Genomic DNA, 72,089 nt, shown 5'->3' with positions numbered 1-72,089 from the left:
GCAGATTCAGTCTTCCCAGCCTGGTGCAGGTCTACAATTTTGTTTCTGGTGTCCTTTGACAGCTCTTTGGTCTTGGCCATAGTAGAGTTTGGAGTGTGACTGTTTGAGGTTGTGGACAGGTGTCTTTTATACTGATAACAAGTTCAAACAGGTGCCATTAATACAGGTAACGAGTGGAGGACAGAGGAGCCTCTTAAAGAAGAAGTTACAGGTCTGTGAGAGCCAGAAATCTTGCTTGTTTGTAGGTGACCAAATACTTATTTTCCACCATAATTTGCAAATAGATTCATTAAAAATCCTACAATGGGTTTTCTGGATTTTTTTTTCTCAATTTGTCTGTCATAGTTGACTTGTACCTATGATGAAAATTACAGGCCTCTCTCATCTTTTTAAGTGGGAGAACATGCACAATTGGTGGCTGACTAAATACTTTTTTTCCCCACTGTATGTGTATTTGTAAGTATGTGAGGAAGAGGGAGTTGGAATGCATGTCAAACCTGAGTTTTTCCTTAGAAACTCTGATGAAAACATTACATCATCAGCTGGTGTTTTGAAACAAATAAAGTGATACAAAATATAAATCACACTAACAGAAACTAAACCAGGTCAACTGGAAAGGTGTAAATATGTCACCTCCATCATATTGCATTGTGAATGTGTCAGCTCTCACCTAGCATTAGAATCGAAATGGGAACACACAGAAATGCATACAAGGCTCTCCCTCACCCTCCCTTTGGCAAATCAGACCATAACTCTATCCTCCTGCTTCCTGCTTACAAGCAAAAAGTGCCAGTGACACGCTCAATATGTAAGTGGATGCTAAGCTACAGGACTGTTTCGCTAGCACAGACTGGAATATGTTCCGGGATTCATCCGATAACATTGAGGAGTTTACCACATCAGTCACCGTCTTCATTAATAAGTGCATTGACAACGTCGTCCCCACAGTGGCTGTACGTACATACCCCAACCAGAAGTCATGGATTACAGGCAATATCCACACTGAGCTAAAGGCTAGAGTTGCCACTTTCAAGGAGTCGGACACTAATCTGGACGCTTGTAAGAAATCCCGCTACGACCTCAGACGAGCCATCAAACAGGCAAAGCGGCAATATAGGACTAAAATCAAATGCTACTACGCCGGCTCTGATGCTCGACGGATATGGCAGGGCTTGCAAACTATCACGGATTACAAAGGGAAACCCAGTCGCAAGCTGCCCAGCGATGCGAGCCTACCCGACGAGCTAAATTACTTCAATACTCGCTTCCAGACAAACAACACTGAACCATGAATGACAGCATCAGCTGTTCCAGACTACTGTGTGATCTCGCTCTCTGTAGCCAATGTGAGTAAGACGTTTAAACAGGTTGTATCAGGACTCATGCTAAGACACAGATGCAGACACAGGAGGCGGATAGTACGAGTCTCAGAGTTTATTATAGTACAAGGGGCAGGCAAAAGGTAAGTCAAGGCAGGCAAAGAGTCGTAATCCAAATCAGAGTCAGGCAGGTACAGAACGGCAGGCAGGATCAGGGTCAAGACAGGCAGAAAGGTCTGAACTGGGAAGACGTTGACAGAGAGCAATGGCTAGCTAATATGCTAACTATTCTAGCTAGCTAACTAATTTGCTGAATAAGTTGACAACGTACTCACTCAAACAGACAAAACTAACCCAAAACTTTACACAACGTTAGACACGGACACAAATTATCTGTTTAGCGTGTTAACACACTATTGGTAGTTTGTTGTAACCGAGTATTGGTGCTAAATCGTGTTATTGGAAGCTAGCATGTTAGTTAGTTATGGCGTCATAGGATTCGGTGCCCTGGGCGGTTTTCACGGAAGAATAATGTACCAAGTTAGCTTGCTGAATAAACTAAGTTAGAGTCTATTCCTAGAAAACATTGAACCGCTGTAGTTTACAACAATTATAATTTCTAAAGTGGAAGTTGGGAGAGTTATATTTGAGTGTTTCAGTGAAACGTAAGTGTGGGAGGCCACGCTCTCTCGCTTTCCCAGATGTTTAGTTTATTTCATTCCGATCTCCTTTGCATTATTGTAGCCTTTTCTGTAGCCTGTCAACTATGTGTCTGTCTATCCCTGTTCTGTCCTCTCTGCACAGGCCATACAAATGCTTCACACCGCGTGGCTGCTGCCACTCTAATCTGGTGGTCCCTGCGCGCATGACCCACGTGGAGTTCCAGGTCTCCGGCAGCCTCTGGAACTGCCATTCTGCGGCCAACAAGGCAGAGTTCATCTCAGCCTATGCTACCCTCCAGTCCCTCGACTTCTTGGCGCTGACGGAAACATGGATTACCACAGAAAACACTGCTACTCCTACTGCTCTTTCCTCGTCTGACCATGTGTTCTCGCATACCCCGAGAGCATCTGGTCAGCGCGGCGGTGGCACAGGGATCCTCATCTCTCCCAAGTGGACATTCTCTCTTTTTCCCCGACCCATCCGTCTATCTCCTCATTTGAATTCCATGCTGTCACAGTCACTAGCCCATTCAAGCTTAACATCCTTGTAATTTATCGCACTCCAGGTTCCCTTGGAGAGTTCATCAATGAGCTTGACGCCTTGTAAAGTTCCTTTCCTGAGGATGGCTCACCCCTCACAGTTCTGGGTGACTTTAACCTCCCTACGTATGCCTTTGACTCATTTCTCTCTGCCTCTTTCTTTCCACTCCTTTCCTCTTTTGACCTCACCCTCCTCACCGTCCCCCCCCACTCACAAGGCAGGCAATACGCTTGACCTCATCTTTACTAGATGCTGTTCCTCTACTAATCTCACTGCAACTCCCCTCCAAGTTTCCGACCACTACTTTGTATCCTTTTCTCTCTCGCTCTCCTCCAACACTACTCACTCTGCCCCTACTCAGATGGTAATGTGATGTCGCAACCTTCACTCTCTCTCTCCAGCTACTCTCTCCTCTTCCATCCTATCATCTCTTCCCTCTGCTAAATCCTTCTCCCTCCGATCTCCTGATTCTGCCTCCTCAACCCTCCTCTCCTCCCTTTCTGCATCTTTTGACTTTCTATGTCCCCTATCCTCCCGGCTGGCTCGGTCCTCCCCTCCAGCTCCATGGCTTGACGACTCATTGCAAGCACACAGAAAAGGGCTCCGGGCAGCCGAGCGAAAATGGAGGAAAACTAGACCGGATGGAGGAAAAAAATAGTGGTGTTGCCATTTGATGGAGGGAGACCCGTGACAAAGTCCAGGGATTTATAGGACCAGGGACGGTGAGGAATGGGAAGAGGTTGAAGGAGTCCAGCCGGAGCTTGCCGCAGAGTTTTGTTCTGAGCACACACGGTGCAGGCGGCGCCGAACATAGAGACGTCAGGAACCAAGTTGGGCCACCAAAAATGTCGTCGTACAAAGGCCAGGGTCCGACGGGAGCCAGGATGGCAGGCCAGTCGGGAGGAATGAGCCCATTCAAGAACCCGGGAACGGGCAGAGTCCGGGACAAACATCCCTGGGGTCTGGCTGGGAACGCTGCGCCTCACGGACCTGGTTCTCTATACCCCAGATGAGTGCAGCCACAAGACAAGAGGTAGGGAGGATGGTCTCGGGATCTGATGGTGTAGCAGCGGGGCTATAGAGGCGTGAAAGCGCATCCGGCTTCACATTCTTGGACCCCGGGCGGTAGGAGATGGTGAAGTTGAAACGAGTGAAAAGCGAGGCCCATCGATCTTGCCTGGAGCTGAGGCGCTTGGCGGTGCGGAGATATTCCAGGTTCTTGTGATCCGTCCACACTATGAAAGGGTGTTCCGAACCCTCTAACCAGTGCCTCCACTCCTCCAACGCCATCTTCACCGCGACTTGTACTCGGTTACCCACGTTGTAATTCCTTTCAGTGGTGTTGAGACGATGGGAGAGGAAAACGCAGGGATGCAGGTTTTGGTCTTGGGCCGAACGCTGGGATAGGGCAGACCCCACTCCGATGTCCGAGGCATCGAACTCCACCACGAACTGCCGGGACGGATCTGGATGGATTAGGATGGGGGTGGTTGTGAATCAGTGCTTGAGGTCCAAGAACGCCCGGTCTGCAACTGGAAACCACATGAACGGGACCTTGGGAGAGGTGAGTACTGAAAGGGGGGAAGCCAGGGTGCTGTAACCCCAGATGAACCGGCGGTAGAAATTTGGTGAACCCCAAGAAGCATTGCAGCTGCACTCTGGAGGTGGGTTGAGGCCAATCCACCACCGCTCTCATCTTTCCAGGATCCATCTGTATGTTGCCTGCAGTGATGATGTATCCAAGGAAGGAGATGGTGGAGCGATGGAATTCGCATTTCTCTGCTTTGACGAACAGCTGGTTCTCCAGAAGATGCTGGAGGACTTGTCGGACATGGAGGACATGTTCTTGAGCTGAGTGGGAAAAAACGAGAATGTCACAGAGGTAGACGACCACGAACAGGTTCAACATGTCATGGAGAACATCATTAACCAGGGCCTGGAACACGGCAGGAGCGTTGGTCAGTCCGAATGACATCACCAGGTATTCGTAGTGTCCGCTAGCCATGTTAAAGGCGGTCTTCAATTCGTCCCCTTCCTGTATCCGTACCAGATGGTAGGCGTTCCGGAGGTCCAACTTGGAGAAGATGATAGCCCCCTGGAGAGGCTCGAAAGCTGAGGTGATGAGTGGAAGCGGGTAACATTTTTTAACCGTGATGTCATTCAGGCCCCGGTAGTCGATACACAGGCACAGGGTTTTGTCCTTCTTCTGCACAAAGAAAGACCCTGCACGGCGGGGGAGGCATAAGGATGGATACACCCTGCAGCCAGGGAGTCCTCAATGTACGTTTCCATCGCCTTCGTCTCCGGACCCGACAGGGAATAAAGCCACCCCAGAGGCGGTGTAGTGCCTGGGAGAAGGTCGATGGCGCAGTCATAGGGCCGATGCGGAGGAAGCGAGGTGGCACAGGCCTTGCTGAAAACCTCCCGGTGGTCCTGGTATTCCGCGGGAACGGCAGAGAGGTCCGAGGCTTTTCCCAAGCCCGCAGGAAGACGTCCAGGGGCAGGCTGCACCGACTTCAGGCAATGAGCATGGCAGAACGGGCTCAAACCCTTGATCAAACCCACAATCCAGTCCACAAGGGGATTGTGTCTCTGGAGCCATGAAAACTCCAACACAACGAGTACCTGAGGGGATTCGATAAGTAGAAACTGGATCGACTCGCTGTGGTTGCCTGACAATCGTAGGTTGATAGGAACCGTGTTGTGGGTGACTCTGCCAATAGAACGCCCATCCAGCACTCTGACGTCGATGGGAATGGAGAGGGTTTGAGTGGGGATTCCCAACTCTGACACCAGGGTAGCGTCCATAAAACTCTCGTCGGCCCCAAAGTCAATGAGTACCCGTAGAGATTTGGACTGGTCACCCCACAGCAGGATGGCATGGAGAGGGTACGAGTAAGGGGAGACTGGACATTCTCCATAATGCCCACCAGCGTACTCATACCTCCTGATGAGCCGGGTCTTTTTACTGGACAGGTAGAAGTTAATGACCTGTAGTCCCACAATACAGACAGCTCTTGGTGTTCAGTCTGTGTAATCATTCGGCAGGAGACAATCTAGCTCTGCCAAGTTGCATAGGCTCCGGAGGAGGCGAGTCGGCAAACCTCTGTGATTTCTGAGAGAACTCGGGTGACATCGGATTCACGCGGAAGTGTAGACTTCGGGGATTTCCAGGATTCATCGGAGGCGAGGTGGAAATCGAGGACGAGCGAGGGCGACAGGGAACAGACTCCCTCTCCCTCCTACGCTCCCGTAGCCGCCCATCGATCCGGATGGTCAAGGCTATGAGGGAGTCGAGGTCCATGGGCAGCTCCCGGGCTGCGAGCTCGTCTTTAATCACCCCCGATAATCCGTGAAGAAACGTGTTGAACAGCGCTTCCGGGTTCCAGGCACTCTCAGCCGCCAACATGCGAAAATTTCACTGCACAGTCTGCCACACTACGGGAGTCTTGACGTAGTTGGAGAAGCTTATGAGCAGCCTCTCTCCCAGAAAACTGAGAATCTAACACTTTTCGTACCTCCGCCACGAACTGTTGCTCCCACACCAGTGGAAAAATTACTTGTGTCATACACGAGTGCCCTCCCGGACATCAGTGTTATGAGGTACGCTATTTTCGAGCGATCCGAGGGGAACGAAGAAGGCTGCAACTCGAAGATGAGGGAGCACTAGGAGAGAAAAGCCTGGCAGGTTCCAAAATCTCCAGCGTAGCGCTCCGGAGGAGGTAAGCGAGGTTCTCGGGACACCGGGGTAGGCTGGGAAGAAGCGCTGCTGGTGGCAGGGTTGCTGAGAGTCAGTGGAATTACGGTAGTGGCTGGCTGCCTAATAGACAATCCGTGGACTTGCTCCAGCAATGTATGGAAAGCACGGTCGTGGCGGTCCGCCAAGGTCTGGAATCCTTCCATAAGGTTGTGAGCTGGTCCGAGTCTGCTGGGTCAGTCATGGCCCGTTCGTACTATCAGGACTCAGGCTAAGACACAGATGCAAACACAGGAGGCGGACAGTATGAGTCTCAGAGTTTCTTATAGTACAAGGGGCAGGCAAAAGGTAAGTCAAGGCAGGCAAAGAGTCGTAATCCAAATCAGAGTCAGGCAGGTACAGGACGGCAGGCAATCGGTAGGTCAAGGCAGGCAAAGAGTCGTAATCCAAATCAGAATCGTGCAGGTACAGAATGGCAGGCAGGATCAGGGTCAGGACAGGCAGAAAGGTCAGAACTGGGAAGACTAGGAAAAACAAAAACTAAAGCACAGGAAACACGGGAACATTCTGAGTAGGACGAACTGGCAACAGACAAACAGAAAACACCGGTATAAATACACAGGGGATAATGGGGACAAATGGGAGACACCTGGTGGGGGGTGGAGACGAGTACAAGACAGGGGAAACAGATCAGGGTGTGACAGGTTAACATTCACAAGGGCACGGGGCCAGGCGTAATACCAGGATGCGTCCTCAGAGCATACTCTGACCATCTGTCAAGTGTCTTCACCAGGGTTTGGAACCAAAATTATTTTCCAATCGTTCCTTTCTGAACAGACACACCAAAATGTGTTCAGAATAAAGTTCTGAACCAGTTAAAACCCAAGAAAACGTACCGGTTTATATCATTTCTTTTTTTAACCAGTGAAATCAGTTTTCTTTTACATTTAGCTCATTAAATTACTTCACCAATCAGTGCGGAGAGAACAGGCAATCTAGTTGTTTACATGCATGATGGACAGACAAGTGTAGCCTATGGCGCAGGATGTGACTGAAATGTTATGGGTGGGGAGAGAGCAAGAGAGGGTTGAGGAGCAGGCTTGACGCGCTAGGCATCTTTTTATGACATGCATTATATGAATTAGGTCCACAGAATTATACCTAGGAGGAGCGGCTTCTATGAAGGAACTTTGAATGCCGTTTGAGCTAGCTAGCTAACAAGCTTGAGCTAGCAAGCTAACAAGCTTGTGTGTGCAGTGCGGCACCAGAATTAAAAACACATCTTACGTTTTCGTAGTTAATAAATCCAACGTAAAACGTGATAACTAGGCCTATAGTTTCCTTAAGTAGCATAAAAAAAGTTAATCGAGTCTTATATAGCTATTTCAAAATCACTCTCCCTATCTTCTCACGCTTCTAACGTCAGTACAGTAGCCTATGCTTCGGAGGGGAGAGGGGCAGGTAGCCTGCACACACACTGGAAAAGATTTCCAGCTTGCAGGCAGAAGTTGGAATAAGTGACAGAGTGACATAGGCGCTTTGTTACATTTTGTGGGACTAGAAAAAAATGCCTGGAATGTAAAATAACATTATTAACCGGTTTCCATGCATTTAAAATAAATGTTCTGTTCCGGAATAGTATGGATCACTTTTGTTCCCGGTTCCATTTCGGTTCCTTGAAAAATTTAGTTATTTTCTGATTTTCTGTTCTGTTCCCTGAACCGGTTCCAATCCCTGGTCTTTTTCAAACTATCCCTGACCCAGTCTGTAATACTAACTTGTTTTAAGCAGACCACCGTAGTCCCCATGCCCAATAACGCCAAGGTAACCTGCCTAAATTACTATTGCCCTGTAGCGCTCACATCTGCAGCCATGAAATGCTTTGTAAGGTTGGTTGATCATGGCTCACATCAACACCATCTCCCAGACACCCTGGACCCACTCAAATTCACATACTGCCCCAATAGATCCACAGATGATGCAATCTCTCTTGCACTTCACATTGCCACCTGGACAAAAATAATACCTATGTAAGAATGCTATTCATTGACTACAGCTCAGCATTCAACACCATAGACCCCTCCAAGCTCATCACCAAGCTCAGGACCTTGGGATTGAAAACCTCCCTCTGCAACTGGATCCTGGACTTCTTGACGGGCCATCTCGAGGCGGTGAGGGTAAGCAACAACACATCCACGATTCTGACCATCAACAAGGGGGGGCCTCAGAGTTGTGTGCTTAGTCTCCTCCTCTACTCCCTGTTCACCCACGACTGCGTGGACGCTCACGACTCCAATATCATCATCAAGTTTGCTGATGATACAATGGTGGAAGGACTGATCACCGACAACAATGAGGCAGCCTATAGGGAGGAGATCAGAGACCTGGCAGCGTGGTGCCTGATAACAACCTCTCCCTCAACGTCAACAAGGCAAAGGAGCACGACAGCGCCTCATCCCCCTCAGAAGACTGAAAATATTTGGCATGGGCCCTTAGATCCTCAAAAAGTTATACAGCTGCACCACTGAGAGCATCTTGACTGGCTGCATCACCGTTTGGTATGGCAACTACAAGGCACCCGACCGCAAGGTGCTACAGAGGGGGGTGAGCTCCCTGCCATCCAAGAACTATACAACAGGCGGTGTCAGGGCCCAAAAAATTAGCAAAGACTCCAGCCACCCAAGCCATAGACTGTTCTCTCTGTTACCACACAGCAAGCGGTACCAACAGGACCCTGAACAGCTTCTACCCACAAGCCATAAGCCTGCTAAACAAGACTGCTAAATAGCCAATCAAATGGCTACCCGGATTACCTGCATTTAACCATTTTTGCACTAACTCTCTTGCACTGATTCTATGCACACACACTGGACACTGTCCACACACTCACACATACTTATACTAACACCCCAACACACACATAGACACACACACACACACTACATACGCCCACACACACATAACACGTGCACACATGCATACTGACGCCACTCACATTCACACACACACACACACAAACACAAACACACACTTACTCACACATACTTTCACACTCACCACATACGCTGCTGTTACTGTCTATTATCTATCCTGTTGCCTAGTCACTTTACCCTTACTATATGTACATACAGTCAAAGTCGGAAGTTTACATACAATTAGGTTGGAGTCATTAAAACTAGTTTTTCAACCACTCCACAAATTTCTTGCTAACAAACTATAGTTTTGGCAAGTCTGTTAGGACATTGTCACGGATTCAGCCTAGGCTGCCCCTCCTCCTTGCTCGGGCAGGCTTCGGCGTTCGTCGTCACCGGAGTACTAGCTGCCACCGATCTAAGTTTCTGTGTTCTACTTGTTTTGTCTTTATTGTACACACCTGGTTCCCATTATGTCCATGATTTGTTCCCTATTTAACCCACTGGCTCCCACTGTGTTGTGTGCGTGTTTGTTTGTTCTATGTTTGGTGTCATCGACTGGTGAGCGGGATTGTTCCTCCCTGCGTGGAGATTATGTTCATTTATATTCACGAGTAAAGTACGTTGTCTACTAGCTCTGTGTCCTGCGCCTGACTCCGTCCTACCGCTACACACTGACGCCTGACAGACATCTACTTTGTGTATGACACAAGTAATTTTTCCAACAATTGTTTACAGACAGATTATTTCACTTATAATTCACTGTATCACAATTCCAGTGGGTCAGAAGTTTACATACACTAAGTTGACTGTGCCTTTAAACAGCTTGGAAAATTGTCATGGCTTTAGAAGCTTCTGATAGGCTAATTGACATCATTTGAGTCAATTGGAGGTGTACCTGTGGATGTATTTCAAGGCCTACCTTCAAACTCAGTGCCTCTTTGCTTGACATCATGGGAAAATCAAAAGAAATCAGCCAAGACCTCAGAAAAAAATTGAAGACCTCCACAAGTCTGGTTCATCCTTGGGAGCAATTTCCAAACGCCTGAAGATACCACGTTCATCTGTACAAACAATAGTACGCAAGTGTAAACACCATGGGACCACGCAGCCGTCATAACGCTCAGGAAGGAGACGTGTTCTGTCTCCTAGAGATGAACGTACTTTGGTGCGAAAAGTGCAAATCAATCCCAGAACAACAGCAAAGGGCCTTGTGAAGATGCTGGAGGAAACAGGTACAAAAGTATCTATATCCACAGTAAAACAAGTCCTATATCGACATAACCTGAAAGGCCGCTCAGCAAGGAAGAAGCCACTGCTCCAAAACCACCATAAAAAAGCCAGACTACGGTTTGCAACTGCACATGGGGACAAAGATCGTACTTTTTGGAGAAATGTCCTCTGGTCTGATAAAACAAAAATATAACGGTTTGGCCATAATGACCATCGTTATGTTTGGAGGAAAAAGGGGGTTGCTTGCAAGCCGAAGAACACCATCTCAACCGTGAAGCACGGATGTGAGAGAATCATGCTGTGGGGGTGCTTTGCTTCAGGAGGGACTGGTGCACTTCACAAAATAGATGGCATCATGAGGAAGGAAAATTAGGTGGATATATTGAAGCAACATCTCAAGACATCAGTCAGATGGATCTTCCAAATGGACAATGACCCCAAGCATACAGTGGGGAAAAAAAGTATTTAGTCAGCCACCAATTGTGCAAGTTCTCCCACTTAAAAAAGATGAGAGAGGCCTGTAATTTTCATCATACGTTACCGTCAACTATGACAGACAAAATGAGAGAAAAAAATCCAGAAAATCACATTGTAGGATTTTTAATGAATTTATTGGCATATGATGGTGGAAAATAAGTATTTGGTCAATAACAAAAGTTTGTCAATACTTTGTTATATACCCTTTGTTGGCAATGACACAGGTCAAACATTTTCTGTAAGTCTTCACAAGGTTTTCACACACTGTTGCTGGTATTTTGGCCCATTCCTCCATGCAGATCTCCTCTAGAGCAGTGATGTTTTGGGGCTGTCGCTGGGCAACACAGACTTTCAACTCCCTCTAAAGATTTTCTATGGGGTTGAGATCTGGAGACTGGCTAGGCCACTCCAGGACCTTGAAATGCTTCTTACGAAGCCACTCCTTCGTTGCCCGGGCGGTGTGTTTGGGATCATTGTCATGCTGAAAGACCCAGCCACGTTTCATCTTCAATGCCCTTGCTGATGGAAGGAGGGTTTCACTCAAAATCTCACGATACATGGCCCCATTCATTCTTTCCTTTACACGGATCAGTCGTCCTGGTCCCTTTGCAGAAAAACAGCCCCAAAGCATGATGTTTCCAACCCCATGCTTCACAGTAGGTATAGTGTTCTTTGGATGCAACTCAGCATTCTTTGTCCTCCAAACATGACGAGTTGAGTTTTTACCAGAAAGTTATATTTTGGTTTCATCTGACCATATGACATTCTCCCAATCCTCTTCTGGATCATCCAAATGCACTTCAGACGGGCCTGGACATGTACTGGCTTAAGCAGGGGGACACGTCTCGCACTGCAGGATTTGAGTCCCTGGCGGCGTAGTGTGTTACTGATGGTTGGCTTTGTTACTTTGGTCCCAGCTCTCAGCAGGTCATTCACTAGGTCCCCCCGTGTGGTTCTGGGATTTTTGCTCACCGTTCTTGTGATCATTTTGACCCCACGGGGTGAGATCTTGCGTGGAGCCCCAGATCGAGGGAGATTATCAGTGGTCTTGTATGTCTTCCATTTCCTAATAATTGCTCCCACAGTTGATTTCTTCAAACCAAGCTGCTTACCTATTGCAGATTCAGTCTTCCCAGCCTGGTGCAGGTCTACAATTTTGTTTTTGGTGTCCTTTGACAGCTCTTTGGTCTTGGCCATTGTGAAGTTTGGAGTGTGACTGTTTGAGGTTGTTGACAGGTGTCTTTTATACTGATAACAAGTTCAAACAGGTGCCATTAATACAGGTAACGAGTGGAGGACAGAGGAGCCTCTTAAAGAAGAAGTTACAGGTCTGTGAGAGCCAGAAATCTTGCTTGTTTGTAGGTGACCAAATACTTATTTTCCACCATAATTTGCAAATAAATTCATAAAAAATCCTACAATGGGATTTTCTGGATTTTTTTTCTCAATTTGTCTGTCATAGTTGACGTGTACCTATGATGAAAATTACAGGCCTCTCTCATCTTTTTAAGTGGGAGAACTTGCACAATTGGTGGCTGACTAAATACTTTTTTCCCCCACTGTACTTCCAAAGTTTTGGCAAAATGGCTTAAGGACAACAAAGTCAAGGTATTGGAGTGGCCATCCCAAAGCCCTGACCTCAATCCTATAGAAAATGTGTGGGCAGAACTGAAAAAGCGTGGGCGAGCAAGGAGGCCTACAAACCTGACTCAGTTGCACCAACTCTGTCAGGAGGAATGGGCCAAAGTTCACCCAACTTATTGTGGGAAGCTTGTGGAAGGCTACCCAAAACATTTGACCCAAGTTAAACAATTTAAAGGCAATACTACCAAATACTAATTGAGTGTATGTAAACTTCTGACCCACTGGGAATGTGATGAAATAAATAAAAGCTGAAATAAATCTCTCTCTACTATTATTCTGACATTTCACATTCTTAAAATAAAGTGGTGATCCTAACTGACCTAAGACAGGGATTTCTTACTAGGATTAAATGTCAGGAATTGTGAAAAACTGAGTTTAAATGTATTTGGCTAAGGTATATGTAAACTTCCGACTTCAACTGTAGCTACTTCAATTACCTCGTACCCCTGCACATCGACTCAGTACTGGTCCTCCCTGTATATAGCCATGTGATTTTTACTTGTTATTGTTATTTGTTATTCACTGTGTATTTATTCCTTGTTTCACAATTTCTATCTGTATCTTTAACTCTGCATTGTTGGAAAAGGACCCATAAGTAAGCATTTCACTGTTCGTCTACAGCTGTTGTTTACGAAGGATGTGAAAAATTAAATGTTATGGGAAGTGCATTTTTCACACTGATTAGAAACGACATGTGTCTGATAACTACTTCAAAACAGGCACCTGGGTGACCCCCCTCTTCCTGTATGATTGACTAAAGTCACACAGTTCATCAGGAACCGTGTCATCCCTGGCTTTTCCATAGTTGGAAAAGCTGCAGCAGTAAAAGAAGAAGAAGATTGCACTATAGGTGATTGACCCCTTTCTTATTCAGCCTCACTGATCAAAATGCAACAAACAGCTAACACATGCAGTACACATCAACAATGATCAGTGACTGTTATCATCCAAAACAAGATGATTGGGCATGAAAGCAGTTTTACGATAAAGTTGATGGTCTGCATGTCAAGAGTCATTTGGTGTTAAACAGGCTGGTCAATATTTCCCAGTATCAGTCAGCTCCTCAGATAGTGGTAAATAATCCTATCGGGGTTTCACCTTGACAGCTTTATCTAAATCTCAGTTTAGCTACCCTACCCTTTGTCATCACAAATTCTAAGTTCCTATAGCTTATACTGTTTGTCTCCATGAAGAAGTGACTTCAAAGCCACTCTGACATTAGTAAATACCAGTGGAGGCTGGTGGGAGGAGCTATAGGAGGACAGGATCATTGTAATGGCTGGAATGGAATTAATGGAACGGCATCAAACAGATCGAACATATGGAAACCACGTTTGACCCCGTTCCATTCATTCCATTCCAGCCATTACATTGAGCCCATCCTCCTATAGCTCCTCCTATCAACCTCTACTGGTAAATACACATTGATGAAACCCCATTACTTTTGGGTCTGACTGCTCTTTGTTCCTCTGATTACAAATGAGTGAATGATGTCACTTTAACATTCTCTTCTTTAATTTTCTCCTTCCCTTTGTTGCTTTCTTTTCTACCCTCAGCTGCCACTGTATGTCATCAAGCTCTGTTGTGGCGAGTGACGCGCAGCGCCATTGTGTGGCCGGCGAGTGATCGGGACAGCACAACGGCTCACCGTCAGCCCGATGGAGGGGACATTTGTTCCTTTTGTTAGCCACAATAGATGTGCCACAAATAGCACCAGTTGGAGAAAGAGGGGCTGGGGGGTAAGACTTGAGTGGTGTGTGTGGTAAGCATCTAAATCAACCCAAGCTATTAGCCCTATGTGGTTATGTGGTGTGAGACCTTCCTGCTCCTTCAAGGCATCTTTACACTGAGGTCAGAGCAAACACAGAGGGGATAGCAATAGTGTGTGACCTGGGCCCACCCTTATTACCTCATCGCTCCAGTGTCACAGAAGTGTCACCATAGTGACTCTGCAATGATATCATCCAAGATGGCCTACTGTCAACTGGCCCAATCATTCTGCACTTTTATAGGACTTTAGGTACCAAAATTACAAACCTTACAAGGCTAACAACATTGAGAGATTTTTTCTAGTGCCATCTGCCAAGGGTTTCAAACACCCCTGGACAACAGATGGCTTTGGTTCCCAAATCCCAAAAGGCCAGAAGTACATACAGTGCCTTCAGAAAGTATTCACACCCCTTGACTTTTTCCACATTTTGTTGTGTTACAGCCTGAATTTAAAATGGATTAAATTGAGATTTTGTGTCACACTACACTCGGCACTCAATCTACACTCACTCTGTGTGCAATAATAGTGTTTAACATGATTTTTAAATAAATACCTCAACTCTGTAACCCACACATATAATTATCTGTAAGGTCCCTCAGTCAAGCAGTGCATTTCAAGCACAGATTCAACCACAAAGACCAGAGAGGTTTTCCAATGGTTCGCAAAGAAGGGAACCTTTTGGTAGATGGGTAAAAAAAAGACATTGAATATCCCTTTGAGCATGGTGACATTATTAATTACACTTTGGATGGTGTATCAATGCACCCAGTCACTACAAAGATACAGGTGTCCTTCCTAACTCAGTTGCCGGAGAGGAAGGAAACCGCTCAGGGATTTCACCATGAGGCCAATGGTGATTTTAAAACCGTTACAGAGTTTAATGGCTGTGATGGGAGATAACTGAGGATGGATCAACAACAGTGAAGTTACTCCACAATACTAACATAAATGACAGAGTGAAAAGAAGGAAGCCTGTACATAATAACAAATATTCCAAAACATGTATCCTGTTTGCAATAAGGCACTAAAGTAATATTGCAAAACATCTGGCAAAGAAATGAACTTGCTTGGGACAAATCTAACACATCATTGAGTACCACTCTTCATATTTTCAACCATTGTGGTGGCTGCATCATGTTATGGGTATGCTTGTCATCGACAAAGATTAGGGAGTTTTTAGGATAAAAAGAAACGGAATAGAGCTAAGCACAGGCAAAATCCTAGTGGAAAACTCGGTTCAGTCTTCTATCCAACAGACACTGGGAGACAAATTCACCTTTCAGCGAGACAATTACCTAAAACACAAGGCCAAATATACACTGGAGTTGCTTACCAAGATGACATTGAATGTTCCGGAGTGGCCTAGTTACAATTTTGACTTAAATCATCTTGAAAATCTATGGCATGACTTGAAAATGGCTGTCTAGCAATGATCAACAATCAACTTGACAGAGCTTTTTAAAAAGAATAATGGGCAAATATTGTACAATCCAAGTGTGCAAAGCTCTTAGAGACTTACCCAGAAAGACTCACAGCTGTAATCGCTGCCAACGGTGATTCTAACATTTATTGACTCAAGGGGGTGAATCAAGATATATTAGTGTTTAATTTTCCACTTTAACATTACAGAGTATTTTGTGTAGATGACAACTAAATCAATTTTAATCACACTTTGTAACACAACAAAATGTGGAACAAGTCAAGGGTTGTGAATACTTTCTGAAGGCACTGTATGTGCAGGTACGGTATTATACTGTAAACAAGCAATGGCAGGCAATGCATCTCATTCATCCAAGACGGATTTAGGCAGAGATTAACTAAAGTAACCTTTCAGGGCATCACCCGTTCATTACTGAAGATCCAACAGTGTGCAAGCAACAGTTTATATCTAAGAACCATAAACACAGCAGGTAGACAACCAGCAATCATCCTCCATGGGGATTGAACATGGTCTAAGTCTGCAACTGAAATCTTTCACCCCTTTTAACATGGCACATTTCTTCATAGGGGTAAATCAGGACTCTGTCTTTGTGAACATTATATTAATTCTATAACTAGTCAAGAAAGCCCCCCATGTTCATTTCAACCAACAGCCCTATGGTTGGTTGCCTCAAGTTATCACTAGCTCCCTGTCTTCTGTCTGTAACCATTGAAAAAATGGTTATAAAACTAAAGACATATGTCTAAAGACATAGGTGTGCCAGAAACTCCATCGTCACTCTGTCAGTTCTACACTCTTAGAAAAAAAGATGCTATCAGGAACCTACAAGGGTTTTTCAGCAGTCCCAGGAGAACCCTTTTTTGTTCCAGGTAGAACCCTTTTGGTTCCAAGTAGAACCCCTTTGGGATCAATGTAGAACCCTTTCCACAGATGGTTCTACCTGGAACCCAAAAGGGTTCTACCTGGAAGCATAAAGGGCTCTAATTGGAACCAAAAAGGGTTCTCCTATGGGGACAGCTGAAGAACTCTTTTGGAACCCTTTTTTTCTAAGAGTGTAGAGACGTGTTCAGTGTGTGTCAGATAGGCCTTTGAAATGCAATGCCTCTCATCGTTGATACCACACTTGGCGTGTGTGGGGACAGCACACCCTCCTCAGACCGCATGCCTGCCTGCTGGTGCCTGTCCATGACATGCTGCCTCAGCCACGCTAATTCCCCCTCTGTAGAAAAACAAGCAAAACAGAGAAAAAAGGTAATGGTGTTCCTTCCCTCAGACAGAAAGGAAAAGTCACAGTAGTTTATCAAAGCAGATGATCTCCACTTAACTACTTACTCCACAAGGGTTTCTGAGGAGCCTCATAAAGGAATAGCAGCAGATGCCTATCTACCAGCATGTGACAGGGTCTAGGCCTAGGGAGAAAAACACTTATATAACAAATATCCCCATTAACAGACCCTAGTGGCACTAAAAAGAGAAAAGAAGAGAAAGAACGTTATTGATTACTTGGACAAAATATATGTTTCACTAACTTAAGGGCAGTTGTAACTAAGGGTGCTTGGCAGCGTACACTCCTCCTGATCTTTCCTCCAGTCCTTAAGTTCCCTATTCCCCCGGTACATTACACTCATCCCTTTCTCCCTCCACATGGATGATGGCAGACACCTCGTGTGAGGAAGGATTTCACTTAGAGGGCCCTTTGCCTTGACATGTCTGTCTGTGACTCTAGCTGGTATCTCAGTGTTATTGGATGTCATTGGATTTGCAATGTTGTGACTGAGACAACGTGCCCAGCCACACCTTTGTTTTTGTTTGTTTATTTTTCACGTGTCCTGACTATATGGTCATGTAAGACTTGCACACAATTTTATGTTACTCTTTTTCTGAATGGAACCATTTAGCCTACATACATAGCTAAGAGTTCAGATTTTCCCCTGATAAACAGAACCATTCAAATGCCCACTGAAGAACATCAGGCACATAACTTTTACACTTTATCTATCGGCACCGATCCAAAACTTACACACAAGTTGGGTTTTTGTTAAACAAAAGCTGTTTTTCTTACCGACAGCAGCCCAGACAGATTGGTTCCAGTCCCTCTGAAAGTGCTCACGGTCCCCAGGTCACGGCTGAACCTCTCGTATTTATGTGCGTTGAACTTCAGGCTGGCAGGCTAATTCAATGGTATGTGTTTTCATTTGGTCTCAGGGGCCGAGTAGAGCCCCCTCGCTAACGTGGCCTGTCTGGACTCTGACCCCGGTTTTATGCAGGGTAATAGTGATGGGGGTCAAGGCTTTGGAACGCACCCAGCCCAGACTTAAGGTAACAATTTGAGGAGGTAGGCAGCAACATTACAGGGTTATGTAACCCATAGTCGTCAGTCCTTAATGACTTCACAGGCCCTCTGGAATGTCCACTTCTCAATAAGTCTCTCTTTTCACCGCTCTGTTTGTGGCAACACAAATTAGCTTTGGTATGGTAACCTTAAACAAATCCTTTGTCTGTGCTGTCCTGTCCAGTGCTGTGCTGTGGTGGTAAAAGTACTAAACTGTCATACTTGAGTAAAAGTAAAGATAAACATAATAGAAAATGACTCAAGTAAAAGTGAACCAGAAATAGACGCCTGAATTTTAGATTGGGTTCTTTCCATTTTGTGGTTGCATTATTTATGATTTCCTGTTCTTTACTGCTTAGCTGTTCACATATCTCTCTCCTTCAGTATAAACACAGGGAATGAGGATTGGGCTATCATGTACAAGAATAAAGACTCAACCAATTTCAAGATAATTATGTTTCCTACCATTATGATACCATCGATTGATATTCAACGTCAGCAGCAGCAGTGCCTTTGCATTCTGCTACAGCAGGACCCTGTAAGCTGACTCCATTCTACACCATTTGTAAAGTGAGGTTATAACCTCAACCTCTACCCCCAACCGCCCCCCACACTCCCTTATTGTCTGGGATGTGTCTCAGCTGTGTAGGAGAACTATCCCCCATACAGAATGACCAGCTCTGTTTGTCCGGGGGGCAATCCACCCCAACACAGGGGCCTTCAGCCTTATAACATTGAACATCCTCGGCCCAGGCCAGCCGTGACGTCAGCAAGCCTCTGGTGCCTAGGTGACACATTTCCCAGGGCAGGGAGCCCAGCCCAGGCCTGGTTCTGCTGCTGCATCATGGGCCAACTCACTCTGCTCTGCTCTACTGCCGGCCGTAAATACCAATTACTTAATGAGGATGCGTGAATTCCTGCCATGCATGCTGCCCAATTTACTGTATTTTTTGGGTCTCCACTGTGGCTGCCCAGGGAGGGATGCTTTCTTCTTATTTTGGGTCCTGGTGAAATTATGTCATTATAAGATATAGGGAAAGCTGTGATCCTTGACGACTGCCCTACTTTTTAAGTTATTTTGGACTTTAACATTGTTACGGGCCTTGATATTCCGGGCCATGATATTCCTGGCCATGGTAGTTTCTACTTTGTGTGTTCTTTGTCTGGAGCTGTCTTCCATGACTAAGCTTCCAATGGATGGGGACATGTTGTGCATTCTTGCCCAATGACAGGCAGCAGGGCAGGAGCACTGACATGAAATGTGCCACTCCCAGAGGTGATGTGAAGGATACATGTTCAGGATGAGAGAAGAGCAGTTCCTATCATGCCTCCTGGGCAGTCTGACTGACTGCCATGATTGCAGTATGCGTGGGAGATGCATGCCTCACCTGGTAAAACCTTGCCCAAAGTAATGATTGACACATTTGATTGCTCACTTACCTACAGCATGTTTCTGTTACATCAAACACTTATTGTTTTTAGGTGCTTGTGCGTGTGTGTGCGCGTGCGTGGTGTGTGTGTTGCAAAATCTAAACAGTAGATGGTAAAGTTTCATTACTTACTTACCTGCATTAGAGGTGTAGTTATGTAAAAATAAATAAAGACATCTACTGAGGCAGTAGGAGTAGGCTGCCTGTTGAATGCCACTCCAAGTAGGCTAGTGCCTGTCTATCAGCCGTGTAGTAGAGTGTGAAAAATAAATGTATGCACTCACTGTAAGTGGCTCTGGATAAGAGCATCTGCTAAATGACTAAAATGTAAATGTAGTAGTACCCATGGGGCCATGCACAATTGGCCCAGCGTCGTCCAGGGTAGGGGAGGGAATGGCCGGCAGGGATGTAGCTCAGTTGGTAGAGCATGGCGTTTGCAACGCCAGGGTTGTGGGTTCGATTCCCACGGGGGGCCAGTATGGAGAAAAAATAAAAATAATAATGTATGCACTCTAGATAAGAGCGTCTGCTAAATGACTAAAATGTCAATGTTAATGTAGTATGCGCACGGCCTTTAGCACGCCCCCTTAACAAAGCCAAATTACCATTGGCTTTCATGGCACATCGTCACTGAGAAAGGCTGGCCCTGAGATAGAGCTAATTTTCAGGACTGTCTATCCACACGCAAACCAACATACAGCACTTGGCTTGATTACAACTGCCGTGTATTAGCAGTTCCTTCATATTTTAACGATTCATCTTTCTATTTCTTGTCAGTCAACGTCTATTTCTGAGCGTCACATAATTCACCTGCGGATTTTTTTTGTGCTGAGAAGTTTGCTGTTCTACAGTTTTATTACAACTTTTTTTTTTTTTTTAATCTTTTTTTATTTAGCTTCCTCTGTATTTTTCTGTATTTTTTGTCATGAAATTAACTTGAACGTATAGAACAGCAAATATAACTTCTGTCAAGGAAATACCTTTTATCATCTCCCTCCAAACGGACTGCAACAACAATGATGAACAAGAACGGGATGGTGACAAAAATTCACACGAGAATTAGGACCGATCCTTTCACGAGCAATTATGAGTTGCTTGGCAGAGAATTGGGCAGGTAAGTCGGATGAAATGTTTTATAGGTTACGTTACCCTGTTCAGATCATGAAATTATGAGCTATAATATATGTCTATGCGTGCTGCAGTGAGAAATAAACACGGGGAGGCAGGGGTAACACACTGTTCATTCTTTAAAGTGAGGAATTACAAATTGGAAATGTTTGTATTTTTCTCTCTGCACGTGCAAACGGGAATAAGTGAACATTTCACCGGGTCGGCCCAATGCGGATGAGTGGCAGTGGCGCTGACACTGCCATGGAGACTCTCGATCTGCGCCCATTAAATTGTTTTGTGTGGTTGGCTTTTTTTATTTTTTTTCTGTAAGGGAAATCTGTGGGATTTATTCTTCTTTGTGCGAGCTCTGAGATTTCTGGAATTTGACGTAAGTATAACCAGCCTGGTCTCATAGACTAGACGTAACATAGTAAACGTAAATCTGGTACACTTAAATTACTATGATATGTTACTTTTGGTAAGGTTACATAAAACAGAAGGTTACTTAAGGCAAAAATTAGAGGTTGCTTGGCCAGGCGTATAACGCGAACGTCTAGCATGTGTGTTGGATTCTCATCATGGACAACTTTAGCATTTTAGCAACTTTTTAACTATTTACTAGATTTTACATTTTAGTCATTTAGCAGACGCTCTTATCCAGAGTGACTTACAGTTAGTGAGTGCATACATTTTCATACTGGCCCCCCGTGGGAAACGAACCCACAACCCTGGCGTTGCAAGCGCCATGCTCTACCAACTGAGCTACAGGGGACCTAGCATGTCAGCCAACCCTTCCCCTAACCGTAACCCTTTCCCTGACCTTATCCCTTTCCCTAACTTGAACCCTTTAACCTAACGGTGGTGTAAAGTACTTAAGTACTACATAAGTAGTTTTTTGGGCTATCTGTACTTTACTATTTATATTTTTGACTCCTGTTACCGCACTACATTCCTAAAGCAAATAATGTACTTTTTACTCCATACATTTTCCCTGACACACAAAAGTACTCATTACATTTGAATGCTTAGCAGGACTGGAACAATTTTCAATTCACGCACTTATCAAGAGGTCATCCCTACTGCCTCTGATCTGGTGGACTCACTAAACACAAATGCTTCATTTGTAAATAATGTCTGAGTGCTGGAGTGTGCCCTGGCTATCGACAAATCAAATATAAAATTGTGCCATCTGGTTTGCTTAATATTAGGAATTTGAAATTATTTATACTTTTGATACTTAAGTATATATTTAGCTATTACATTTACTTTTAATACTTAAGTATATTTAAAACTAAATACTTCTAGACTTTTACTCAAGTAGTATTTTACTGGGTGACTTTCACTTTTACTTGAGTCATTTTCTATTAAGTTATCTTTACTTTTACTCAAGTATGACAATTGAGTACTTTTTCCACCACTGACTCCTAACCGTAACCCTAACTCCTAGCCTAGCGAACGTTAGCAGCTAGCCAACGTTAGCAACATCAAATTGGAATTCGTAACATATCAAACTTTTTGCAATTTCGTAACATATTGTACGAATTGCAATTCTTAACATATCATACAAAATGGATGATGGACAGCCACAAATTAATACATTCCATACGAAACGTAATTATTATACTAAATGGAGTGTTTGGATTTACTTACAGAATAATACGAAATTGGTATAACGAGGTATGTTGAATTAGGATAACAGCCTCTAATGCACAATTGCATGGGTAGATAATTCTGAAAGGTGTTCATGACAAATATTGTGGATAAATTAAGATAATTCACTCAGCTGTTTACCATTGACAGAAATTGTCTGTTCAGTCTACTTAACTGGGTGTGTCTCCCATAGACACCAATGTAATAGCAGCTGGGTCAGGTCTACGTACAGTAGTTCATTGACTTTCATTGAATCAGAAAAAACAGCGAGTGGTGTCTCACTCACTCTTCCGTCTCTGTTTATGATCTTGTAGGTGTTCTTGGGGGTCCACCTGACAACTGCGCAGGCGCATATTTTCAGTCACAATAAACATCATCATAATTATTTCTCTCTTATAGTCTGAGAACTGGTTTTGTTTTGGTATGTAGGCTACTTTTTATCATGGCTGATTTTACATGAGTAAGGACTTGAGTTGATAAATGCGCCGCTAAATCAACTTTGTTTTTCTATGGTGTTTTATTTTGGGGCAGATGGTATGTTGAATTACATTTACATTTACGTCATTTAGCAGACGCTCTTATCCAGAGCGACTTACAAATAGGTGGATTCACCTTATAGCCAGTGGGACAACCACTTTACAATGTTTTTTTTAAATTATTTTAATTTTAGTATATTTTTTATTTTTTAAATATTATTTTTTTGGGGGGGTGGGGTAGAAGGATTACTTTATCCTATCCCAGGTATTCCTTAAAGAGGTGGGGTTTCAAATGTCTCCGGAAGGTGGTGAGTGACTCCGCTGTCCTGGCGTCGTGAGGGATGAATTGAATGTTACTTAATTCTAAAACGGGACAATTTTTATGCTCTTGATACACATACAGTATCAACACTAGCACAAAAAATTTTCCTCCCTTTTGAATTCATCCCAGCCTCAAGCAGTGGCATGTGAAACTTATCTGATTCTCCTTCAATTGTTGTCAACTGAATTGAGATGTCAGAGGAGATGGCACCACACAACGTCCTCTGAATGCAAACAATTGTATCCTAAATCCCCATCTCTCCCCTCTTTAACTGCTACTGCCGTGGGGGCCCTCGGTGGCCCCTTTGCATTGGTAGAAGGGTGAATATGCGATGCATTTTACCAGCCCCAGTATTATTAGCATGAAATATGCTCTAACCATGTACCATCACCGCAAATCACTGGACTCAGAAGCTCCCTATCTCTATATCTCCACCATCCAAGGAATCTCTGGCACACACAAGTTATTAACACAGGAAGAGATGTTTGCTATTATTCTGTGTTTTCCAGGATCCAGACCATGCCTACAGCCTCATCCATGGCTGTTTGTTTGGGTTTGTTACAGTGGGCTATTTCCCTGCCAATCAGCCCTGTTTTGTCCTGGGGGTCAGGGTGGAGGATAACATGCAATTACCATCAGTCTCCCTCCGGCCCCCTGTTGTTCTCCACAAATCAGTGAGTGTGACCTACAATGCATTTGAACCCAGACACTAAAGTGTGTGCATTCCAAGGGGGTTGAATGGGGGGGGTCTCAGAGCTGTTAAACTCCCATTTAAAAAGCCAGTAGCCAGGCTACTTCTTCCCCAGGTCCAATACACATGGAAAATGTTTTAGTTAAAACCCATTGGGTTATTAAATCATCTAGACTTTGGTCATCACATCTCTTCTGTCTCGGGTGATGTTGTACCAATACCCCATGCACCTGTCCTTATAACTTCATGGGGAGTGGGAGACAGGGAGGTATTTCGTTTTTCTCTCTTTCCTGGATAGTATGCAGTCAGGGGGGTTAAATAAAGACTAATTCACTTTGCCAGTTGGTAGCAGCCAGATTTCCCTGTCAGACATCCTGGGCAAGCAGCCAGGACCTGGGGGGGCTGTTGGAGCTCTGAGCGAGCCCAGCGTCCTCTCAGCACCCCTTCCACCCCATCTCTCTCCTCCTCATCCTCCTCCCATTACCTCCTCGCCCCCACAACATCCTGAGATCTGGCCTCATAAATCCCATTAAATGCAGGAATGTGAGCTGTGTTGGATGCCAGGAGAGTAGCTTGTCAAGATTAGATGGCTAGTAGAAGAGGAATGGATCTCTCCCCTCTCTCTCTCTCCTCCACTGTGTGTGAGACCTTGTGGCCCCTGGTAAACCTGCTGGAGCGGATTTCACACCTTTCATGGCTTCTGAAATCTGCCCCTGACTGCTTCCCTTCAATGACCCTCCTCCCTCTGTAAATATGCTCACACAGATCAGGCATTTTGATAACCTAGAACTGTTTTGACTTTGAGTACAAGTTTTCCAAAGTTGACATGAAAGGTATTGACATTGAATTGGTTGGATCGGGTCCCTGTTACTAGGTCACATGGGTGTCCTCTGATATTTACTTGGCCTAGACTTTCACTTTCTTCACTATGATTTTGAAGGACAGCAAAGGGGTTGTCATGAACAAAAATGTGTGGGTTTCTGTGTCGTCTGAGGGGAGTTTATGAACAGGAAGAGGAACCCAGCCCGTACTGTGTGAGAGAGGCAGCTGAAGGCTATCAGCTGTCTGTGCTCTTCAGACATGAGTCACTCCCCTTTGAGAAACACAGACTCCACAGGAAAACCAGTTTCTCAGTTAGATTAGTGCCATCACCACCACAATAAGTTCCTGTGTTGGTGTCTATGCATACTGAATGAAAACTTCCTTTTATGGTCCCCTGTTGATTTGAAGATTGACACACCAAATACATGCAGACATGAAGCTGCATAATGATAGATCTGCAAATCAGGTGTTGGTGTGTCTGCATAATTGCCTTTTCTGTGGGATTTGGGATTTACACAGAATGTTAAAGACAACCTTCAAGTGGCAGACATGGTTTCTGTCAGTGTCTTTTAGAAGCAGCTTCCTACTCAAGGAGAAGGCTGAAAGTAATGTCTTCTCTCATGGTCCAGACATTTGAATTGAAGCATGTTGAATTTTATGTCTGTATCTACCTCGGTAACCCCTGTGCTCTGGTCTCTGGTGTGTTACTACAGACAGGGTGTGAAAACAGCAGAGTAATGATGGCCTCGTTTAGCAACCTTTGACCTGTTATCACCATCTTTAAAAGGCCTCCTGTTGCTCCTCAGCATCGCCTGGGGTTTCTTTTAATTTCATCTGCAGTTCCCAGCACAGAGGTAGCTACTCTGGGAATTGGCTAATTAAATAAGAAAGGCTATGACTTTGTCTTTTGATTTGGAACAATGTGCCCTAGCAATCCTCACTAGGGCTGGGAACCAGTGAGAGTGAAGAAAGGGAAAGGAGGAACAGCCCACAGGGAATGGGCTTGTGCCAGCTAACCTATCCAGGAGGAGTAGCAGGCTTTGGTTTACAGCACAGCCAGCCTGGAGAAAAGATGTGAGAAAATGACCGGCACCAAGCTGACACTCCCTCTCCATACAGACACTGCTTTTAATAGCAGAACCGTAGGGTGCCATTATGTCTACCTATGCAGTTTCCCTGAATGGTTGCCTTTCACTGCCAGGCTCTGTCTGGCCGAGACATCTGACTCCAAAGCAGTATCTGTGTCATATGTCAAGTAACATGGCAGAAACAGTTGAATCAGGGAAGTGAGGGAAGGCTGAAATTCACTAACAGGGATGTCAAAGGATTTGGTAAGTGAGGTTGCGGCCTCCAGTTTTTTTCAGGGGTTGGGAGGACTCCGCTGTGGCCTCCTGGACCCCCTTCCCTTCTCCCCTAGTCCAGCCCCAGTGAAGTGGGTGGTCCTGGTCCTAGAACAGGGGCTGCCATGTTTGCTGGTCAGCCTGTACAGGCCTTTGTGTGGCTGTCTGAGGAGATGCAGGGTCCTGCCAAAGGTCTGGGTGGAGGCGTTTGGGAATTCCATTTGTCCCCCGCTGCTGTCAGCTGTAAGAATGGGAAGTGTACAAGACTCCTTTATCACCCTGGGATGGACAGGATGGTGTTTGTGGAAGGCTGGACACAGTGAGGTGATTCTACACATCGGATTTCCTGCCCACACCCGCAGCCTGACCCGCAACACCTCTGCTGAATCCATCAATGTATGCAGCAGCAAATGGAATGCTCAGATGGTATTCTAGAATTGTGGTTGTACGTTCTTCTTTTCTTTTCTCTGTGCCTGGGGGTGGGGCTTGTGGACAGACAACAAGCCCAGCTGTTGCACTCTTCTCTTTATGTTGACTTTTAAAGAGTGCTATTAGTCTTATCAAACCACCTGCCTGTCCATAGAGCCACTCAGGCCCAACCGTCACTCCTATCTCCTGCCTGTCAGGCCCGCCACTGTGGAGGAGGAAGAGGAGAGAAGGATGTCTTACTACACTGTGAGCCTATTTACATTTACGTCATTTAGCTGACGCTCTTATCCAGAGCGACTTACAGTTAGTGCATACATTATTATTTTCATACTGGCCCCCTGTGGGAAACAAACCCACAACCCTGGCATTGCAAACGCCATGCTCTATCAACTGAGCTACCTCCCTACCTGCCATTCCCTCCCCTACCCTAGACGACGCTGGGCCAATTGTGCACCGCCCCATTGGTCTCCCGGTTGCGGCCGGCTACATCAGAGCATGGATTCGAACCAGGATCTCTAGTGGCACAGCTAGCACTGCGATGCAGTGCCTTAGACCACTGCACCACTCGGGAGACTTGGTGTGTTTAGCATCAGTCCTATATTGCATAACAATGGTAGATAACTCAATGTGTATCCCTCTGTTTTGTAATACCTCTCAGTCCACCTCTTCATTTTCCTTTTGAGGTGGTTCACACTTTCGACTAGTGGGCCTTTGTGGTCTTTCAGTGGCCTGTGCATCCCACCTAATGTAATCTATTTCACTGCACTGTAATTTTTTTTGCTTTATTGGTTGCATCATAATTGTTTGGAACTCTCAGTGCCGTAATTGCTGTTTGTCTCTCCCATGGCCAGAGTCAATCAATCAGATTACCGAAAATACATTGAAGACAACCAGATCAAATGTGTAAGCCTACTGTAAATGAAACCGTTAATTGTGTTTGTGATTATTCAACATATTCCTCTCCCCCACTATTTTTCTCTTCCCAGGGGAAAGTTTGCTGTGGTGAAGAAGTGCATTGAAAAGGCGACGGGAAAGGAGCACGCTGCCAAGTTCTTGAGGAAGCGTCGGAAGGGTGAGGACTGCCGCATGGACATCATCAACGAGATCGCTGTTCTGGAGTCAGCCAAGGCTAACCCCTATGTGGTGGCGCTGCACGAGGTCTACGAGACCAACTCTGAGATCATACTCATCCTCGAGTGGTGAGTGAACTCGTATGCATCAAAACGCAAAGACCATGGAAAACGTGGTGTGTCAGTGTACAGTATGTGAGTGTCTGTTTGAATCTCTGCACCACCCTTAGCTCATGTCGCCAGTGATGGGAGAAAATGCTGGTGATGGTAATCTAGAAGACCTTTTAAACTCTCCTTGCATGTTGATGCTCCACCACAACGCAGCACTGCCAGGAAAAACGGGATGAAATGATAAGGTTCCTAATGAGGGGGGAAATGAGAAACCATTATGCGCCATTTACCAAAAAAACTTTCCATCTCTGCAGGTTTTTCTCTGCAGGTTTCGAGGGGTTTTGATTGATGCGGTCACCTGAGTCAAAATGTATTCTGCTTATATAAAGCATGGGATTTTTTTATGTGATCTTTATTTCAAAACCGCATGTGAGATCTTGCGTAGACAGGATGTTGAGTGACACGAATGTCAGTGTGTTGTGTTTCTTCAGAAATGGTAGATTACATCTCTCCGGTCTACTTCCTGTGTTGCACACTTTCTGCTGAGAATGTAGCTGCCTGTCACTCAAGAGTTTCTCGCCTTTAAAAACAGCTGTGTGAACACGCACACGCATGCCTGCTTGAACCTTGTAACCTTATAAGGAAATTATAACTCCACTGTGGTTGGAAGCTGTGTTCATTGCCACATCTCAGATTCTTGTTACCTTGTCTGACTGTTGATTGTGTCAGTGTAGATGGACCAAATGACTCAATCTAGAAGATTTTTTTAGAGTAAGTATTTGTCACATTTTAAGGAAAGCTAACCTCAGTAAAATGGTTTCATCACGCTTCAAAGCACCTATTCCATCCAAACACAGGTGCACCAGTCAGCATCTGAGCTGCATCCATCTGATCAACGAAGCATGGAGGTCAGGGAGGAAGGAAAGGATCTGTCTGGTCTGGTGTCATATGGCCACTATCTAGCATCTGTGTCATGACTGTCCTCCATGACCACTCTGGTCTCATTCTAATTAGGAGCCAGAGAGAGTAATGAGCATCCTAATTATCCCCTAGCCCCATTACAGATAGACCACACCAACCAGTTAATCTAGAAGACCAAAAGACTGTCCCCTCCTGACCCTGGTCTGGTCATAAACCACCCACACACCCCCTCCTCTTCTCCATCCATTCCCATCCTAGACATGGAATGCTCCTGCAGAACAAAAGGTTCCCTATAGGGGGGTGGGGTTGGGGGTGTTTGGCCTTGGACCCCAGTGTGAAAGAGGAAGCGGAGCCACTAGTTTATGCCTGCAGGGGGGTCAGGGGGTCAGCTCTGCAGGGGCAGGCACTGGACCATAGCCCTGCACTAGCTGCCAGATAACGTTGCACTGGGCCAATGTGCATAATTTAGTGCCTTGACTTTGTTTTCCTTGTGCAGTCTTCCTTTGTCTGTCTGAAGGTTTTAGAGATTCTTATAGGCCTATGTTCATCCAGATCCCAGTATAGGTTATGGTTCCTAGTGAAATCCCCTACTAATTTGGTAATCTGCAGCTATTGAGATATGCTGTTGCAGCCTGTATGACTGTGAGCTCTTTGGCTGTTAAAGGGCTCTCTGACCTCAGCGTGGGCTAGGTTTGCTGCAAACCAGAGAATAATTTTCCATTTCCTGTGGGTTTACATATAAGCAGTTAGTAACGCTCCCAAAAGTAGCACACACACACACAAAGTAGCATGCGCATGCACACACTCATACTCACACATTGGTCTTCACATAGCCACAACCACATCCCCTCGCAACGTATGAGAAATGGAAGCGAGAAACTACATTTTAATAATCTGTAAATTTAAACCCGGTCTGCGCGAGTACCACAACCCCCACACATAATGACTAGTCTAAACGCAAACGCCACTTAAATGAGAAATAAACCTGCATCATCTCTGCTTAGAACGCATTCTGATGGTTGAATCATGAATGGTTTTCCATACTCTGGTCACAGTCCATGGCCTGCTTCTCATGGTGGTAAATAGTTGCAAGAAATACATTTTCTTAAATGGTTCTCCAACAAACATTATATTGTCATCTGTGTGTTCCCAACTCTCTACATGTCTTGTCAAAAAACAACAACATTGTGTTACCAGAGATCCAAACAACCCTCTAGGATGAGACAAAACATCTTACGTTTTTTGTCATATTGACAAATACAGTATTGTGCAGGTGCATTTATAGATTAACCAAGTCACCGGACGTTAAAGCTTTTCAAGGTCAGAGTACGCATGGCTAAGGTTTGGTCCAACCCTCACTCACTACATATTTGTTTATCATCTGGAAGACAATACAAGATACAAATGTTGTGAATACTGTACTTAGCCTTTTAACCTGAAAGAGGCTTTGAACTCATGACCCTGCTGTAAACTCTGAGGGAACTTCAGATAAGAGACACTCAATATCCTAACCAATTACAGGCAATCGGATCGTCTTGGGAATGGCAGACAGGCCCACAGATTGCCCGGCCAATCATAACCCTAGAGCAGCTTTAAAGCTTTACAGGGTATGTTTATGAAAATGTATCACTTTGACTCACTCTTGCTTGATCTTTCAGTGCTGATGGAATCATTCCTGAGGTAATTTTTTCTAGAACAGTTTTTCAGCCCCTCTGTAATTGGAAAGAGGGAGATGTTATTTTATTCTCCTCTGTCCTCTTAATTCTGCTTTCATCTTCAAGTGTAACGGTATCTGGGGTTTTTACGTGGGTATTGAGACATCTAACGTAACGTACATTTAAAACCTCACCTCCAGTCCATGTCAGCCATTTACCTTTTATTGTCACTTCAAATGTATGCAGTCCTCAGATAAGAAAATGTATTATATAGGAATCTTTGACACACATCTCCACTGTTTGGCATGGGCTGACCTTCATTTAAAACTGCAATAAAGTCTTCAGAAATCTTTTTAGGAACTAGTAAAAGTGTTTTTGAGGATGAGGGCTGGCTAATAAATTGTATTCCAATTCTCAAAATGGAAATGCCTCCTTGAAAAATGGTTTGTACCGAGTTCTCTTCGTTCTAGTAGGGTTTGATACATCAAGTCTCCTGTAATGGGGGATGAGTGTTGTCACAGCATAATCCCATCTAAATGATGACAACTCTGAAACCAGAGTATGTACTGTACTGAGTACACAATGCAGTCAACACACAGGCCTTGTGAGAAGTGATCAGTAGTAGGCTTTGAGATTGCGTCAATGGGCTCTCTGTTTAGTAGCTGGCCAGCAATAGTGTAATGTCTATTCCTGGAGATCTTAAGCCCAGACTAACCATGTTGGGTTGTGAGAATGCAGCCAATATTGTGAAGGACACACGTAAACACACACACTGTCCCACATGTCCTCTCATTGAGAGCTCATGGCTCATCTGTCTTCAGCTCATTCTCAAGTAGCTCTTTGCCTGCCCTCCGCCCAACCCTAATGTTATGTGGGTGACGGCTACTGTGAGTCTCTTTTGATGTGACTCTGCACAGTTCTTCTCTAATGTCTTAAATGGATGGGAAACCATTCCATGTCATCTGTCTGCTGACTGACAGTGGGGAGACTGATCCATTGAGGCATAGAGGGAGAAATTAGACCATACAAACATGACGGCAGGAGACATATCAGATCTTTCCAAAGTGCTTGGAGAGTATGTCCTCAGTCTGTTTAATTTCTACAGGATGGCTCTTGTTAGTACTAAAAGCCTTGTCACCTCCTTCCAGATGAGAGTTTATGAAAGTATTTTGGAGGGGATCTTCGTTTCCGCCTATTGGTAGTTAGTTCAAACGGGGAAAGGATGGGGTGGGATAATTAGACCTATTTGACTGATTTAACAAAAATCAATTGTATTAAATTGAGACCCAGCACATGGAACAGACGAATAATGGGTGGCACGATCAGTCAGCTTTTTTTATCATGCAGTTGTCAACAAGCATAAATCAAAGCCATGCTTACAATGACACACTGATGTCTCATTTCTCCTCTAACCCCCAAAACCGGTATTACTATGCCTGCTATGCGCATTTGGTATAAATGTGTACTGTAGGGACTTTGGTTTGAATGGTGCCCTTGCTTCCTTCAGTGGTCTTCCACCAACTCTTTTTTTTGGGGGGTGTTTGGTTGGATTTGGGGTGTTTTCAGCAGGTGGGGTGGGGGAAAGGTCAAGAGACGCCCAGTATTAAATGTGTGGTGCCCCAAGCGAAAGAGGATTTATATGGCCCAAGGATTGATATCTAGAGAAATCCAGAAAAACAGAACCTCATATTTTCACAGCTGAGGACAGTAAAGGGGAGGGTGCAAGAGTGCGAGGCTAACCAGGGATTGGGTGGTGTTGTTATGTAACTGTCATGCCCGAGCCATGGTCGCAGATTTCCTCTCAAGATAAAAAGCATGTGTGCTGACCAAATCCCCCACACATGGCTGTGCTATTTGGCAACCGTCCTCTCTCCAGGCTTTTCATCTGCTTTGGAGAAGCAGCCAACACAAATCTGCAATGTCCTGGATGTCATTGCTTACCATTGTTACACAAGGATTGACAAACCAGGAATTTGCCTCTACACCATATCATTTTGTAATTAGCCTTTCTATTTTCAAAGTGGATCCAAAAAATAGGATAACCCCACTCATCCTGAGCAGTTAGGAGTAGATGCCCAGATTGGATGAACTCCCAATTTTTGGGGAGCGACACAGTGGTGTGGGGATTATCCCTGCAATTTAGTGTTCTACATGTTACTATGAAACTATGGGATTGTTTCAGTGTGCTGTCACTGTCTCAAGTCTTAGGTAACTCTTTATTATACAACAGGGCTCTCTAGTTTGATAGATTTGAAATTATTTCCCCTTCGTTTTGTTTTTGACTTATCTGATCTGGAATGTGTGTGTGTGTGTGTGTCTCTGGAGCCTTATCCGGGGCTGGCACTGACTGAAATGGGTCCTCGTAGCTCGAGTCAAAGCTGAGGTCAGGGAGGCACAATTTTTCTTCTGATTTACGGGTGGGACCGTTGGAGCGCCACAGACAGGAGTCACATGCGGTGGATGTGGAGCACAGACCCTGTTCCCAAGCCCAAAGTACAATAACCACAGGGCCAGTATATAGTACAAAACCACTCCCTGTATATAGCCTCCCTACTGTTATTTTATTTTACTGCTGCTCTTTAATTATTTTTCATTTTTTACTTATCTATTTTTTACTTAACACTTATTTTTCTTAAAACTGCATTGTTGGTTAAGGGCTTGTAAGTAAGCATTTCACTGTAAGGTCTACACCTGTTGTATTTGATGCATGTAGCAAAAAAAAATAGAGTTGCGTAACTTAAAAAAGAAAAATCCCGGGCTAGGGCTTGACACACTGTTCACTATGAATGTGATAACGGGATAGGTGTGGGATTGACATTGTCGATTTCCAGTGTAAGGGTGTACACTATTCATGAGTGTGAAAGCTTTACAATGCATAATCAGCAATCAATCACAGCAGCCCAAGCAAAAACTACAGACATAATAAACATGTACTTTGTTGTTCATCTCATCACTATGAGCTCGATTTTGATCCTCCATTGCCTCTGTGTTTTCCAGTGCTGCCGGTGGAGAGATCTTCAACCAGTGTGTTGCGGACAACGACGAGGCCTTCACGGAGAAGGATGTGATCAGGTTGGCCAGACAGATCCTCACCGGCGTGGCCTGTCTGCACCGCAACAACGTGGTCCACTTGGACCTGAAGGTCAGTAGAAAGCTAGTCTCGGCACCCAGAACCAAATCAGCGACTATTTCCGGCTGTCAAAGCGAGGGACTAGTATAAAAACAGGGCATCCCTGTAATGGGCGACTGTTTATCAACTGCCATATTTCGCCCCTTAAGCAATGAGAACCCCTTCATGTGGCAGAGCAATAACTCTCCCTGTACATGGGACATGTCTAGCAAATAAAGACGCCCATCCAAGTTACTCAGTTAGCTTTTAACGAGTGACAACTGTTTTAATGTGAAGGCTGCATAGTTTTTGTCCTGGAGTCCCGCTCTTACAAATGAACCCTGTCAGGGTCTGGTTTCTCTCTGTAGAACTTATGGAATTTTTCAGTAAAATACTGCAGGGTTGTGTAACAAAAGACAGAACAAAAGCTGTAAGTCTTATAGGTTTGTTTTGTCTGCCCAGCGACAACAAAAACATAAGTGTTGTTGATAATGTTTTGGAGCGTGTTAGAACTTGGCATGCGGAATATGAAGAAACCCTCCTCTGATCCAGCGTGTTTATGAGCAGGGTTTTATTTTATTGGCTCGCCATCTTCCTTTTCTCCTCCCCCAGTGATAGACAGTATTACATCTATTCCTGGTGAAATGTCTCAGACTCTGGTCTGTCTCTGTCTTGCTCCTTCATTTATCCCAGATGTCCTGGCCAAAGGCTCCAGGCCAGGAATCTAGCCAGTATGACCCGGGGGTTAAGCATTTTACATGATATAGGAGCCATCTAATCTGATAGGCCCTCCAAGACATTCCACCTTTTCTAGGAATCATCTAATAGCCTGAGGGGATGAACCTGGTTTAGTGATATTGATGTAACCAAATTTAATCCCTCTGGGGCTGTACACTATGGGTTTGGCTTATTCACGTTGAGGTAGATTAGACTCTTTAGTGGAAAGCCTTGAGTCTCAATGACTACTCAACAACTGATTAACTATCTATCAAGCATGGAATGTGACCTCTGTCTGTCAATTAACTTACCATGCACTCTTTAGATTTGGTCTCATCTGTCTCGGTCTCTCCCCTTAGCCCCAGAACATCCTGCTGACCAGTGCCATCCCACTGGGTGATATCCGCATTGTGGACTTTGGCCTGTCCAGACGCATGGACAGTGTGACAGAGGTCAGAGAGATTCTGGGCACCCCGGAGTATGTGGGTGAGTTCTGGCTTCTGCAATCGGTCTATATCAATAAGGAAGATGGATAACCAATTCTTCTTAACTTCAGGACTGTAAAATGTTTATCAGGACTAATTGGTGTTGTCTATTGCTATCCCAGCTCCAGAGATCCTGAACTATGAACCCATCAGCACAGCGACAGACATGTGGTGAGTATGAGCTAAAGGGACAATGTCCGCCAACATTTAATGTGCCAAGCAGATATCAGCTAGTGTCCTCAATACATCTCGGTTTTACCAGAAGCCATAAAATATTGATATCACCCGCTGAAAGACATGTTAATGATTTCTACAGATTAACTGAAGTAATGCATCGTCAAACAATCTAGTGTTTATAATAAAGCCAGCTCCACAGTGGAAATCTGAGAAAAATACTTAAATCTGCTTCTTTCCTATGTCTTGTAGTCTGACACCTTTCCCTCTTCCTCCTCCTCTCTCAGGTCCATAGGGGTCCTGACCTACGTCATGCTGACGGGCGAGTCTCCGTTCCTGGGGGACAACAAGCAGGAGACCTTCCTGAACATCTCCCAGGTCAACGTGGACTACTCCCAAGATGCCTTCGAGGGCGTCTCCTCTCTCGCCATTGACTTCATCAAGACCCTGCTGCTCAAAAACCCCAGGTGAGTCAAGACTCAATTAGTTCAGTTCCACAGCCTGACAGATGGATGTCCTCCAACATGACCCATAGTGAGTTCAAGGCTAATTAACACATGAATGATGTAATTCATACTGCTGCTTGCGGCACATCCTCATTAAAGGTCTCCCAATGCGTGGTAATGTAAATAAATAATTTAATATAAGGATACTGGTCCTTGTTACATTTAATCTATTAACACATTCTGTGTCGTCACTGTCACCATCTGATCAAGTGTTCCAGCACAGAAGGGCTAGATACTGTATGTCACCATCATGTCTCAATGAAAAACAGCAGCAGTCTATCGCTGTGATCCAGGGCCATAATCTTCACTCTATATAATTTAATTGCTGCAAATGATTGGCGGTATAAAAAAGTGGAAAAGATTCCTGCGTGTCTGAGTAATCCCAAAGAGGGGAAAAGGCTGGGATGGAAAAGTGGCCTTTGGTGGTTTTTCAAACAGACTGTCGGGGGGGGGAAAAGTGTCTGGGGGAAGGGGAAGAAGTTGTATAACTGCATATTTGTCACCTTTTTTACCTTTGGCTTTCCTTTACATATATTTACATGAGCTATTTCAGTTTTACTTTCAAAACATATTAACAGAAGCCTTAAAGTCCTCGCTGCCTAGACATTGATGATTGATTTGAGATCTGACACTCATCCTATCTATATCTGTGTGTCCACAGGAAGAGAACCACTGCAGAGGAGTGCCTTAACCACCCCTGGCTGAATGGGCCAGCTGACCCCTACACCCAGCTCCACGCCAGCTCTCTACCCTCATTGGACGAGCCTGAGACCAGCCAATCAGAGTCTGAGCCTGAGAGCCCGGCGTCCTCCCCAGAGCTGGAGAGCATGGGTTCGTACCTGACGTGCCCCGGTCAGGGGGACCTGAAGACAGGTCGCAATGCCTTCTCCTTCACTTCTGAGCCCTTCCCCACACGGCCAGAGATCCATAAGGAGCTCATCTGCTGAGGGAGGGCTCTGCTAGACACTGTGTAGTGACTGACTGGACTGCTGTCATAGAATGGACACTGTCTGGGAGCCAGTGAGGCCTGGTCTGGCCCGATGCAGGGCCTCCAGCTCTGTTTGACTCTGTGTGCTACTGCTGTGATAGGTCTATGAGCTCAGCTGATCGTGTGCAGTAAATCCATGCGTGTTTGATGCATGTTACCCTGTGCTCATAGTGTGCTGATGCGTGGCATCTGGTGACGAGACACACTTTAATGCATGTGTAGTGAGGGTACTGTAACTGTATGAGTGGTGTGAATGGAAGGAGTGGCCAGGTCTTTGTGCTCTGCTATGAAGACTAGAACAGTGGGACTGACTTCATCCATCCATCACTTGGTCTGGTCTGCACTCTCAGTAAAGGAAGTCCTGCTTTGTCCCAGGCTGGGTTGATCCCATGTTGGCCCTCAACCTCGCTCTCACCTTGGCTCCCCTTCACGTTCCACTCCCTAACTGACCTTTGAACCAGGACTTCTCCTCTCCTTTGTGAGGACGTGACTGTTCACCCTGAGAGGAATTGACGTCAGCCAACAGGAAGTTGGAACCACTTTGCTTTTGTTGAGGTCTGAGCCTTAAATGCCTTTCATGATGATGTTGATTATGAAGGATGCCTATGTGGTTAGACAGATGCCCCTAGTTGAGATTCTGCCTATGCAGCAAAGGAGAACTAACTGACTGACTGTTAGGGGAGTGCCCTCACAGAAACCAGTCAGAAGGGTTAAATAGTCTGCTCTGATTTTGTTTGTGTTCATATGACCACTTCATGCCCCCAAACATAGAAAGCCATCTCAATCGCCACATTTAATTAAATCACATCCTTTGTTTAGTTTAAGGACAATCTTGATGTCAATTTAAAGCACTTTCTATTTTTAAAATGAACTTCACAAATGGTCAAAGTAATAACCAAAGTCTTGATGAAATGGCTCAAAAAGCACAGTTTAGTTGAATGATGAATTAAGACACAAATGTACATAGCCACTTCCCACCATCTATTGTTAATATTTTTGCATCGTTTCCACCAAGTGCCATATAATTCACCTGTTGTGTTGATGTTTCTGTTTATACTTGTAAGAACATTTTTGCTATTGTTGCACAATTTCCATGCACTCATGTTTGAAATATCAGTTTGCCATGTTGGATATGTCACAATATATTTCCTTTTCTTCAGGCTTTGTGAACAGATGTTTGTTTTGAAGGGGAAGTGCCTAGGATACAATGACATCACAATAATTTGAAATTGTGGCGTTAATGACAGTTCAATGATTTGTAACCAATTGAAAGGCTTTGTAGAAAGCTCCTTGGGATATGTGGTGTTTGAGAGTGAAGAGAAATTACTCTTGAGGACTTCTAAAAAAGTACTGAAGTGTATATTGTTTGATAGTGTAAGAATAATCTGTAAAAAATATTTTAAGATCCATAATGTGTGAACATTTTTATTATTATTGTATGGCTCTTCTTTTTCTTTTTTTTTCTTGACTGTACTTATGACTTTCATTCCTGGTTTCTGCTCATGAATTTCAGGCAGGTTTGCACTTGTGTCCAGGCGGACGTTACATTGAAATGAATAAATGTTGATGACATGCCTCGCAAAAATGTATCAAAGAACAATAAATGTACATTTTGTATTAAACTATTCATCTTGATGAATTTACTTCATTTGTGGTCTGTTAGACATGGAACAACCAAGTGTTATTTTCCCCATCTATACACTCACCACTTCGTCTTGCTGTGCCCTCAACCACAAAGCTCTAGTCTAGTCAGAATGTAGTTCCTTGTACAAAGGACCAGGGAACCATTGTGATCCTTTTTAACCTGATGGTCTCTTCACTGGAAAGACATTCCTCAGACTACAGTATCTTTAGTTTACACTTAAGACCATTTCCCAAGTTTCTGTCTTTCCTGTTTTGGTCTTTTTGGGGAAACAAGTTAAATGTAGCAAGAAGAACTGATGGGTTTCCAGAAATATCTAGCCACTCTTTACAGGAAATACCAGTGTCACTTGAAAAGGGACATGCTGCGACGGTTTCTTCACTGGTACACACACACCCACCCACAACTCTTACACACACACACACACTCTGTCTCCCTTGTTTACTTGCAGCAGGTTGAACAATGTCCCTGTATGCCAATGTTCTGGATTCTTGCGTTAATGTGCTCTTCCTCTGAGGGTCGGCACTGGGCCCAGTCCAGCTAGCTCCACTCAGGCTTTTGGACGGATGGACAGACGGGCCCTGCCTGGAGTGACCGCTTCCCTGAATATCCTGCTCCTCAGACCTGTGGAATGCAAGAAATGTTAGTAACACTTTCCTTCAACCTCCCTCTCTCTCCCTCTCCCTTTCTTTAGTCACCCTTGTTAATATAACCTTTGTTTTCTCGGCAGGAGTGTCTCTGTTTGACTCCGTTGCTATATGTACACCCCTACCAACCCCATACACACATTCACACCCTCGCACGCACACATTATGCAAGCCATGACTGCGATAATAGTCATAGCCTATGTTGAAAGTTCTGGCTGGGTTTCACACAGTTGCACGATCATTTTGTCCTCATATTTATCTGGAAGACAGCCATTGTGAGAGGATTTAAAACTAATTCAGGTATAGTTATATCAAGACCAAAGCCTTCGCGGAAGAACTGCAGCTGAAAACCAGTGGACCAATACAAATGAAAATAATAAAACAGAGCTTCCATAGACACTAAGATAACCTGCTCTCTGCAAAGAGTAGTGGTTTTTCTATCGTTGATCAGTCTTGGCCATTTCTTTCTACCAAAGCAGGACATAACAAATTGATTCAGTGATCTGTTACAGCATCTAACTCATCTCTATGAACCTTCACCCTCACATGTCCAGCGAAGATTATGTTGGTAGTACTCTGTGTGTGAACTGTGTTGCTGATGTACAAAACAAAATGTGCCTGTTCTGTTCGGAAAATGTCAGACACATCTGGATTCTAAATCGTTCCTGCTAAAAGCAGCCAGCGAGCTTTTTGATTCCTGGTAACCAAGCATCCTAAAACAGTTGTCACCACCTGGAGCCTCCCAACCTTGATCCCCGAGTTGAAAATATGGAACAGGGAATCCGAAACGCAGAACATGTGGGGAAGAGGAGGAATCTTTTGTCTTCCCATATAGACACCATTGACTGAACTCATCACCAGTTACAAAACCAAGGTTGACCATGTTTGACAACAGGTTTGAATTTGGGATATGGACCACTGGACCGGTATTCATTTGAATTGTTTGAGCATAGGGCAAATACTATGCAAATGGTGGTGGACTTTGTTTCAATAAGACATGCTTTTATAAATCCAGTATGTGTTCTGAACACACTATTCAAATGCAGGGAAGAGATCGTATCAATATGACGTCATGAGAGATCGTCCGTATGAGATTAGTGTGAAGGCTGTTTGTATGAAAGACCAAGCCAACACATGGCTCACCATTCTCTATTTAATTACTTAAGGCCATTTAGCAGCTGACATCATGAGAATAAAATGGCCCACTCTTTTCTTTTATACACCTGCCTACTTATTTCTCACTTTTCTCTCTTTTTGTTTGTCTTTATCCGTCACGTTTCTCTGGCGCTCTTGCATTTGCCACGTCCTCTCCAATCTCTAGATCTCTCAGTCAGTCTTTCAGCTTTCCTAGAAGCTGCTCCCTCACACCTTACATAATGGGGAAATTCCTTTATGCTTATGTCCCTGATTAAAGTCTCATTATGGTGTGACCAAGTTGATGTCAGAGCAGTCAAGAGGGGGATCACAAAACATCCCTGCTCAGGGGCTTGGAGGCTCGGCTACCTTGGGATACTCCCCCTCTCCACCCAACCCCCTTTACTCTCTTCTCTCTCAGGACCTGCTCACCTTTTAAGTATCAGAACTTGTATCAGTTTGACAAGCTTTCTATGTGAACAATTATCAAGGCATTGTTAATGGTACAGCAATTACATTCCAGTGAACTTTCTGTGCCATGTTGTTCAATAGGCAAGCCTGTCAAGCTATCAACTCCTAATCACATCACATGGCATTCCATTCCCCACGCCCAGACAAATGATCCAACAGTGTTCCAGCAAATGACTCTAGTTGCCCTCTAGTAGTGCAAGTGTAGCCTACAACATTGACAGTTCATTGACAGACCAATTAATCTGGTATGTGCCTGTTTGTCTGGCCCTCTCCAATTAGTTGACTTGTTGTGTTACATTCCAGCATTGACCTCAGTACCTCATGTCATCAAGTGCAGTTCTAGGTGTCCAGACCTTCACATTCAGTAACTAGAAAATATACGCAAAAGGTCTGTCTATATCTATGTTTAAATATAAGTATATTATCCAAAGGCCTGGCATGTTGTGATAAATGCCGGGGACAAGCAACCTGATCATGTAGAAGACAAGACGCCATCATAGGAGACAGAAAAGACTCACTGAGACAAGACCCAGAGGTTCATGTCTTTGTGTTTCATGGACAGTAGTGTTTCCTATTGATAACAAGACCAACCATGCACATACCGTACTGCTCCTCAAATGTGTAGTGACGTTCTGCTTGTGTCCTCTATAGATATCAACTAAGACAAAATATAGAGAAAATTGCTTTCACAAGTTAGTCCCGCTTTGAAGAGAGAGAAAAATAAACAATTTTCAGAGAGCACAAAGCCTTTCCTAACCAAGTTAATATGTTTCTCATTGCGAGGCATTCTTAACCGAGACATTGAATGCCTTTGGTTAAGCACAGCTATTTATTATTTCCCTGGAAAAAGCTTAAGAACAACAAAAGCATTCTAAACAAAGAGTTGCCAGGTCAGATGGCTGATGTTTTTTCTCCGTCTGTGGCAACTGTATCCTGCCACAACATGGAAGAGGCAGGCAGCGCTGGCAGAGATGATATTATCAAACTTGGTGATACTCAACTCAGGGTGAACTTCTCAACTTCAACTCAAGACCTTTGAAAAGGCCCCAATCAAAACAAGAGGCACAGCTAAGCCAGTCCTTATAGGGTTCATTTTCTGTGTGGTGGGTAAGCTCACTGAGAGCAATAAAAATACTGCCAAATACAGTTGTGTGGACTGGAGTACTGTATACACATACACACACACACACACACAACACATGAACACTGACACGAATACATGCAGATACACACACGCAGGCACACACAGTGAACTCTGTGGGCTCGTTGTGACTCTACTAGCTCGTAAGTGAGTCCAGTGTTTCAGAGTGAGGGGGTACAGAAATGATTCTGGTGGTCTGGATCATTCAGAGCTCTTAGTCATTTCCATCCCAATCACAACATGAACACTGCAGCCCTGTTCACTTCAGCTTTTGGGTTCTGGTGTTGGGGAATGGTCAAGTACACAACCCGCTCTCTAGCTGCTATTGGCTGATACTGTTGGTCTTTCCCTCCTCCCCCGGCCTATCTCATGCTCCAACTATCTTTCTCAGTACCTCTCTACCCTGTGACTTCTTCTACTCTGCTTTTAGCTGTCAGCTTCCTGGATTTAATTAGAAGTTATGACTTGTAATTCTTCAGTGACATTACATAACTGCAACTTGGTGTACCCATGTGGGTTGAGGATCAAATACTATTTGCCATGATGTTTCAGCTGGTGGCTGGCATTAGCTGTTTTTCGTTCTGGTTTGGTGACATAACTGTCATTTTTGGTGACAATGAATGGTGACAATGATATGTGATGATATGATGCTCCTGGCAGCTGGTAATACTGCTTCTGTTCTGGACTGGAGGGTGTGTTGATGATGAGGTAGGGGAACCAATAAACGTATGTTCTTTCAGTTTAGGACCAGCTGATTTATCAGGATGCCAGGGAAGAACCTGTTGGAACCCTTTGAGAATAGCGCTGAGAAGAAAGGCTGCCATCGTTTCATTTATGTGTCTGCAGCTTCTTCTTCCTCTGCGTTATGTAACTCACTCCCACAGAGGTGTGTTTGTGTATGCATGTGTAATGACGTCATTAGTGTCCGATTTTCATATTGTGTGAAACTTCCTGATGTAATCGGCCTGATGTAATCGGCCAAAAACCCGCTGAAAACATTGGCGAGGTCAGACAGGTCGTGGAAAAGTGTTTCACTAACAATGTTATCAGAGCTCTTAGCAGTAATAACCACTATCGTGAGGAAAAGCCCTAGCCCTCAGAATAGAGGGTTTCTCTGAACCGGCCTCACCTGGGCATTTAATATACCTAATGTACCTGTCACTCACATGTCTAACGCTCTTCTTTATCATCTAATCTGTCTCTCCGACTCTACCCTCTTTCACTATCCGTCAGTTGTGCCAATTCAAGTTTCAGGAGTTTTGTCTTTAACCTATCTCAGGCTAAAATGACAGACGGTACATTATTTAAGTTTAAGAGGTAGCTACTGCTGTGGGGAAAGAGAGGGGCCTTCAGAGGAATGTCAAGAGGTAAGTGGCGTAGTGGTCTAAGGCACTAGAGATCCTGGTTCGAATCCAGGCTCTGTTGTAGACGGCCGCGACCGGGAGACCCATGGGGCGGCGCACAATTGGCCCAGCGTCATCCAAGGTAGGGGAGGGAATGGCCGGCAGGGATGAAGCTCAGTTGGTAGAGCATGGTGTTTGCAACGCCAGGGTTGTGGGTTCGATTCCCACGGGGGGCCAGTATGAAAAATGTAAAAAATAATGTATGCACTCACTAACTGTAACTCGCTCTGGATAAGAGCGTCTGCTAAATGACTAAAATGTAAAGGTAGCAAGTCCTATAACTCCCAGGACAAATTGTCTTGTCCTTTCTCCTCTGTTATTTAATGGCAAACAAACAGGAGAGACTTTTGATTTCTTGAATCAAAGTTCATTTCTGTTTTTGAGTCAGATATTTTACTTGACAAATACGTATTCTAAGACTGGGTCAGTCATCCTGGTCAAAATGGGTCATATGCTATGGTTAGGCCATGTTCCCACAGTCAGCGTGATACATTTTTATTCTGTAATTCAGACCATTTTACTCCCATTACTAAGTAATAGCTGTGGTTTATAGTGGTGCCTTTGATTAAAGCTAGAATAGGATTTCTCCATAATGTCAATGTGCCTACAACTCAGACAGTAGAAGCAGATGAACATTGCCATGACTAAACAACAACTGGGGCTAGAATTCTATTGGATACAATGTGTGCAGCCAGTTTGTCACCTCTAAGAACCTTGTGGTTGGCTGAGCAAAGGGAAAACATATGCTGACCTAAAAAAAAGCATAGGATCAGTCGAATTCCGAGTCACAGTTTGTGGTAAACGAAAAGAAAAAAAACTTCCATGAGTCTGTCAAGAGGATGTTGAAGGGGTGTTAGAATCAGTGCTAATGAGTTAAGCAAGGCACACAATGTTCCAATTCCATGCTAGAGGACACTGCCGTCCCTATAGACATGTGTACTGTACACACGTGTATAAAAATACACACTATGCAAATACTGTTATTCAACAAAATACTGTCAACAGATAACAATTTTGGACTTTGAAACAGGGGGGGGGGTGATTTGTGAAATTCCTCATCCCTTTAACTACCACAGAGCTGTGACCATGCACATATTTGTACCTAATTGATTAATATCACATCTTGAGCCTGTAAGTCCATATCTCTTACTGTACCTGGATCAGTGGATGTGAAGAGATTTGAGAATCAGAGCCAGTACAATTACAACAGCTGTAAAAACATATTTTGACCAAGGAGAAATCTCTTATAACCATACTAGAAAAAGAACATTCAAAGGGAGATTATTTCTGGTCAGTTAAAGAACACTGTATATTTAAATTAGGTAAAGGAGCAAAATAATAAACTCCTTCTTACTTTCTGCTTTGAAACATGACCAACGGGGGGACCCTGGTAATGTAAACACAGTGGGGGTTTTAGGCCTCTTACGCAAGCCAGCTCTTACTGCTGCTTATCCATGACACGCTGGGAAATAAAGTTGTAAAAAAAAAAAAGTAAGATAAATAAAGAACTATTATTACTTTGTGCTGTTATGGCGGATGGGGGGATAGTGTTGAGGGCCCTAGAAGAAGAAAAAAAAAACATTGTCAGGAGAAGAACACAGTGTTCCCTCTTTCTCCCAGTGTCTCAGGACTACTCTTTAAAATGACACTTTACAGTACCACATGGTTCAGAACCACACTAGCCTCAGGGCCACACCATGTAGACAGAGACCCCATAGACATAGTTAAATTGAGGAGCAACTCTACATGCCTTCCCCTGTATGTTGTCCTTGTTATTCCTTGAGATAAACCAGGTCAGGTTTAATTATGGCGGCAGGTAGCTTAGTGGGTAAGAGCGTTGTGCCAGTAACCGAAAGGTCGCTGGTTCTAATCCCCGAGCCGACTAGGTGAAAAATCTGTCGATGTGCCCTTAAGCAAGGCACTTAACCCTAATTGCTCCTGTAAGTCGCTCTTCTGCTAAATGTATAATAAATAAATAAAATTATGGGATGGGGGGGAGCCTCCTATTTTCAAGTTGTCGTCCACAGGCTTAGAGGGCCAACGTGACTCTGAGCTAGCTGTGCAACAGGAGAAATATCTAGTGTGCACTGAAGATGTTTGGTGTAATAATATCATAACACAATCCCCTGCCATAATAAGTCTTAATCATGTCAATCCATTATGCAATGAAAAGTGGCTTTACTATAAGAAAATACCCATTATGTGAGAGTGGATGTTGATGTGCTACAGTAAGTGCTTAGCCGTTTCTGGACTAATTTCATTTTGGTTAGCACGGAGCTTTAAGATATCACGTGCCATCCCCACAGTCCACATGTAGAGCAGGTCATTAGGAGAATTGATCTGTCACAGACGTTTTGGTTAGCACGGAGCTTTAAGATATCACGTGCCATCCCCACAGTCCACATGTAGAGCAGGTCATTAGGAGAATTGATCTGTCACAGACGTTTTGGTTAGCACGGAGCTTTAAGATATCACGTGCCATCCCCACAGTCCACATGTAGAGCAGGTCATTAGGAGAATTGATCTGTCACAGACGTTTTAGCTGATGTTCTTAAGACCTTTTTACACATTCCGGATTCTGGTCGGACAGCCAGGGAAAAGTTCCCTTATAGTGCAGATAAAGTTTCCTTCCTTTGACAGCTAGTTTTGAAGAACAGAGCACTGTCTAATAAATAACATTTACCTTACTAGAATGATTAAAGTGATTAATAAGCTTCTGCAGTGAGAATGTTTGGCTGCTTGACCAGTGGTCACTCCAGTCCAATACCGCCCTCATGTGGACTCCTGAGACACTACAGACACTGACGCTAAAAACCATACCTGCACTACACTCAGTAACCACCAGAGAGTGCCCTTGGCTTGGTTTAAGTCATCCCGGTATTCATATAGACAAAGTTTCAGTTTTAGCACAGGCTTAGAACTTGATGTTTGTGAATGTATATTGAAAGCATGGATAATGCAATAACTGTTTGCCATACTACCCCAAAACAAGAACTGGAAATGAATGTAAAAAATGTATTTTAAAAATGTGGTGCTAGCATTCAATTCATTATTATCCACTTATTGGCATCTTACCCCCTCAAACACCCAAAACTAATTTACTTGATCGGTTAGCGGCTCACTTGAAACCTATGACCCTCCACCAATCCCAGCCAGAAGAATTGTAATACGTATTTGTTTAACCAGCTCTTTCGTCTTTAATGACAAACACATACAGACAGATTCTCAATGCAACTACCCTCCTATACAGATGTAGTTGACATCTCACAATTATGACAATAGACAGATCCCCTTTACATAATCCTGTTGTGTGGTCTGTCCTTCCCTCTCACCGGCCTACACAGTCAGTGTAAACATTTACAGAAAATTAATTAACAGGTGTAGAACAAAGACAAATCAACACACAATGACCGATAATCTTACAGTTATGGATTATCACAGAAAATCCAGCTACTTCCCACACCATTTAAATACTCCACACTAATATGATGACACGTGACAGACAGGTTGCCCATAGTTCACTGCATATCACAGATATGTCGTCGAAAACAGAGCAGTCTGTATAGAACGCAGGTCAAAACGGCAGAAAATGACAGGACGTGTGTCAAGATCTACCTCGTACATAAGAGATTCAATTCACTGCATCGCATAGAGAAGAAACTGTTATCAGGATGAGTCATTGTATGGTAGAATTCATTCCCTTTAGACCTTTTTACAGTAGAGGTCTGATTTTATGTGCTTCAGAGAATGAGTGTGTGAAAATGTTTCCAATGTGTTTTGTGTAAATGTGTATTAATACGAGCAGCGATGTGAGAGGGAGATATTGGTAAGGACAAGGGACAACTAAAAACAAACAAACACACTTAAAGACCGAGGAATCTCCTTTACTGGATCTGAGCCTGGTGCCATTTTCTCTCATTTTCAATGGACATCTACTGTATCAATGACAAATCTGCAGAATGACTCAATTTAGACTACCGGAAAGCTAGTCCTTGATTACAATGATCAGAAGTGCAATTCTCACAGTGAGGTTTAAAACACATAATTGGACAGGTATCACAACAAAAAATGCATTAAATAATTTATAGAACACACACAAAACAACCACGGAAATACAGATGTCATTAACTTCAGATTTTCATAAAGAGCTATTTTACCCAAGATCCTGACCCGTGAGCTCAGTGACAATTACATGGGTTCCTGTGGCAATGCCCAGGATGGGTGGGGTCTACCTCACACCAACATCACTACCACATTGGCTGTCAAGCGGAACAGAATGAGGTTATAGGAGTCAGTGGTCAGTGCAGTGTTCAGTCTTCAAACCTTCCCTCCAGAATGCTTTCAAAGGTGAACGGGAGGAACTTGAAGCCCTGGCCTACGTAGAACTTATTCTGGAATTCCACCCTGAAGAGAACAAGAGAGAGGCAACATTTAACGTCAGGCTTATTACAATAAGTAAATCAATCATTGCAAAGATCAATGCTACACAGACATACTAGTCTAGCACCATCAACGGTTATACAAAAATATTTTGGAAGTTAGTCTGAGGAGTTCCTTTAAACTGGAGTTTCTTTGAGGTGTGTCGATGTTAGGCCAGAGGCTGCAGTATTGGTAACCCTTAATGATTGTATCAAGCCAAAGCCAGTTGGATGACCTTTCAACTGAGGAAGCAGACATGCTTGTCATTCCTCCCTACGTCTGGAGGAGGTAGATTTTCATCTGGGTAGGCGCTATAATATTTCACTAGAATACGCTTAGTGGAAAAGGTCAAACTTAGTCAACTAGCACTACTTTCCTTTAGAACATTTATGGCAACAAAGAAAAAGAGATATGCTTTGTGTTTCTATGAATCTGAGATCGTAATTGCTCCCTGGACTGAAAACTGATTTACAGTGAGCTCCAATAGTATTGGGACAGTGACAAATGTTTTGGCTCTGTACTCCAGCACTTTGGATTTGAGATGATACCGCCCCAAAAATGCTAACCTCCACTGTTATTGTAATGGTGAGAGGTTAGCATGTCTTGAGGGTATGATATTTGTGAGTAACTTTCTCGATCATCATTATTCACGATTAATTCAGGATTATCCATAATCATGGTATTAATGTAGTGTTTAGAAACATTCTATTCTTAATTACAATAAAAGTGACTCTAAAATGACACAATACAGTGGGAAAAAAAAGTATTTAGTCAGCCACCAATTGTGCAAGTTCTCCCACTTAAAAAGATGAGAGAGGCCTGTAATTTTCATCATAGGTACACGTCAACTATGACAGACAATCCAGAAAATCATATTGTACGTTTGACCTGTGTCATTGTCAACAAAGGGTATATAACAAAGTATTGAGAAACTTTTGTTATTGACCAAATACTTATTTTCCACCATAATTTGCAAATAAATTCATTAAAAATCCTACAATGTGATTTTCTGGATTTTTTTTTCTCATTTTGTCTGTCATAGTTGACGTGTACCTATGATGAAAATTACAGGCCTCATCTTTTTAAGTGGGAGAACTTGCACAATTGGTGGCTGACTAAATACTTTTTTTCCCCACTGTACATTATTTACTATTCATTTCTATTGGGCACAAAATAATCTGCAACCAAAAAAAACAGCAAATGCATCCAACAAGTTTGTAGAGTCACAAGCTTGATGTAATCATTGCGTGCTAGGAATATGGGACCAAATAAACTTTTGACTACTTTAATACAAGTGAATTTGTCCCCTAAAATGGGGGGACTATGTACAAAAAGTGCTGTAATTTCTCAAACGGTTCACCCGAGATGGATGAAAATACCCTTAAATTAAAGCTGACATATTGCACTTTAACCTCATTCATTGTATAATTTCAAATCCAAAGTGCTGGAGTACAGAGGCAGTTTTTGTTTGAAGTTAAAATGTCAGCATCTAAAATAGAACAAGAAGTGTTTAAGGGGTGACTCCTCTCTCAGCTACTGGAGGAATCTCTCTGGCTGGATCAAATGATGGTTTCGGAATAGGAGTGAGTATGTATGCATGTTGGCCACAGCCTCAGCTAGATCAACATTTACTACTGCTATAAATTTGACAGATGTCTGACATTACTTTGGCAGTTCACTCACATTTACAACTGTGTTAGTTAGAAACCACTAAGAAAAATACATTAAAACACTGGACAACAAAAAAAAAGCTCAGATTCAGAAGGCCTCATTTCCTATTTGTCCTTCCCTAAGGGCCTTTAGGTGAGAGTGGAGCATTAGAATTCCTATGTGCTGGGTAAATACAGTGATGAGTCTGTCACTGACTCAGTGCTGTGCTTTGTGAGGGTGCCAGTGGATGATCAGTTCCAGTTCAACCGGGCTATTCTGAGACGCCAGATAAGGAGCCTGTCCCCTAATGATGGGACAACATACGTTTCTCCATGATGGCCAGCCAGCATCTCACACACAGCAGTCAATGCTCCACTGCTCTATGGGATGCAGAGAGATTCCAGGTTCCTGGCCAGGAAAGAGAGCTGGTGGTGGGAGCTGGAAAACCACAGCTCCCAGTAGCACCAGTCTGCTTAATACCAGTGGGATGGAGAGACACGCTCTGTTCTCCATAGACACACACACACTCAGATGAGGCCCTAGAGCTAAAACAGCTGTTACCATAGATACCAGCTACAGGGCTGTGTCACTCCACCATGCCCCCTGACAGAGGAAACTCTTGAAGACATGCTCCTTCCTTTACCCAAGTCAATGAGGAATCCAGACTAGCAGAAGATGGAGCCCTCCACAGCTTACAGTGGCTGTTAAGTGCAGGGAAGGTACTAGAGGTACCTTAATTTGAGTCGGAGCCAACAGGTCGTTGAGGATTTCAACACATCCTTAATACAGACACGGAGCAATGCAGCAAGGACTCTACTCATACTCAGTGTTAACTGATAACATGGGAGCATATATGAGTGACTCACAGTACAGACTGAACAAACATGTTATGTTGTCTATGTGCAAGAGAGAGCAGTGTGTCTCTCACCAGTGCAGACGCAGTGCGTGCAGGAAGGCAGACAGGCCCTCCATGATGAGCAGGATGCAGACAGTGAGGACGGCGAAGGCCCCGAAGATGATGGACAGGGCAACGAAACCCCCAAAGCTCCTGGAGGACAGGCCAATGTGCATCACCATGGTCCACAGCACCTCTGACAGCTCTGTGGGATCACACAGAGGAAGAGAAGGAAAACAGATGTTTTATTGGAACATTTCAAAGAGAAACCAAAAAGGGTGAAGATAGTATGTCTCAGAGAGAGCGAGCAAGAGAGGAGAGAGCGTGAGAGAGGTTTATGTACTTGCTATGTACTGTGTGTGTGACTCACGTGCGTGTGCCAGGCTGAGAGCCCATAGGCGTAGGTAGGAAGCGGTGTTGGAGATGCAGCCCAGACAATACTCGATGGTGTGGATGGCCTGGTGCACAGCAACGTCCCCAAAGTTAAACTGGAGGACGGAGAGAGAACACACACCGGTATGAACCCCTAGGTGACAGGGACACAACAGTACAGGGACCGGGAGACTCCGGTCCAAATGAGGTCCTCCATCTACAATTAAGTGCATGGCTAAACAGTACCACATTGAGGAAGACATTCACTAGATTAAAACAGCTCCAGAAACACCAGCCTGACCCACTAGTCAGATCTCTGTAGCAGAAGTTTCCCAAGAAGTTCCTTCATTACGACCCATGAACCAGACAAATTAGGATCGGGGCAGACAGTGAGCACTAGTCTAAGAGTGCGGCCCAGTTTACTGCTGCGTGATAGAAGAATCCCTTGAACACCCAGAGACAGCAACAACTCACAGACCACACACACACACCAGAGTCAACAGCCTCAGGGGACAGAACACACACAGGACAGAGATACACACTATCACACACAAGCAGAGGCTTAGAGACAGACTAGAAAGACATGCACTTGGGGTGAGGGGAGGGGGAATGGGGCATGAGTGCCTGGCTTACCACTTCCTCCTCGGGGGCCTTGAAAACAATTGACAACAGGTTAGGTTTTAGTTAGTGACATGTGACAGGACACACAACAGAACACAGTGATGAGAGAAACAGGAGAAAACAATGACATTGAACACAGGAAATGGACGTGTATAATATACAGAAGGTGGTTAGGTGTTGCAGTCGTCACAGGCACTGGATCGAAACTACTGACAAAGTTTCTTAAGGGACTGCATAAAAACATTATGGCACTGGTATCTAGGTGATGCATAGCCATTCCTCCAAAATCATACATTTGTGCATGCTTAGTATTTCGTGACAACATTCTACTGTGACATTTCCAGATATATCTCCTATAGGCCTTTGGTCTTTGGCATATTGTTGTTGTGTTTGTGTCTGTGGTTGCTAGGGGGAGACAGTGATGGGGAATGTAGTGACCAATGGGGTTGGTGACCCACTTCTGACAGTGACAGCAGGTGGGACTGGCCTTTGGGTTATACCCTGCTCAGCCATTCAGGGGAGCTGGTTAAGGCAAAGCTAACTAAAGCTTAAACCTAGTTAACGGTAGTATAGCTATTTACCATATCTAAGACCAAAGAAGATGGTATTTCCCCATTTAACACAAATGAATGAATTAAGTTGTCGTTGAGGATTAACATGGTAAGCATAATTTGGATACTTGACCAGATGACCCGAGTAGTTTATACGCAGGAATTCTGTAAAGGTGGCCTGTTAAAATGAGTTGCCCCATGTTAAAACAGAAATGCTATATTTACTGTGTTAGTTACTTAGCACCCTGCCTGCCTGAACACCTGCTGGCCAGAGGGAGGAGCTGCACAACTCCAAACACACATAACATACACGCACAGTTTGGTCAGTGAACTGGAAACACACTATGCAATTAATAAATGGCTTGAAGCGGATTGCATGGTGATACATGCAACCACTCCAATCCATTCACTGAATGCCTTTTGTTAATGAGCCAGAGCTCGCATTATCAACATGCGATATCACACGGCTCTAAAGCATCTTGGAAATGAATACAACATACTAGAATTAAAAGATTTGTTTCAGCACAGCCATGTCCACTGAATCATTTAGATATCTCTTCTAGTCCAAGGCCATAGAGTTTATAGTGACATGGACTGTGGAGTCTAACATTGCTAAATAAAGTAATCTCCAATCAAATTAAATGCCTCTCCACTTCAAAGGTCAAAAATTATAGGAGAGGAATCTGTGTGAAGTGCTTTGAAAGCTGCTATATAAATCAACAAAAGGTCCTGGGTGTCCGGAACCATAAAAGAGCAAGCTCCGTCTGTAAACCTCAATCACTGCTTCCTGTTGGCTTGTTATGAGAGCTACAGCAACCACAACAAACTGACAGCTTGTCTGGTTTGAGGTTCACAGGAGCCTGTTGTCTTGTTTCACGTTTATCAGAAACTACTGAAAAGGTGAGGGAGAGAACACCGAACAATCCCAGACAGTAAACAGTCACACTGAATCAACTCTAAAACTACTCTGAAATCTCACCTACATTTTTAAAGTTGCTTTTCAGGCATTACAATAATGCACATGGAGTAATAAGAGCTGCTGGATTAGCTTTGTGGTCAGTTTCATTTGCTCCTACCAGATCCCACTTCTATAATGAATACGTATTCTATGCTGTTGTTAGTGAAGCAGGGAATATGAGAGCTCTGGTAACGTAAAGTCCATGGGTTGGGTTTCTATATGTGGCTGATGACTTCATTATTCAAGGTTATTCCATCTGGGCTAGGTCTGGATCATATTGCCTACAGCAGTGTCCAATGGATTCCGATATTAAGTCTTGGGCCAACATTATAATAGACTACTCTGGTCACGTATATAGTATATGCTAGGCCAATAGAGTGGAGGGTGGGGGTATCCTGGTTTCTCACCTCATGCTCGTCATTCTCTGAGTGCTGGGAGAGCTGGTCATGCTGGATGATCTCAGCCTCGTCCTCCGTGGGGCCGTTCCCCACCCGAATCCCCCCAAAGTTCTGGGTGCCCTGGAGGAACAGACAAGAGGAGGACAGGGGTTATTGTTGGGGGTCAAACTCTACACTCTAGATCCCAATGGAACAAAATCTGTGTAGGAGGGCAGATGTTATTACAGTACCAAGTTCTTCTGCCAGAGGTACTGTCGCCGCATAACCAGGGTTTTCACTATCAACATACAGGGAACACACGCCAGGGCTATCAACACCAGCAACGTCTGAATAACCCTCTATAGAGGGGAAGGACATGAGAAAGAGGGATGTTAGATGGGTATGGGGCTTCACACATAATCCCACCATAAAATGGCTTGCTCAATAAATGGACAGATGAAAGAATGGATGGATGTAATGATCACCTGTCCTCTATAGAGGGGTTGGTTGGTGGGGTCTTTATAGTTGAACAGGAACATGTTGATGAAGGCGATGAGAAGACTGGGAGCATTTCTGGAGGTGCGAGCGTCGTAGGCCACCCACTTATAGAAGACCAGGATGACCAGGTACCCAAACAGACTGGCCATGAACACAATCTCAGGGATGAAGCCCAGGTAGATGTTCAGGGGTTTCTTGAAATACCTTCAGAAAAGAACAAGACAGGAAATAAACTGTCAGGGTTCCTTAAAGTTAGTGTGGGATAAAACTATAATTTTTTTTAAAGAGCCCCACCACTTGTTTTGGTAGACAGCAGAGGGATAAGGCTGGGGAAATGTAAACCCTTTGAAATGCATAGACAGTGCTCTATATGCAAGGACTGTAGTTTTAACTTAAATGAGGTGAAACAACATAGGTTAAGCGTGACTCACACGTGGTTGAAGAGACTGAGAGACACTCCAAAAAGCATGTGGATGACACCCAGGATCACTGACATCTTCATCTTGAAGGAGTTGAGGAAGGTCAGCTTGTTGGTGGCGATGTTCCAGATCTGAAGAACACAGTCAAACATAGTTAAAACAATGAAATCAGAATAATGATAAATGTAACCTATTACATTGATCAAAATAACACTTTTTTTAGCTCACTATCCATCTTTATTGTTTTCACAGGGACTATCTGAGTACTCACTGGATCAATGCCAATGGGGTAAGGTCCATTGAAGACTCCTCTTACTGCGGGGTCCAACTGTAAAACCTTGTTTTCATCAAGTGTCTGAAACCTGAGAATGTCAAAAATGGCATGAATCATCACCTTACAGAGGCCACTGCCAACAAGGTACAGTAGGTAAACTAATCCCATCCACAGACAGTATGAGCCAGGCAGAGAGGGATACTTACGACCAGGTGAGGTTGTTAGCGCGGGGGTCGAACATGGGCCTGACGCTCCAGCCAGAGCCAAACAGGTTGAGGGACTTGGAGAAGCAGTCGTTGTAGATGATGCCGGTGTAGATCGAGAAGATGCCCATCAGTAGGATGATGTAGCGCCCAGCAAACACCATGCTGAACATCTACACACAGACAGGAAGTGACACGTTACACTGTTTGATTCTAACACCATGTTGAATATCTACACCCGCAGACAGGAAGTGACACGAACATTGTAGAACGTTGCAGACAGAAAATCCACAAATAGAGCCGACGTGATTCCTTATTCTACATGTCAGAGAGGCATGTTTGTTCTACATAGCATATTTCTATCTGTATGTTGCACTCATGTTGAACATCCACACACAGACCGGAAGCTCAGCGTTCAACACCATAGTGCCCTCAAAGCTCATCACTAAGCTAAGGATCCTGGGACTAAACACCTCCCTCTGCAACTGGATACTGGACTTCCTGACGGGCCGCCCCCAGGTGGTAAGGGTAGGTAACAACACATCTGCCACGCTGATCCTCAACACGGGGGCCCCTCAGGGGTGCGTGCTCAGTCCCCTCCTGTACTCCCTGTTCACCCATGACTGCATGGCCAGGCACAACTCCAACACCATCATTAAGTTTGCCGACGACAACGATGAGACAGCCTATAGGGAGGAGGTCAGAGACCTGGCCGTGTGGTGCCAGGATAACAACCTCTCCCTCAATGTGACCAAGACAAAGGAGATGATTGTGGACTACAGGAAAAAAAAAAGAGGACTGAGCACACCCCCATTCTCATCGACGGGGCTGTAGTGGAACAGCTTCAAGTTCCTTGGTGTCCACTTCACCAACGAACGATCATGGTCCAAACACACCAAGACAGTCGTGAAGAGGGCACGACAAAGCCTATTCCCCTCCACAGGAGACTGAAAAGATTTGGCATGGGTCCTCAGATCCTCAAAAAGTTATACAGCTGCACCATCGAGAGCATCCTGACTGGTTGCATCACCGCCTGGTATGGCAACTGCTCGGCCTCCGGCCGCAAGGCACTACAGAGGGTAGTGCGTACGTGCCAGTACATCACTGGGGCCAAGCTTCCTGCCATCCAGGACCTCTAAGGCGGTGTCAGAGGAAGGCCCTCAAAATTGTCAAAGACTCCAGCCACCCTAGTCATAGACTGTTCTCTCTGCTACTGCACGGCAAGCGGTACCGGAGCGCCAAGTCTAGGTCCAAAAGGCTTCTCAACAGCTTCTACCCCCAAACCACAAGACTCCTGAACAGCTAATCATGGCTACCCGGACTATTTGCACCACCACACCATCTTTTTACGCTGCTGCTACTCTGTTAATTATTTATGCATAGTCACTTTAACTCTACCCACATTTACATATTACCTCAACTACCCGGTGCCCCCGCACATTGACTCTGCACCAGTACCCCCCTGTATATAGCCTCCCTACTGTTATTTTATTTTACTTCTGCTCTTTTTTTCTCAACACTTTTTTGTTGTTGTTTTATTTTACTTTTTTATTAAGAAATAAATGCATTGTTGATTAAGGGCTGTAAGTAAGCATTTCACGGTAATGTCTACACCTGTTGTATTTGGCGCATGTGGCAAATAAAATTTGATTTGATACGCTACACTGTTAGAATCTCAGGACAAAAATACAAATGTTTCTGGTCTCAGTTACATTTTGTTTTAGCCATAAAGAGGATTTGGTTATTTATTCACACTCCAAAAGCATCAACTTGAAACAAACTGGCCATCATGATGCCACTACAGTGTTAGGGCCATAGTAGAGATAATCTGTCTAAAGCGGAGAGGTAACCAAGCCCATTTAGTCACCAGTAATGGCGCTAGAGGCTGGATAGGGGGTGAGGGATGAAGCTGGTGGGCTGATGGCAGGGGTAGTGACGGCCATACCTCGTTGTCGTTCTTCTGGGCGACCAGGCGGCTCTCTCTCAGGACCAGGTAGAGGGCAGCGCAGGTCATGAGCACCCCATGGCCCAGGTCCCCAAACATGACAGCGAATAGGAAGGGGAAGGTGATGATGGTATATGGGGCTGGGGACAGGGAGGGAGGGACTCATGAGCATACACATGGAGGAATGGGAGACTGAACCAACCCAAGCTCACACTGACACACGTACCAATGATACACAATACAGCATGATCAACAGTGATGGGGTGATAATGGGGGAAATAGACTTGGCACCGGGGGTGAACATTTATCACCTGCTTTGGCGCAGTGATCTAGCCAGCTGGATACATTATGTGAGTTATGAGATCCCTAGAAAATAAAGTCTGCTGCCTAGTGAGGTACATGAAACAATACCTTTTATCTGAACAATAGGCAGTTAAATTATAAAAAGGGGAATGAAGGATGGAGCGAGAGGAGGTTGATTGTGTCAGACGTGGTTACCTGGGTTAATCTCACGGTAGTTGCCGATACCGTAGGCGTCTACGATGTTCTGGAAGCCCGAGGTGAACTTGTTGGTCTTGTTGAAGGTGGGCGGGGTCTGCTTGGTCTGCATCCTGTTGAGGATGGAGGGGACGGTGGAACCGCTCTTCTCCTGGAGACCAAGACAGAAAAACGGTCAGAGAATGGTCAGGAGGACCACAACACCACCACTCAGTTTACCTCGACTCCCTGTAAAGGTTTTCAGCCCTACAAGGCATTGAGAACAGCAGGAGTTGCCCAGCTAGCTCAATCTCCCATGAACATGTCTAATAAAGGGATATTGCGTTGTTCCAGCCGGAGTCCGACTGTCAGATGGCCTGGGATCTCCTCAGCACTCAGGAATGAGAGGAATCCTCCTGCTTTCCCCATTAGTCTGTAGACTGGGCACTGGGACCTTCCATACCTCCATCACTCACACAGATCTGCAACATCTTCAATAAATCAGATTAATATGACAGATGCATTTCCACAGCTGGTTTGGCGATGAATCTATCACACTACATGTATCATCTGATCTCCCACACCTGCTGTGAGTGAAGGACAACAGCTTGTCCAAGGGATGCTTTGATGGCTGAGATAGAAGCAGAATCGTTGTGTGTTTTAAGGGCAGTATGTCCTTGTGTTTCTCAACAAGACGTGTGGGGTAAAAATAGCCTGGTGGGATAAATGCAGCATGGAGAGTGAATGCTGTGCGTGACAGGGTTAAGCCCTTACTGGCATGAACAGGACAGGACAGGACAGGTCGACAGGACAGGACAGGACGACAGAACAGGACGACAGAACAGGACAGGACGACAGAACAGGACAGGACGACAGGACAGGACGACAGGACAGGACCAGGAGTGTGTGTGCCTATGTCTGTTTGTGTGTGTTCCTACTTCCTATGTCTGTGCAAGCCTCCCTCTGAGGGAGAGAGTGGCAAACAGACCAAGGTAAAAAAGGGAAGACATTCATTCCTTCCAAGCCCCTCATAATTGTTTGAATCCGCTCCATTCCAACCACCCCTCTAATGCCCGACCTCCCTGGTGTACCACAGCATGACATCCTGATACCGCTGGAATCTGGCCTCCTAATAGGTGTAAAATCCTCACATATCCAGCACTCACGCAGTGCCTCTCCTCGCCCTGTTAGCACTGTCTCTCAGTCTGGATCTGTTACGTCTTAACGCCCTAGCAGAGTCTAGGCATAATGACCTCACAGCTGGGTTAAGAGGTGACTACGAGGCTCACTGGTTCTTAATGCTACTGTGTTTCTATCAATGAACTTGACCTAAACAGTCTCATAGAAATGTTCCCATTAAATAGATTTGGAATGTATAATCCTTAAGGATGCATCCCAAATGGCACCCATTCCCACTATTTTTGACCAGAACCCTATGGACTCTAAAGGTAATAGGGCACCATTTGGGATGCAACTTAAAACTTCACATAGGATTTCATGTACCTCCATGCCTCTAGTCTAGACAGGTGTCCACTCAACTCACCGTGCCTCTGCGCAGGGCGAACTGGATTGAGTCCATGTCTGATACGGGGCACCACACCTCGGCGATCAGACACTTCTGGGTGACATCGATGTTGCACAGGTTCAGGGTGTGGTAGATGGCCTTCATCTTCCTCACCTTGATGAACCACACCCTGACGGTCTTGGCTGCAGCCTGCAGCACCCGCTGTCTGTGGTCCTCCGTCTGGTTCAGCACCTGGAGATGGGAGGGAGATTAGGGTTCGAGCTGAGGTAATCGATGAAGACGAGATATGACTAGGATGCTACTGTAGTTGAAACCTTGTGTGGCTGGGTACAGAATATATCCCACTGTGCAACTAGCTAAGGTGCAAGGTGCTCTGTCCTAGACAGTCTACCGACTGTTCATGTGACTTTCTGACAAAGTTTGCAGGCAGTTCTCAATTGACACATTCGCACTCTGAGCATTTAAAGTGATGTCTAACTTAAACCGACCTCAATTGGAAAACTAACACATACAGGCCTAAATGTAGGCCAGGACCAGAAACTGTGGCATCAGGACAATCCTCTGGCAGTTTCCACTCAACACTATAACTGTGTGGGGAGTGGCATTGAACTGTAAATGCTGTTGCAATGAATCATGTTTTCCTTCTTATTTGTGGAGATGGTTCATATTAATAGAAGGCTTTGCTGGGCAGTGTGCACTGTGTGATCAAGTTTGATAAGGGGTTATATCTGACCCAGGATAGCAGGGTTTCCCGTAAGAGCCGGCGGAGGCATTCTCAGGTATGCAGCACTGACTCATATCAAGTTGTCTTATGATCAACGGATTGCTAACATGCCGCTACCCTACACCCACACACACTCTTGCCCACGTTGTCGAGACCCTCTCACGCCCACACACTCTGTTCACTCCCAAACTAGCGGGCCGGGCATTACCCCTCCACCCTCACCCTTCTCTCTTGTCGACAACAATCCCGCCCCCGTAGCGACAGGCATAACAGTGGCCCCTCAAACAGCGAGGCAAGCAGTCCCAGGCACTTACTGGCAATGCGAGGATGTTAACATTTCTGGCAGACAGGAGGCCTGCCAAACATAATGTCCAGACTGGGGGCTGTGACTGATCCTGAGCCACAGAGATCCTAAACACACACACACACACCACTGACTGTCTGTATACCATAGAAAAGTGGCATGTTGAGTGACTCATTTTTTAAAACTTCAAGCTAAGCCGAGAATGTGAGTAGTAAATGTGGTCATTATGTGAGTGTGGGTGGAGTGGGTGAGAGAGTGGGTGGCTAATCAGCTGAACTCTGTGTAAACCACCCTGATGATCAACTGGTTTCCTATATGGTGAGGCGAATGAGTGAGGGTTCCTCCGAGCCAAACAAGGAAAGGATGCCTCTTATCCATCCAAGTGTAAACAGTCTACACCACCAGACTACGTAGGGCTTTGGAGCAGAACAGTACAACACAATAACAGAAGTGGGTATTCCCAGAGGGAGTATAGGGTTTCTCTTAGTATAGGGATGGTGTTGCTCCATACAGCGCTGCTGTTCCATGGTAGGCTAAACTACAGTTCTGTCTGTGAGGACTGGACTTCTAAAGATCACAGCTCACATGTTGCTCAACAGCTGCAAAAGCCAGAAAACACTGAGACAGACATTGTTCCTGGGTCACCAGACACGGTTGGCACAAAGAGACAGGGTGTTACACACTGGATTATAATACCAAAGAGGTGCTCTGTGTGTGTGTGTGTGTGTGTGTGTGTGTGTGTTTGTTTTGGGATTGGCCTTCACTCCCAGTCCCGTGCCTGTTTTTGCCACCGTTTTAGAGCGGTGAGTCACTGTGCCAGGTTTAAAGGTGCTCTCCCAAAGCCAGGCCAGTGTGTGGGCGGGAGAGTTTATCCACTAACATCACACTGGTGCCTCCATCACCAGCGCCTGGCACAAACTGGCAGGGGCAGATCCATTTCAGCCACCTCATGGGCCTGGCACGGCACAGATGACAACCGTTTCTGACCGCTCCTTGTAGCTTTTTCACACCCAGCTCCACCCAGCCCATTGATGCTGACGCCCACTACCGCCAAAGAGATGAAGTGAGACAGACACTCTGAAGCCAGAACGTTTGAGATGATATGAGCACTGCAGACACAAACAGAAGTTAACTCAATTTGAAGGCCTCCCTAATGTGATCAGCAAACATCTAATCTCCTCTGTGGTCTTGTGTAATAAACGATCTATTACGGCAAACACTGCTGGGTGAACTAGTGTCAGTCTTTCCGTCCACTTCATCATAATTTGGCTGAGGGCTTAGTACAGAGGAAATAGCAGTGGTAGAAAGTGGAACTGAAATTTCCGTGGAGATTGCATCAGCAAAACGCAGAGCAAGAAACCTGACTATGCAAACGTCTAACGTTAGCAGAAAAAAGGTAAATAAAGATCCATCCAAAAAGCAGGTCAAAAGGTGAGACTAATCTCATGTTCAACAATAGAAAAAAGGTCACTGTTCTACCTTCAGAATGGTAGACTAAAACCGCCTTTGAATTAGCCACATGCGGTCACATACCACTCCCCTCCCCACCACCACAGCCTCCGGCAGCTGAGTATACAGTTACAGAGAAAACAGAACACTGATCAGAAGCCATGATAGAGCCCAGATCAAGTTCACAATGAAAACAGATATGAAAGAGATATTGAAAGACTAACCCATATGAAAACAGGGTGATTTCTCAGGAAAACTGTAAGGATCTGTTAGATTTAATGAATGTAACAAGCCATTATATAATGTAAATATCTGTTAGTTTTGTCTGGCTGACTGTGTGGGTGGACTCCCTGTGTTACAACAGGCCAGGCAGGTCGTACCATCTGCAGGTCATCGATACGGGTGGCCACCCCTGCAGCCATCTCCTTCCTCTCCTGGGGGGTCTCTGGACATGGGTACAGTGACGCTCGGAACCTGAGGGGTGAAGGAGAGAGGGGTTGATCAATTAAGGAGAATGTCTTAACAAAACCAATCAACCCAGAGTGCCTGGAGGGGAACAGAAAACCAATTCCAACATTCCTCTGTCTAGATTGGTTAGTGTTCCTTGAATTTGTCAACCAATCACTGCCCCTTACCCTTCACATATCTTCCTGACCCGAGTCTTCAGCTGATCTCCTTGGAAGAATATGATGAACACAGACTTATAGACCTGGTCACCCTGTAGAGGAAACATCAACATGAGTTAAGTGAAGAGGAGACAAAATATTGCCTGATAGTGATACTTCTGCTCTATCATAAAGGGTATGGATGAGGAAGCATGAATAAGGACATCAATGCCACTCATATGACAATCACGCAATGACACCAAGCAGTCATGGTACAACAGTATACGTCACAAAATCCTGCATAGTTTTTGTTCCCCTAAGCCCTCCAATTTATTATACTAGTATCAGTGAATAGTTACTGACCGTGGCAGGGTCCTCCAGTGAGTCTTCAATGTCTGCCTGCCTCAGGAACACGTTACCACGGCAAACCCTCCACAGCATCCTCTCAAACGTAGGGATGCGCTCCCTGCCGATCACCCCGGCAACAAACCTACAGGAGGACGATAAGGCATGGATCAGCATTTACAGTAGATTTGCTACGAAATGTATATCCCTCATCTCAACCTTACTTCAAAATAAGGTGTTTGATATTTGCAATGAGTTCGGTCCCTAAATGGCAGCTCAACTTGTAGCTGATCCAAGATCAGTGCGTATGGCAACGGCCTGACAGAATGTACCCCGGGCACATAAGGATGGAGGTCATTGATTTTGTTTGTTCACACTGGTGATGGGAGCACTGCTGATGAAAACATCCTCTCTGAATAGTGGGGGACATAGGAATGGGAGCTGAGGGCATAGGGGCAAAGGAGGCGCATCAAACATAGACAGACTTCAGATGGGAAGCCCTAGGGCCCCATCCGTACCTAGCAATCCATTACCAAATGAGTTCCAAGCTCTGCCACCCAACCACAATATTAAGCCATTTTAGTTACGGTTTTCTGATATTGTGAATTTTTCCCCGATTTGCTTACTTCTTTTGCTGTGTCTTTATAATGACATTTAATCACATATTTTCTTCGTCTCTGTCTGCAAATAGATTACAACCTTTGAAGTCCCCCTTCTAGACTGTATTTGTGTCCATGTATCCATTTTGTGTTGCTGGTGTTTGCATGCTCTGTAAACAACTGCTTATCATCATCATTTCTGTCCATCTGCTCACACTCTCTGTCCACAGAACCCTGATAAACAGAGAGCTACATCGTACTGTCAAGCAACAAGCTAGAGTGGTAGCACCTGTAGTAGTAGTACTGGCTTCTTACCAACCATTAATAGTAATTAGGAAACAATTGGCCACCGATACTGACAGAGCATGTGGGCTGTCAGCTTAGGGACTAAGTACACACAAAGACACAGCACCGCCACACACACTCCGTCAAGTGACCTTAGTTGGCCGACTAATCTGACAGCCTGAGCTTGTGTGGGCGAAACCATTGGTTAGGTGTTACACTGACTCCACCTCCAGGAAGGAACAGATGGTTTAATGTAATGGCGGTCCTTTTATTGACCTTTAAGTCTGGAGGAGATGGCTAATCCATCCTTAATAGAGTGGACCAAGGACTCAGACTCACCCCAGTCTGAGAGGAGCACGGGTCCCTGCTTCAGCAGGATCCATCAGGGTAGATGACTCCTCCAGCAGGTTGGGCTCCTCCATCTGCAGCGGGGTGGAGAGAATGACAACCATTACATTTTGACCAAGATATTTTCAGGCAATTAGACGTGTGATAACACATTTAGAAATGCAGCCCTGTTTTCAGGAACAACTGCCTAGCTTTGTTGTTGGGGGAACTATTTACAACCTGGGAAGGTTTGACGGTTCAGTGGCTTGAGCTCTGGGCAGGATGATATATTGAACAAAACAGGCCAGGCTAGTGAGATGGTCTTCATAAAACATAGTAAACAGCTAGCTGATGTTTATATGAACAGTAAATGATTGGCAAAAAAGATTACACATTTGGCTGAATGATTCACCCCCATGCGACCTCATAAGCACTTGTAAAAGAGGTGATAACATTCTAAGTTCAAGTAGCTTTGCTTGCAAACTCAGTCGAGTGGATTTGAAGCAGGTCAAAAGGTACAGACAGTAGGTAGTCTTGTCTCCGTCATATGAGAATGACTATCTGTGTATGGCGTATTACTCAGCTATGTAACCTAGTTGCATCATTAAACTTGAATAACTGGTCTGGGGTTGGGCAAGTAATAACCTAACCGTTACAAATACACAGGCCTTAGGCTACCATATAAAGTACATAGGACGCGTGTTTCAAAAAGCACAAAGCAAATGTTAGCAGACATCTGATCCATACTAAGTTAACATAATCTTATGATACACTATTTAGTTGCAAGGGGCCTAGTCAATAAGGCAGCCACAGAAACGCTGTGAGTAAGAAGTGAATCGGTTTGTGTACAGTGGAGATGACCTCATTGAAGAACTGCTGGGTGCGGCGCAGGATGTGCTTGAGCTCCGTCAACTCCAGGAAGTTCTTCTTCAGGGCCTCTTGGTTGGTGTTGATCTCTTTCAGCTCATTCTCCAGCTTCTCAAAAGTGGCCTATAGAGACAGAGGGTGATGGGGGAGTTAGTGAGCTGGGGACATGGTGAGTTGAGCACTTTGTAACTGGAGTGGATTCTTAGACACGAGTGAGAGAACGGGGAGAATTTACCTCCAGGTCAATCATGTCCCTAGGGAGGGGGACCTCTGGGTTCTCTCCTGTGTCCACCATTGGAATGTTGGCTTTCTTGATCTCCTTCTCCACAAACCCTGTGAGAGAGCGAGATGACTGGGTCTGATTAGGGGTAACTAAAGGCAGTGATACTGTTGTAAATATGGGGGAGTATAATGCGTGAAGCAATGGGTTAAACACTTGAGCTCACTCACGCAGTTTGCGGTCCATCTCCTCACATCGACGCACTTCATTGACAAACTTGCGCTGGAACACGTTCACGTCTGGGTTCAACTGTAATGCAAACATATCAACTATTCAAAACCTTTGCCATCGCAGGGATAAAAATGACTTCAATCCATTTGCCATTTTCTGTCAATTAGAGACAAACATTGCGTTGTAACACTAAGATGTATTCAAAGAAATTGTAGCTTAGGCTACTTCTATAAAAATATTTGTGAAACTGCAATAACTCATCCAGGAAACCTCAGTGTGAAAACAGCATATCTTCTGAAAGCAATGCTGACACCAGTTAGATATCATATGGTCTTATGAATGAGGAGAGGTAGTACAACCAAATAAAGGGTATAATAACACATACTGGGTACAACAGCTAGTCCCTTCCAGTGTTTTCCCTAGGATTTTTTTCAGAAAGTGTGGCAAAGTTAGTGTGGGGGGTAGGGAGGTTGTCCTTATGCTGGGGTAGTGTGGGGGCATGCACCCCCGTGAGTATTTTTTGGGGAGAACGACTGTGAGAAGGTCACTTCTGGTGACTTTTTAAAAAGGACATTCTACTCCAAAATGCATGAAAGTTAAATTATGTTGACACCATCTGAAATAAAAATTCCCTTTAAAAGCATTATAGACTAACTGATGCAGCATAGCAGCTTCAAATAAATAGGCTGAAGCATGGCATTGCCCATCTGTATTTACCTCATTGAAAACCCCCAAAGACTCAATGAGTCAAATGCTACAAATATACACTGAGTGTACAAAAAATGAGGAACACCTGCTCTTTCCATGACATACACTGACCAGGTGAATGCTATGATCCCTTATTGATGCCACCTGTTAAATCCACTTCAAATCAGTGTAGATGAAGTGGAGGAGACAGGCTAAAGAAGGATTTTTAAGCCTTGAGACAATGGAATATGGACTGTATGTGTGCAATTCACACGTTGAATGGGCAAGACAAAATATTTAAGTGCCTTTGAACGGGGTATGGTAGTAGGTGCCAGCCACACCGGTTTGAGTGTCAAGAACTGCAAAGCTGTGGAGTTTCACGCTCAACAATTTCCCGTGTGTATCAAGAATGGTCCACCACCCAAAGGACATCCAGCCAACTTGACACAACTGTGGGAAGCATTGGAGTCAACATTGCCCAGCATCCATGTGGAATGCTTTTGACAACTTGTAGAGTCCATGCCCCGACGAATTGAGGCTGTTCAGAGGGCAAAAGGGGGTGCAACTCAATATTAGGAAGGTGTTCCTAATGTTTTGTACACTGTGTACATCATAACTTGTCACTCCAGGGTTTCTTCTGGAACAACAGGTGGCCAATTTAAAGTTAATTTTCCTGCAATTCCACGCCATGACATTTGGTTTTATTTATTGGAAATTCTCCCTGTCTATTTTTTATTTTGGTGATTGTTAGTTCTCAAATATGATCTTATAAAAAAAAATGTATAGGTCCATTATATTTTCTACATACTTTTTCTGGTTTTAGTCATTTATGTTTAAACTGAAGACGTTTCACCATCCCAAAAATTTATTATAATAATACATTTTTTGAGTGGCGGCAACAATTTAGCAGCGGGAAATACTGCCTTTGTTTGTTTCCCCCACCCCATATGATCCCTTCTTTCCCATGCTCAGCCTGAAGTGTCAACTATGTGCACATGATAAAAATGTTGCAGACGCAAAGGTATGTGCTTTCACAACCATCTGACTGATGTTACTACAACAGACTACCATATTCATCTACCTCCTTCCTGAGTATGTCCTTTGTTAACAGCCATACATTACACTGTTCTAGACCTATATAGCCTGCAAATGGAAGGAATGAGATGCCACCCATTGACAGACAGAATAGCCCTCAAAATAAGAAAATAAGTGTTAATAATCATTGAGTCTAGCTCCAGAGAGCATCACAATGAGGAAGGGAAGAAGAGAAGGCTGGACGACTCACATCACGGAATTGCACCATTCCGATCTCTCCCAATTCGCTGACGCAGCAGTAGGCAGACTCTGATTGGAGGTAGAGCTGGGCCAGGGTCATCTCCTCACTTCTGAAGAGTTCCCCCATGGTGGCGTAGTGGGGTGCACCTGCTCAGCACAGCGATCCTCCTGGATATCTAGCTAGGGACAAAGATATTGAAAACATCACCTACACAGTAAACAGGAGAAGCTGAGTTCTACCAGAAGGGATGAGCCTCCAATGTTTTCAAAAAGACAGCCAACTGAGTATACATAGGCCTACATTGCCAACAGAGTTCCCTTGTGTTGTTTCCTTTAACACAACAATAGCCTTAACTTTTTGACTTGAAGTGTAATTTCAGAGAAAAAGATTAGCATAGACCTGCACCCTCTTCTAATCTGTGTGTTGTAAGGATGACCCTAATTGTACAGCAGTAATGAACAGTCTGTATTTTATTTATTTTTTATTTTTAGTCATTTAGCAGACGCTCTTATCCAGAGCGACTTACAGGAGCAATTAGGGTTAAGTGCCTTGCTCAAGGGCACATCGACAGATTTTTCACCTAGTCGGCTCTGGGATTAGAACCAGCGACCTTTCGGTCACTGGCACAACGCTCTTACCCACTAAGCTACCTGCCGCCCTATGGTGTGATAGTTTACACTTGAGCAAGGAGCAGGCATGTGACTGAAAAAATCTGACAACTAGCCCCCATAATCATTGCAGGAATTCAGATTGGCTCATTAGTCATTATTTTGTCATGAAACTGGGTAGCCACTATAATACTTCTAAAAGTACCATCATATGTGACAGTAGATCCTCATTGAGTTTCATCTCACAATAGGCCCCCCATCTCATCTTGTACAATCAATGACAGATTTTCTAGCCAAGCCAAGGTTTTGAGTTTCTCAGTCTAGGGTGCAAACTGACTCAGGACAGACAACAGGTTTTCACACAATATTAATTAGAAGTAAGTTAAACACACATATTCAGATGTTCTTGAAGTGCAAATGCCTCGAGTGCCATAACAGGTTTAGTTAGCGAGCTATGGATTAAGCCGCATCATATGACCTGCTGTACCAGTCAAGCAGGACTAAATCTTCAATATTAAAACACTATAACTACAACGGTTGATCAACTAGTGGGGATACATTTAGCAAACTATTTCGTTAAAGTCCATGCAAGAGGAGCTCTAGAGTAGGATCACTGCTTATTTAGCATATCTGCATGAACATGTTTTGACAGCTCGAGCCAGGCAGTGAGTCTGATCAGCTGTCAAAACACACTAAAAACACTACTCGTTAACTAGCTACACAATAACAAAGCAGTTCCCTCTAAAATTCGCTAGCCAACGGTAGAATTAATTGTCAGCGTATATCGACGACGCAAAGCCGATATGCGCGGACAATTAATTGTACCGCTGGCTAACTGAGCTAACTAACATTACTAGCAAGCTAGCTAACTAGTTAGCCATGGCGCAGGCGAAGCACTTATTGGACCTGGGCAAACTTTCTGGTAACGTACGCTGGCTAACGCTGTTCAGCAAAAACAACAATGAGTACAAAATGGCTAGCTAATGTTCTTATTCGACTGACACTCAGGTTATTTAGCTATGTGACGTCTATTGACAGAAAGCTAGATAATCTTAAACCATAGCAAGTTAAAGCTAGCAAGCTACATTAGCTCGCTAAGACTGAGTGAGGTGGATGTCACTGAATCATCCGTAACGTTTGCTTTACTAGCTAACTAGCTACCGGAAAACCCATATTTTGGAAACAATGCTGGTATTGAACAGCGAATACTGTCACCAAAACATCAATTTCTTACTATTGTTGTAGCTAGCTACTAGTCTTCTGCTCCCCAGTTTTCAACGCTGTTCGCAACCCTGTTCCACACACAACGCTCAACGAAATGTCAGCTGACCAGCCTTCATAATCAGAGGCTATCTCCTCACGTGACTGAGAATGCAGAACGGTGATGATGATGATGACGCACACCTCAACTCATACAGTACCAGTCAAAAGTTTGGACACACCTACTCATTCAAGGGTTTTTCTTTATTTTTACTATTTTCTACATTGTAGAATAATAGTGAAGACATCAAAACTATAAAATAACACATGGAATCATGTAGTAACCCAAAAAGTGTTAAACAAATCAAAATATATTTTACATTTGAGATTCTTCAAATAGCCACCCTTTGCCTTGATGACAGCTTTGCACACTCTTGGCATTCTCTCAACCAGCTTCACCTGGAATGCTTTTCCAACAGTCTTGAAGGAGTTCCCACATATGCTGAGCACTTGTTGGCTGCTTTTTCCTTTACTCTGCCGTCCGACTCATCCAAAACCATCTCAATTGGGTTGAGGTCAGGGGATTGTGGAGGCCAGGTCATCTGATGCAGCACTCCATCACTCTCCTTCTTGGTAAAATAGCTCTTACACAGCCTGGAGGTGGGTTGGGTCATTGTCCTTTTGAAAAATAAATGATAGTCCCACTAAGCCCAAACCAGATGGGATGGCGTATTACTGCAGAATGCTGTGGTAGCCATAGTGGTTAAGTGTGCCATGAATTCTAAATAAATCCCAGACAGTGTCACCAGCAAAGCACCCCCACACCATAACACCTCCTCCTCCATGCTTTACGGTGGGAACTACACATGCGGAGATCATCTGTTCACCCACACCGCGTCTCACAAAGACACAGCGTTTGGAACCAAAAATCTCCAATTTGGACTCCAGACCAAAGGACACATTTAAACCGGTCTAATGTCCATTGTTCGTGTTTCTTGGCCTAAGCAGGTCTCTTCTTCTTATTGGTGTCCTTTAGTAGTGGTTTCTTTGCAGTAATTCGACCATGAAGGCCTGATTCACACAGTCCCGTCTGAACAGTTGATGTTGAGATGTGTCTGTTACTTGAACTCTGTTGAAGCATTTATTTGGGCTGCAATTTCTGAGGCTGGTAACTCTAATTAACGTATCCTCTGCAGCAGAGGTAAATCTGGGTCTTCTATTCCTGTAACGGTCCTCATCAGGGCCTGTTTCATCATAGCGCTTGATGGTTTTTGCGACTGCGATTTGCCACAAACATAACACTTTGTATTCAGGACAAAAAGTGTATTGTTTTGGAAATGTGTCTTGCAGTATTACTTTAGTGCCTTGTTGCAAACAGGATGCATGTTTTGGAATATTTTTATTCCGTACAGGCTTCCTTCTTTTCACTCTGTCAATTAGGTTAGTATTGTGAAGTAACTACAATGTTGTTGATCCATCCTCAGTTTTCTCCTATCACAGCCATTCAACAATGTAACTGTTTGAAAGTCACCATTGGCCTCATGGTGAAATCCCTAAGCGGTTTCCTTCCTCTCCGGAAACTGAGTTAGGAAGGACACCTGTATCTCTGTAGTGACTGGGTGTATTATTAACTTCACCATTCTCAAAGGGATATTCAATGTCTGCTTTATTTTTTTTAAAATTACCAATCTACCAATTGGTGTCCTTCTTTGCAAAGCATCAGAAAACTTCCCTGGTCTTTGTGGTTGAGGGACCTTACATATACAGTTGAAGTCAGAAGTTTACATACAGTACACCTTAGCCAAATACATTTCAACTCAGTTTTTCACAATTCCTGACATTTAATCCTCGTAAAGATTCCCTGTCTTAGGTCAGTTAGGATCACCACTTTATTTGAAGGATGTGAAATGTCAGAATAATAGTAGAGAGAATGATTTATTTCAGCTTTTATTTATTTCATCACATTCCCAGTGGGTCAGACGTTTACATACACTCAATTAGTATTTGGTAGCGTTGCCTTTAAATTATTTAACTTGGGTCGAACATCAAAACTGATGTCTTGAGATGTTGCTTCAATATATCCACATAATTTTCATTCTTCATGATGCCATCTATTTTGTGAAGTGCACCAGTCCCTCCTGCAGCAAAGCACCCCCACAGCATGATGCTGCCACCCCTGTGATTCACAGTTTGGATGGTGTTCTTCGGCTTGCAAGCAACCCCCTTTTTCCTCCAAACATAACAATGGTCATTATGGCCAAACAGTTCTATTTTTGTTTCATCAGACCAGAGGACATTTCTCCAAAAAGTACGATCTTTGTCCCCATGTGCAGTTGCAAACCGTAGTCTGGCTTTTTTATGGCGGTTTTGGAGCAGTGGCTTCTTCCTTGCTGAGCAGCCTTTCAGGTTATGTCGACATTGGACTCGTTTTACTGTGGATATGGATACTTTTGTACCTGTTTCCTCCAGCATCTTCACAAGGTCCTTCGCTGTTGTTCTGGGATTGATTTGCACTTTTCGCACCAAAGTACGTTCATCTCTAGGAGACAGAACGCATCTCCTTCCTGAGTGGTATGACGGCTGCGTGGTCCCATGGTGTTTATACTTGCATACTATTGTTTGTACAGATGAACGTGGTACCTTCAGGCGTTTGGAAATTGCTCCCAGGAATGAACCAGACTTTTCTGAGGTCTTGGCTGATTTCTTTTGATTTTCCCATGATGTCAAGCAAAGAGGCACTGAGTTTGAAGGTAGGCCTTGAAATACATCCACAGGTACACCTCCAATTGACTCAAATGATGTCAATTAGCCTATCAGAAGCTTCTAAAGCCATTACATCATTTTCTGGAATTTTCCAAGCTGTTTAAAGGCACAGTCAATTTAGTATATGTAAACTTCTGACCCACTGGAATTGTGATACAGTTAATTCTAAGTGAAATAATCTGTCTGTAAACAATTGTTGGAAAAATTATTTGTGTCATGCACAAAGTATATGTCCTAACCAACTTGCCAAAACTATAGTTTGTTAACAAGAAATGTGTGGAGTGGTTGAAAAAACAAGTTTTAATGACTCCAACCTAAGTGTATGTAAACTTCTGACTTCAACTGTAATTGTATGTGTGGGGTTCAGAGATGTTGAGGTAGTCATTCAAAAATCATGTTAAACACTATTATTGTCCATGCAACTTATTATGTGACTTGTTAAGCACATTTTTACTCCTGAACTTATTTAGGCTTGCTATAACAAAGGGGTTGAATACTTATTGACTCAAGACATTTCAGCTTTTCATTTTTTATTAATTTGTAAAAATGTCAAAAAACATAAACCTACTTTGCATTATGGGTATTGTGTGTAGGCCAGTGACCAAAAAAATCTAAATTTAATCAATTTTAAATTCAGGCTGTAACACAACAACATTTGGAAAAAGTGAAGGGGTGTGAATACTTTCTGAAGGCACTGTATCTGACCATGAACCAGAGTTTAGGGGCAAACAGAGCCATGTATTTATTATAAATATATAGCTCTGGGGGCAACTATACCAACTCCTAATAGTGTGTTTGATTGTGATGTGGCCCTCAATTGAATAAGTGCACTTAGAAGACTAGATACTCATAGATTTCCTTTTCTCCCTCAACAGCTTGTTGCTAGAGTGTGTAGATGGGCCTGTCCTGTGTGAGTAAGGTTGTCTCCGGTGTGCCCATACATGTGAGATTGCTGGCCTGCCTAATTGTGACTGGTCAAAAAAATTACCGCGGACCCTGTAATGAAGAAAATTTATATTTGGAATGGCCATTAACAGGAATGGCCATAAAAGTAAAGTTGAGTTACTGACTAGTATTGACCTGGCAAGAATGTGTTTGCTTACTGTCATTGGCATTGGTTGCTGAAAAATGACATTGTACAACTACACAATGTGGAGCGCCCATGAGGAAAATATGCCTTCTGCTGGAGATCTAAACAACAGCGTAAATCACCATCCTTTGCCTCCTCTTTATGCAAGACATGTAGGATCCCAAAAAAGAGAGTCCATATATTTCTATAAGGAGACGATATTACGGTGCGGTCGGTTTGGTGTGTCTACCACCGCCTACAGCAGAAACATAAATAACACTTGGACAAATACAGCAGATAAAAGTCTCATTAGTGTGTGTGTAAATAAAACATCCTTATTTTTTTATTTAGCTGCTAATGTGGCTATCATAAAGATCCTCTGTAGCTCAATTGGTAGAGCATAGCGCTTGTAACGCCAGGCTAGTGGGTTTGATCCCCGGGACCACCCATACGTAAAAATGTATACACACATGACTGTAAGTCGCTTTGGATAAAAGCGTCTGCTAAATGGCATATATTATTATATTATGATGATCTGGACGAGACTGCCGAATCAAGGCAAAGGTAAGAATCTCTGGATTAACTATCTAATGCTAGCAATGAATAAATTGACAATTCTGTGAACTGTCTTGTGCAAGTTTTAAATAGACACGATACCTGTTAGCAAAGGTGTCAGCTAGAGATGGCATGCAGGAGCTTGCAGGGATTTGTAGTGTAGCATGATGTCTATTTAGCATTTTCAAATCTGTGAATAAATAGAGCCAAATTGTCACGATCGTTACAGGAAGCGGACCAAGGCGCAGCGTGATATGCGTACATCTTTTAATGAGTACTTTTCAACAATAACAAAACGATACGTGAAGTCCTAAGGTT

The 72,089-nt window shown here is 44.2% G+C and overlaps 2 protein-coding genes across 7 annotated transcripts; one reads left to right on the top strand and one right to left on the bottom strand.

Annotated features, from left to right (window-relative positions):
• Window positions 1-20,148: 20,148 nt before the first annotated feature.
• On the top strand, window positions 20,149-37,670 carry LOC121550810 (serine/threonine-protein kinase 17A-like). Of its 2 annotated transcripts, XM_041863172.2 has the most exons (7): window positions 20,149-20,573; window positions 27,286-27,498; window positions 33,054-33,198; window positions 34,242-34,368; window positions 34,490-34,538; window positions 34,829-35,008; window positions 35,709-37,670. In XM_041863172.2, the coding sequence occupies exons 1-7, from the start codon at window positions 20,476-20,478 to the stop codon at window positions 35,992-35,994; spliced, it is 1,098 nt and encodes a 365-aa protein (XP_041719106.1). In that variant the 5' UTR covers window positions 20,149-20,475; the 3' UTR covers window positions 35,995-37,670. The 2 variants fall into 2 exon arrangements, with proteins under 2 accessions (XP_041719106.1, XP_041719107.1); XM_041863173.2 differs by lacking the exon at window positions 27,286-27,498.
• Window positions 37,671-45,646: 7,976 nt separating this feature from the next.
• LOC121550546 (V-type proton ATPase 116 kDa subunit a1) lies at window positions 45,647-67,519 on the bottom strand. Of its 5 annotated transcripts, none has more exons than XM_041862850.1 (22): window positions 67,419-67,519; window positions 65,586-65,755; window positions 63,613-63,691; window positions 63,398-63,495; window positions 63,145-63,285; window positions 62,308-62,390; window positions 61,103-61,229; window positions 60,770-60,852; window positions 60,515-60,608; window positions 57,676-57,888; window positions 56,154-56,304; window positions 55,656-55,795; window positions 53,714-53,883; window positions 53,505-53,595; window positions 53,246-53,364; window positions 52,802-53,018; window positions 52,568-52,675; window positions 52,347-52,457; window positions 50,443-50,460; window positions 49,808-49,925; window positions 49,471-49,642; window positions 45,647-46,877 (listed from the first exon to the last, which is right to left on the bottom strand). In XM_041862850.1, exons 2-22 carry the CDS (start codon window positions 65,700-65,702, stop codon window positions 46,784-46,786), a joined length of 2,544 nt encoding a protein of 847 aa, XP_041718784.1. In that variant the 5' UTR covers window positions 65,703-65,755; window positions 67,419-67,519; the 3' UTR covers window positions 45,647-46,783. The 5 variants fall into 5 exon arrangements, with proteins under 5 accessions (XP_041718784.1, XP_041718787.1, XP_041718786.1 ...); XM_041862853.1 differs by having other exon boundaries at window positions 63,157-63,285; XM_041862852.1 differs by having other exon boundaries at window positions 65,586-65,751; window positions 67,419-67,517.
• Between the last annotated feature and the right edge of the window lie 4,570 nt (window positions 67,520-72,089).

This window comes from Coregonus clupeaformis, chromosome 35 (genome assembly GCF_020615455.1).
Source record: "Coregonus clupeaformis isolate EN_2021a chromosome 35, ASM2061545v1, whole genome shotgun sequence".
Taxonomy (NCBI): Eukaryota; Metazoa; Chordata; class Actinopteri; order Salmoniformes; family Salmonidae; genus Coregonus; species Coregonus clupeaformis.
The sequence above is the reverse complement of the archived record's forward strand: the minus strand, read 5'-3'. Positions and strand labels throughout refer to the sequence as shown.

Excerpts from the sequence above, each read along its gene's own strand:
- LOC121550810 (XM_041863172.2), top strand. The coding sequence starts at position 20,476 with ATGATGAACAAGAACGGGATGGTGACAAAAATTCACACGAGAATTAGG. Across the intron at positions 20,574-27,285 it reads CTTGGCAGAGAATTGGGCAG|GGGAAAGTTTGCTGTGGTGA; the intron begins GTAAGTCGGATG and ends TTCTCTTCCCAG. Across the intron at positions 33,199-34,241 it reads TGGTCCACTTGGACCTGAAG|CCCCAGAACATCCTGCTGAC; the intron begins GTCAGTAGAAAG and ends CTCTCCCCTTAG.
- LOC121550546 (XM_041862850.1), bottom strand. The coding sequence starts at position 65,702 with ATGGGGGAACTCTTCAGAAGTGAGGAGATGACCCTGGCCCAGCTCTAC. Across the intron at positions 63,692-65,585 it reads GAATGGTGCAATTCCGTGAT|TTGAACCCAGACGTGAACGT; the intron begins GTGAGTCGTCCA and ends TTTGCATTACAG. Across the intron at positions 49,643-49,807 it reads TCTCAGCCTGGCACACGCAC|AGCTGTCAGAGGTGCTGTGG; the intron begins GTGAGTCACACA and ends GTGATCCCACAG.